Consider the following 68,511-nt stretch of genomic DNA (forward strand, 5'->3'; position numbering starts at 1 on the left):
TCTGGTGTTACAAACCAATTTGTCTGTTCACTGAGCTGATTTTATAATGTGGTGGATTTTCATAATGTGGTGATTATTGTGTGTGGCAATTAAACGTCTCACTCAGACGATAATCTTAAAGAGTTCTTGTTCCCATTCATTTATTATGCATGATAACATCATCTATCCACATTTCTTCCTCATTCAAAAGCATATCTTGTTACTTCTCATGGAAAGTTCACCCAAAAATAATTTTAGCATTTATTCTTATTTCAAAGATGAGTTTGTTTCTTCTGCAGAATGCAAAAAAAAATTAGTTTTGTAGACTGTTGGTAGCCAAACAACATTGACCCCCATTGACTTCACTATGGACACAAAACTGCTTAGACATTTCTCAAAATATCTTCTTTTGTGTTCATAAACGGTTTTGAGTCAACATCTTTTGCTGAACCTCAAGTGGTGACCCCACACTGTACCGAAATTGTTTATCATTCAAGAGTAAACTAAAATGTCCTGAAATCTTCATGTCTAGGGAGCCTTTATTTCTCTGGGATGTATTTGCTTTCACCTTACATAGTTTCATTTATAGTTTTCGGAAAAAAGCAGTCCTGTGACCCATTTTAGGCTGTGACCCAGAAGTTAGCAATCACCGGTGCTATGTAAATGGATTTGGTTTACTTTTCCTTAATGACCTCATATGGAAAAATGCTTGTTGTTTAAAACTGCCATTTTGCTTTATTGCGCTTGTTATATCACCACAGTTACATGCTGGAAACAGAGCTTGTTCACCAGGGATGGGATGTCTCAAGCCGCCCAACAGAGAAACATATGTGCCCTCTCTCAACTGACAGGGAACTGAATGAAACACTCAACAGCTTTTTGCTCGCCAAGCAAGACACTGGCAGACGGTTGTTTGTCGCAGAGGGGATTGAGTTTTAGCGCTGCTGGAGTCTGCAAATAGACTGCTAAACACTCTGAGTTTGTCCAGTGGGTTAGTTTAGTTATTACAGCAATTAAAGGTCAGGGGGCTGGAAGATACTGAAACCACTGTCTCATCTCTTAAACAGCTGCTGAATACAGTTATAAAATACTAAACCAGCCCATAGAAATGAATGTCAAGTCAAATACATATTTGTATTTGATATTAGACTGTAGTCCTTAATTTTTAATCCAAGTTATGTCTTCTTTTATCATTAAAACAGAAATATTGTTCTTAAAGTCTCCGTGAACCGGAAGTAGAACCGGACATATTTCCGAGTGAAAAGGAATTTCAAACGAGAAGATTAGTGGCTGTGGCTTGTGCTCTTTTCTGCGAATTGATTGGATGTGTAACAACATTGATTTTGAAAGGAAACTGACAGGAGACGGACAGTTGAAGGCGAGGAGTTAACAGATGCTCCGGCCAAGCAGTCTAATTTATGCCATTTGAGATATGGATAGTCTTAACAGGGTGGAAGTGCATTGTCAGATTTTAACTGAAGATGATGAGGGTACATGAATTTAAAAAAAGAAATGACCCAGATTGATCAGCTTACTATAAACGTTGCAATATTTCATGAAAAAACAAGAATTGGCCTTTTTTATTTTGCTGGGACAGCCACAAAATTCTTCAAAATATCTTCTTTTGGGATCTGCGGAAGAAAGAAAGTCATACAGGTTTGAAATTACAAAAGGGTGAGAAATTGATGACAGAAAAGATCAACAGTGATTTTTCTGCAATTCTGCTTTAGTTGAAAAAAGCTGCTTTACATTTACATTTACATTTAGTCATTTAGCAGACGCTTTTATCCAAAGCTTGACAAAAACACATGCATAAATATTTACATCTGTATACTTCATTCAAAACTGTGTCTCCACAGAACATATGGCTATTAGAAGATGCCTTTTTGTGTAAAGGACCCATCTAATGTGAAACACATGTGCAGCCATTAACGCCCTAATACAATGTCCTTTTTCATTCTCTTTATTTCCATCTCTTTTAATACCAAAATCTGTCCTGGAAACTGTCCTGGAAAGCACTATCCAGCAGAGATCAGCCACTACTATGTGTGCAGGGATAAAATAATGGAGGTTTGGGGACTTGTAAATGCACAATGAAGTCTGATTCGAACATTAATGGAATTCAGGACAGTAATTTCATGCAGTCATAAACTGCAGATTAAGTCTTTATATTGCACGCAGCTGTTCTCTTTTAGAAAGAGTGAAGCACGTTTTTTTTTATTTCAGAGGGGTTTAAAGTAACAGTAAGTTTTACTGTTGGTTCACGGCATGAAAAAGAAAAAAGATCTGTGCTGAGATAGACACATATGTTTTGGCCTCTGGGTGGATGACTTTGACAGCATGCACAAACTGCTCTATGCGTTGGCCTCTGATTTGGCCTTTTGCTCTTTGGGCTTGACTGACAATGGCTCCCTTATATCACACGTAGGAAACCCAGTGGGAACCCAGTTTCCTGTATTCATAAACCTCACAGTTTGTGAAAGGTTGTGTGAACACAATTCGTGAGGACCCGAGAATGAAGGTGAAAATTATAGTGGAAAATGTAGAACTATATGACATCCAACTTAATTATAACATCTTGTTTTACATAGGACTAATTGTTTGGTTAATACCAACTAGTCTCTGGCACTTCTGGTTACAGTAGGTGTCTTGTTTAGGTGCCTTTAGACAGTTCAAATCTATTATGTCAGGTGAAATGTAAAGAATGAAATTGCAGCTTGTTGTTATCTGAAATGTATAGCAGGCACATAAAGGTAGGTTGAGGCATGGGCTGAATACCGGTTTCAAGGTATACCGAGGTTTAAAAGAGTTAAGATTTCGAAACCACTACAATTTTCTGTGATACCGTTTCTAAGGTAGGAGCTGTGTTCACAGAAAAGTAAATACTTAAATCATGCAATTCAATGTTTGATGTTTATGTCTAATATATATGACAAAAATAAATATTTTTTATAAGAATATTGTGATTTTAAGGCTTTATTTTTATCTGACACACATGTTCTATATGTTGGTTCAAAATAAAATGTATTGTGTCCAGTTGAAAAGCAGTTTTTCCTATATGCAGACATTTGTAAATAACAAGGCAAGGCAAGGCAAGTTTATTTATATAGCACATTTCATACACAATGGTAATTCAAAGTGCTTTACATAAAATAAAATATCCATTTGACAGAACAGCGAAGAAAGAAAAAAAAATATATATATATAAATTTTAACAGTTAAGAATAAAAAAAGAATAAAATACAGTTTACAATAGAAAATAAATAAAATAAAGTACAGTACAAACAGTCGGACGGTCAAGAGGCACAGTGCACATTCATTAAATGCAAAAGACATTTTAGTGTTGTAATAATAATACCGTGGTGTTTCTGATTAAGGTTATTATACCGCCAAAATCTCATACCGGCCCATGCCTATGTAGGTTATATGAATTGAAAGGCGTATATATTCGTTAAAGAGAAAGACTGACCCCTGGTGATCACTTTAGGATGTGTCGGCATATTCCAACTAGAGGAGCTTGCAGGTTTGCACAAGCTTATGAACCTTGAAGATGATGTGAGATGTGATGACAGAAGCTCTGGAATAGATAAACAAACAAACAAACAAGTACAACACAACTTTTACAAACAGTGCCTATATTTTACTATGTTTGTTACTACTATTTAAAGAACGAACCGTGATTTCTTGTGAGCCTTCAATAATTACGCATCCTCATATACATGTTGCAACACAGACAGGCAGTCACATATGACCATATTTTCAATATTACTCATCTAGATGGGCAAACTAGTGAATTTGAATGTGAGCTCGGGTGTAAGCGCGAGAAAGCGAGCACCGCGAAACGTGCTTCTCTATTGGCTGCTCGAACAGTGAAGTTTTAAAAGCCAGACAGAGTGGAGCCAACTGTCGTGACGTCACGTGACCGTAGTACATCTTCAAGGCGGCCCAGCCAAAACATAGTAGCCAGTTGTATCCTTCCGCCTGCTTTTTCAGTTTACACGCTGTACCCATTTAGACTGTTTGTTGTCTAGATAATAATTACATAAATATACAACGAACACAAGTGACCACAAAACCCTTTGTTCACGTAATATACACCTATTTTACCAAACAAAACTATGCAAACCGGGAGAAAACACAAACATCACGGGATCTAAGCACTTGGGCCAATATTGGATTAAATGGGCAGCAATCTATTTGTTGAAAACAAGAAAAAAAACATTACAATAATTTACCATGTCCAAGGTCAACCTGCGTTTTATGTCTCCAGTCCAACTGTGCTTTGAGTTTTTTTTAAACAGTGAAAATGGCAAGAGCAAAACTGGCCATTTTAATTTAACTTTTAATTGAAAAGTCATCCAATAAAACGAAGCTACAGTCCATTTATCACAATGTGTTCTTTCGATCATCTCAATTGCATTAGCGGATACTGAGCTCCTTACACTTCAGTGGAGCTCGAGAGGAAGAAAAGTGGTAGCTTGTCAAATAGGCGGATGGATATGCACTAATGTGCTTCGCCTCCAGTCTGTTTGACGCCAGGACGGGTGATAGACAAGGGAAAGAGAGGCAGGATTGAAGGAAAAACTCTGCTTCATGTCGGTGTCTGTAAATCAGAGCAAAGGTCGGGAGACGCCACACCATTTCATGAAAGGTATGCAATCCTATGACAATATATCGAGCCGATAAAAAGGATTCAGCGGTCAGCTAACAACTTTAATCCAGCAGGGATGGTGGTGTTCCGCAGGGGGGTTGAGAAGTGATTGAAAAGTTTCCTTGTTGTTTTCCCCCTTTTTGTACAAACGAGGCGAGGCAAAACATTTTTATTATTCAGAGAAAATGATTTAGTGTTTAAATAAGTCACAAAGAGCATTAACAGTTCTGAAGAAGTTGGCAAAGTAAAATTAATGATATGCGTGAACCCGCAAACTGCAAATCTAAACTGCTAGCTCGCCATGTAGCAACTTGGCTAGCGGTAAGTTTTACATAACAGAGAAAAAGAAGTTAACGGTAAAAGTTATGTAGTATAATGACGTTAGAACTGTGTCCATTATTCAAAATGCCAATTTTACGAAAAGCAATAGATGTGTGGGTTTGGAGGGAATGTTTCGTGTCTTAAACGGAATCCTTAAAAGTTGCGGCTAATTTAGCTTAGCATCAGTCCTCTAGTTTATTGAGGCGATCAAGTCAACTGATTGATTTCATATTAAACTGCAGACATTTACCACAAAACACCACGAGGATGAACTGTGTGTTTCAATTATGATTCATGTTCATGTGAGGAAAGTCACGAAACATTTCTATGAGGAGAGATGTGCGTGTCGTGGCGTGTCTTACTGGCTGCGTCTCAGCACCGAGTGGGTTGCCCAGCTAGACAGCATTTCTGGGCATCTTAGTTACAGAACCTAGTGTGCTGCTTTGAACCTACCACCGAATATCTTAAGTCTTACTTTTTAATAATAATATTGTATTTCATGTACCTGTATCAGGGCAGATTATTTATACGTGCAAACACACGGTACGTTATTGGCAGTAAAGTTGATTCTAAACATGTTCTTTAAGTGACACCTGTTTAAACCAATTGAAACCACTTTCACATATCTGCTTATCATTTAGCTGCTGCCATCATCATCGTTATCATCTATCTGGGTGTGAAGTTTATATTTTTTAAGTCTTATATATATCTTCATCTGCAATACTTACGATTATTTCAACCGATGATTGTTACCTTTTTAAAGTTGATAGGCAAATCATCCTTTGAGACGGTCGCGCTTGGAGTTGTGAGGATGGAAATTGTTGGAGATTAAATGGTTGTCTTTGAGGATTAACCTTGTTTTTGTGAAGTGTAACTCAATTTCTGTTTTCCCGGCCTTTCGACTTTTAATGAGTATTATAACTAGTTGTTTTTGTAGAAAGTGCTCTTAAAAGTCATCAGATCGTTTTTTGACCTTGACAGAGAGGAGGTGTAGATACATTGTCTGCTTGTTATCTGAGATCCAAATACCTTTAGGAGCTAAAGATCCACTTTTTCCTCATATTCTAGTGGTGGTGTGTTTATAATGTTATTTTCATTAAGGACAAGCATATCATTCTTTTTTATTTCATGGGATATATCACAAACAAGACAATCTCTCTTTACTATTAAAAGCAAGATGTCGTCTAGGCCTTGAAATAAGAAGAGCAGCATCCTTATGCTATTGGCCCTTAAATTCTTAACAGACTCAAAAAGAATGATATATTGTGATTTATTAAAGCGTAATAATGCTCAGTTTACTGCTTATACTGCATAAATGGCTTTCTTGTTTTGTTTGTCAGCAATGTCTACATAAATTCATAAATTCACCTTTTTCTTCCGACAAAAATATCAGATTCATTACAGCTGATAGCTTGCTTTGATTTCAAATGCGTACAAAAACGGATAGTTCAACTTGTGTAGAACACAAGAAGAAACAAAACATTGGTAACCAGACAACATTGTCCACATGGACTTCCTTTGTAAGGAAAGTTTTTTTTTCTCTCAAAACCTCATATTTTGTGTTCCACCTAAGAACGTTTAATATGACTTGATTTTGTGTAAACTATCCCTTTAATGATTTTCTTCAGTTTGTTAAGGTGTTTTTGGAAATAACGTTGAAATGGCATAAAGAAATGCTTTGTTTCTGCAGTAGTTGTTGGAATTCTGTTTTCTTCCTGCAATTGCAGAAGTTGTTCCCATTTAGAGTCTCTATGTATGTGCCAACATATAACATCTGTCACGTAGATGGTTATGTGAGCACATGCATCTGGTGTCAATCCTGTGCTGTGGACTGATCCTTGAAAGTATCGATTAAACTGGATATATTATATACAGAAGACATACAGTTTCGTTTTCTCAGAATTCTTTTAGTGTTCAACTGGATGGGCCATCCCTATTTGAGTCAATGATGTAAGGCTCTAGGGATGAAGAGGGCTGCATGGTGTCTAGCACATAAACAGTCTCCCTCTGAGCCACTACATCTTTGTTTTTTTCGATGGGTGTGACGGATCCCCTTTTTATTTTGGAGAAATTAAACATTCTTATTTTCACGATGTCTAGACATTTTCCTCAGTTTTTATGCATCTTTACATAATACAATTGCGAGACTTCTCTCTCTTGTCTATTTTTAATGTTTCCTTTATCTAAATTGTTTGATGGCTTTTTTAGCCTGGCTGTTATACTTGTAATTTAAAGATAACATGGGTTCAAGACCACCAGAGGCATTGTGTCTGCACACGACCGTCGTTTTTCATATATTAATTTATCCAGCAGGGAATAAAAGAACCTCCTTGAACTGAGGCTCTATTACTGTCAAATTGTGGCCCCATAATGATGTTGAAACCTAATTTCAGTGTATTGATCTTCCAAATTACATTGATCTTCTTGCATATATCACCATAGAATTACAAAGGAGCTAAAGATCCACTTTTTCCCTATATTCTAGTGGTGGTGTGTTTATAATGTTATTTTCATTAAGGACAAGCATATCATTATTTTTTGATTTCATGGGATATATTTCAAACAAGATAATCTCTCTTTACTATTAAAAGCAAGATGTCGTCTAAGCCTTGAAATAAGATTGCTACATAGAGTAAAAGCTTTAAGTGGGAGGCTTTTGCGACTCCTAGAAAAATCAATATGGGTAATGCTTTCTCTGCTTCTCATTTTCCAAATGGAGCAGCTGAGTATCGAGGCAGGATGGAGATAGGGAACAGGGAAGTGTGTGTGTGTGTTGAGCTTCTGTATTGCTGATCTGAGTCCTGTACTTCCTATTGTTAAAGCATTGCTATCATCAGTCCCTAAACAATAAAGGAAAAGTGTGGTTATTACAAACTGATTGCTTGTTTCTGCTGATAAGCAAGACTTTTTGAGCCCCTTGCTTTTTGGTTAATCACCATGTGATTTATATTTTTTCATGATTTCTGGGCAGAAGATCAGACACTTTAAGAGCATTTGTAATGTAATTTACCATATCAACTAAATCATGTAAAACATTTAAGTCTTATTTCATCATTATTTACCCTCATGTCATTCCAAACCTGTATGATTTGCTTTCATTTGCAGAGAAAAATATATTTTTAAGAAAGTTGGTGCCCAGACAATTTTGGAACCCATTGACTTTTATTGGACACGAATAGGGCTTTCACAGTTATGTTTGGCTGACGATTAATTGTCAATTAAATTAATTGTCTGTTTTAAGGCTTTGACAATGTAACTATTAAGGATAATTTTTTTTATTGATTGAAGAAAATATATATTTCTAAATGTGAAATAGAAACTATGATTTATTAGTGACCTTAACAGAGAAGACTTTCTTGAGCACTAAAACTAGATATCAGGGTCTTGCTGTGTAGATGCAGCAAGTCTGGAAATAAAATAACAAAATGAATACAAAGCTAATACAAATCAAATGATGCATAAATGTAATTTTAATGTAACTTTGAGTGCAGATCAAGGCTGGTGGATGTAAAATGCAGCAGATACTGCAGATCTACCTGTTTTCTAAAGATTCACAATAATTGAGTTTATCTGAAATAATTGCTATGAGATGATTATTTAATAATTGTGACAGCCCTAGACACAAAGCCACTGAGACATTTTTCAAGATATCTCTGTGTGCCACAGAATTCAATAAATGTTCTACAATTTTATACTATGGAGGATGCGATATTCGCATCGGGCCTGATACCAAGCGGATGTACTCGTAAAGATACCTCGCGTAACATACCTGACAGAACTGACTGAAATTTGTGCTTTGAAAGTTTGTGACGAGCAGTGATGGGAATTGCGGCGTTATAAATAAACTGTGTTCGTTTTTTTGTAACGAGTAATCAAACGTATGACTGTTTCCCCCTTTACAACGGCATTACAGTTACTGACAATAAAATGCAGCGTTACTATAATTGAGCTCACTGAAGCAATTTTCATCCGAGTGGCTCCCGCTCATCCTAAGGAAGTTTTTTCTCTTCTGTGTGTTGGGACACATTACTGATGATGGTTGGTGTGTGTGAGAGTGGGTTGGGGGATAACCGCATAACTGACGATGATTGTCTTAGGTAAAGTACATTTTAATTGTTTGCCAGCCAGAGGAAGAGTAGAGCGGGTTTTCAAACACAAGCACAGTCGCACAGAGTACACCAATGCCTAGGAGTCAGACTCGTAGAGCGATGACAAGAGCGAGAGGGTCGGATGTCTTGAGTAAATGAAGACTTCTATGTTCGTTTTTACATCGGACAACTGCACACCTTAGTTGTTTCTGAGACATTCTTGTCAATGGCTGCTACTACTCGTGTGTGAAATTAGCATACAGCGTGTCTGGTGGAAGGGGGAATCTATGCTCATAAGGCGGAGTCTGTGAGCGGTAAAAGGCCAGGCTTCATCAGTGACATCACTTTTCTAGGAGATCACCACCAGTGTGGTGTGGCTGAATGGATGGATGAATTTGTATAATTATACCCAACACTGGTTCTGCACACACACTGGTAACTCAAATTGAGTTTATAATAACACGTTAAAGGGTATTTTCTGGATTAGGGGGGCTGCTTTAATATTGGGGTATCCAAGTTAATTGACATTTTTATTTTTTAGGTTACGCAATAGTTACATTCCCTGGTAATTAGTTACTTTATAATAATGTAACGCCGTTACTAACTCAATTACTATTTCTGAAAAGTAAATCGCAATGTCTCACATTGCGATCCCGATTCGATTTCGATTAATTGCTCAGCCCTAGTAATATGTCCAACACTGGTGCTTTTGCAAAATAAAGCAAGCCAAAATGATGTGCTTTCTGCCACTGTGAACTGTTTCTCTCATTCGCAGAAGCGCTACAGGTCTGCGTGTGATAAGACGTTATGTGAGTCATGTTGTGGGGTTTTTCTGAGGGTGGTGGGGAAAAACGGCAAAAAATCCACTTAAATGGAGAAAATATCTTGCTTCCATATGAGAAACAATTACCGTCCAAATAGGGCTAAAGAAGCTATTTAATTATGATAAATCTGAAATAAACTCAATTTCATTCCTTTTTCTGCGTATTTCACCATTGATGTACAATTAAATGCTGCTGCATCTGAAGGCTAGAGGGCGCTCTTATAAGTGACTCAAACTCACAATGTTTCCAATCAAGCAGCATTTCCTAGGTAAGGAAATAAGAAAAACAATAAGGGAAAAATTAATTTACTCATCTCAGGAAGAGAAGCACACATGACAAGCATAAGATGGTATCATTGTGCTGTGATAAATTTGGATTAGCAATGCAACTAAATTTTAATTCTTAGCCAAACCCGATACCGAAAATTCAGGATGCACTTGGTTGAAAACGGATACCGAAAATAACTTTTTGAAATAGTTTTTATTGAATTGTATTAACTACACACACTAGAACCACATAAATTAAAGAGCATATTTTAAAAACAATACTCAATGTCATTGGAACGCATTTTAGTTGTAGAATTATTCTAGAATGAAGAAGGGGTGCCAGATATTTCAGCTTTTCTGTCGGTGGAAACCGTAATGCCAGTCATTTGGTTTACTTTAATAGTGGATGTATTTTAGGAGCTTATCCATTTTGAATCTTATGTTAGTAGGCAAAAATAATAATTTTGCTAAACTTATTGTAGCAGATTGTCTGATTGTTCCTGCTTCCGTTCTGTGTATATATAATGTGCCATTATGTAAACAGTGCTTAAACAATATACAGTACAACTGAATATGAAGTGAGAGATGATGGCATTTGCTCACCTTGCACCTTAATGAGTCCACCTTTCAGCCATTAATAATTCCCATTTTGATGATTACTGATCAAATATTCGTATTTACTTCGAGTTAAGTTTTTTTTAGAAACGCAATATTAATTATCGGCCATATCGGTATCGGCGGATATATTATACATAAATAATTTTCTCTGGTTAATCTTTCTACAGCTGCCCGCTTCTCATAGTCAAAATAATGTACAGTAGGCTTCTGTTGTGATCATTCATACTGCTATTTGCAAAACATTGTTGATGTAGGAAAAGTATGTAGATACAGTATTTATGAATGTGTAAGTTATAGGAACAAAAGCAGATTGTTTAAATCAGACTGCTGTCTGAATGTTATCTTGAGACCTGTTAGACATGTGGCTATAAAGAACATTTTCTGGGTTGCGCTAGAATAACATCTATAATTTGTTTATTAAATAAAAATATACCAGAAAAGTTTTGAAGTGAAAGAATCTTTAACTAGTGTAAAGTAGGCTTGGAACATGATTTTCCTTGTGTACCATGTTTTAAAATAGTTGTCTACTTTTTGCCTTTTGCTTCAGTCTTACAGAATTTTGTATACATGTTTATATACTGTGTCGACCAATATATTGATTATCTGATTACAATGTTAGAGAATTACCGGTTATCGTCATATCGCTGCATAGTTTTTTTAAGGTTCACAACATTTTGAACGGTTTGAGGAATGAGTGCTTTGAATAGTAAATCATTTTTTGTCCTGAGGTCTAATATTTGTCAGTTGAAGAGGTCAAGGGGAAGGGATGTGGCTGCAGGAAACCGCTCTCAGAGGTCTAATATCCTTTCTGTCCTGGTTACGTACAACATTTTCAACAGCTGTGCTGTGCTCTGCTCCCTCTCGCCCTGGGAGCTCCCTGGGTGGGGCAGGAGGAGGCTGTTGCTTATAGATCCAACACAATAACTCTGTTGTAGTTCAACATAATACATGGCAGATGGGTACATCCTAACAGTTATCTACAAGACCTCAGATGTGCAAGCGTATGGTTTTTATAGCTGTGAATTGGAAGTTGCTTTTTTCGCACAAATCCTTTGGGTGAGACGCTTGACGTCAATTTCTTTAGGTCTTTGTTAATGTGGTTAAGATAAATGGATGCAGTGATTTTAATGTTTTATTTTATACATAATTTGCACATATTTAGCTCGGATTACAATTCAATATATGAACCTTTTTAATTACGTTTTGCCTTCAATACATCTAGGTCAGTTAAACGATTAATCGTGATTTATCACATCCGGTATAAATGTTTGCATATGTTATTATATACGTTTGTTTACTGTGCATATTTAATTTATATTTATAAACAAATACATGTATATATTTGGGAAAAGTTTGCATGTTTATATTATATTTATATATAGGGGTGTGACGAAAGCCGATCTGACTGGTCTCGCGAGAGTACAATATCCTCAAAATATCCCCTGTTGGAATAGAAATTGAGCATTTAATCACATATGCTCCCTAAATTTACCTGTGTGACCTCAAAATATATTTGAGAGCATTTGTGTGAGTGCACATTTTGTTGTGGTGTGTTCATTACTGTACAGAACTCGCTAATAACTGAACAATGTGTGTGCGTACTGTAAGAAGAGCTACAGTGACTGGCCCGGCCATTGGACAACCTGATTTTTTTCTACTTTCCCACCGTTTTTATGTAAACACTTGCTTAAGGCACAAGTGTTTACGGCGGTTCCCGCTGCCAGCATCGCCTCACACATTAAGCACGAGTGTTTACGTCAGTTCCCGCTGCCAGCACAGCAGCGCTTTGGGAGCGTGCACCGATTACTGCCTGTCAGCAGTATTTTTTTATTTTTTATTTCTGCATTATATAATTCATTAAAACAGAAGTTTAATTTGTTTCATAAAGTACAAGGTATATAGTTCATCGTTGAGTGTCTAGTATCTCGTCTTGTGGGATAAGGGTCTCGTCACATCCCTATTTATATATAATTTAAGTTTAATGTAATCTATTTAATTTTATACTTTTCTTGTATGTATTGGTGTACACGTTTATAAATACAAAATAAATATGCACAATAAACAGACATATGTTACGTAAACACAAACTTTTATTCTGGATCATGATTAAATGCGTCATTTTAAATTGGGGGAAAGTTTAATTTAACATGTCTCTGGTATATGCTAACTATAGCTATTGGTCATGAACTCTCTGGTGTATTTGATTTGCGAACTAACGTCTTTTTGTTGTTTCTTTGCAGGTGCTGCTTAAAGCCTAAACCTCGGAGCACAACGTGGCATGGAATAGCCTCTAATATCTAATAGCTGTCTAATTGGTATTTTCGGTGCCATACTCCCTAAATTGCCCTTCACACTAATTCTCAGAGTAGTTGTGACACAGTTCAACCACCCCACCATCCCCCTTCCCCCCCACTTCACTGCAGGTCTTCCTGAGCACCAGCAGCTGCGTCCTGCCTCAACTTCCTGTCCTTGGGTTGTGGAAGGCTAAGCCTGCCCACCCCACACAGATACACGCTCACAATCATCTTTCTGGCACACTGCGTGACGAGACGGCTTCAGATCCTGCTTCCCGGTGCAGCCTGGCACTATGACCTCCATGTCCAGCCTGTTCTCCTTCACCAGCCCGGCAGTGAAGCGGTTGCTGGGCTGGAAGCAGGGCGACGAGGAGGAAAAATGGGCGGAGAAGGCCGTGGATGCTCTGGTAAAAAAACTGAAGAAGAAGAAAGGTGCCATGGAGGACCTGGAGAAGGCCCTCAGCAGTCCCGGTCAGCCCAGCAAATGTGTCACCATCCCCCGCTCGCTGGACGGACGGCTACAGGTGTCCCACAGGAAGGGCCTCCCCCACGTCATCTACTGCCGCGTGTGGCGCTGGCCTGACCTGCAGTCCCATCACGAGCTCAAACCCCTGGAGGTGTGCGAGTATCCGTTCGGGTCCAAGCAGAAAGAAGTGTGCATCAACCCCTATCACTACAAACGGGTGGAAAGTCCAGGTGAGTTAAGAACGCTCTGCTGCTATTGCTTGTGTCAAATATAAATATACATAAAAGTGTACATGTATTATGCTTTAGTACAACATGCATATATATTGTATGCATCTATATATACACCAATCCCCTGTGACATTATTTGACTTTTCATTTCCAGTAGTATAGACCTGGTTGACTATCGTATATCTTTAGCCTCCTGGGGTTTTCTGATATCTGCAACCTTTGTTACCCCCTGCTTAGATTGCGATGTGCAATGTATTGAACTTTTCAAGGGCAGATATCACATGTCACTCTAGAGAGACGACACGTTTTTGTTGAAGCTAGAAAACTGATCTGTTTTGCCTTCGCTATTACCTTGCAGCCAGAGCCAGCCAATCACCACACGGCTGTCAGGGATTACAGATTCTTACAGAAATATGTAAATCAAACATGACGTGTTAAGATTTTTATAATATTGTGTCGTTTCTCAGTACTCCCCCCGGTTTTGGTGCCACGACACAGCGAGTTCAACCCTCAACACAGCCTGCTGGTACAGTTCCGGAACCTGAGTCACAATGAGCCTCACATGCCGCTCAACGCCACCTTCCCAGAATCCTTCCAGCAGCACAGTGGAGGAAGCTCCTTCCCCATCTCTCCCAACTCACCCTACCCTTCGTCTCCTGCCAGCAGCGGCACCTACCCCAACTCTCCCGCAAGCTCCGGACCATCCAGCCCTTTTCAGCTCCCAGGTACATATTTTGACTTTACAGACCACATCTGTTCAAAATCGTGCTAATACATGCACTGATAATAAGTATAAAATAACCAGAGATTAGATGTAGAGTTGCACAGTGTAGATTGTTGTCAGGAAACAATATAAATGCCAGCTAAGCAGCACACCAAAGCCCAATGACTTCAATGCACTGAATATCCTCCTAGTGGTTACCCGTCACTTGGCAATGGCATGCACTCCCACTATTCAGTATGTGAGTGAATTGCTGATGCCTGCATCTGTATACTGCGTGCACTCAGGCAGAGTGGTTTTATAGTGCTGTGTCTAACACTAAAGCTGGTTTTATTTAGAAAATGTTAGATTAATCTCAGCATCTGCATTTGGGTTTCTGACTTTAGATAAATATGATACTTGACGTTAACTTTTTTTGCACATAGCACTGTAGCTACAGAGGTTTAAAGTTTTGTAGCACAGGCCAAACAGTTGTAGCACAAGTATAAATGTCTGTTATAAATGAAAAAATACACACATATATGTAGTTTATCACATAAATAGTCCTTTTATTTTGACGGGTCTTCGCAAAGATTGTGTTTGAGATTTCTATTCTCTATCAGAGAAATGCTTATGAAATAAACTCTCAGATCAGCGCTGAAGATGGAGTCCATGTGTTCATTTCCTCATACAGAGACACATGTGTAGTAATGCGTTAAACTGTGCACCTCATTCATATTCACGCAAAATGAGCAGGCGACATATTTAAAAAGCCGGATAGAGCCTCCGCTATTACTTCCCTTTTTCCATATTGCAGAAATCGCAGGGCTCTAGATATGTACTCACTGCCACAGGAAAACAAATGCAAAGACAACTAAAATTGTGCTGCACCATTGATTTATGTCACACACAAACAAGCGGCTCTGTCTAAATCACGTGCAAAACTGTATCGCACGCATGCTACACTGGTAGATTTATTCTTGGCACACAGTTTTTTCATAGCACTGTACAGCCCTGCTTTAAGATTTCGATGGCATGTGTAATTGTGCACTGTGAATACAGCTGGTTTGTATTGGAGAATGGAGATTAAATGACATCAGTTGGGCAGCAACTTTTTTTAAGGAACTATGAGACTGATAATCTGTCCATAGTACTATTAGGACAATCTTTTCTAGAGGTAGTTAAAGATATTGTTTCACAGATCAGATTTGGCTCTACTTGACACGCCTGGAAGATTGAGAATGTCACTGCGCGTTGTGAGTGCAATTGTTGCGTGTCTACTTTTAAAACAACAAACTTGAGCACAAGCAAAGCTAACTTGCCAGTAACGCATTGTCGCACAGTTTTCCATGTTTGTGCAGGATTCTCAGTTAGCTTCAGGTGATCTCACATGACCTCAGTTATATATTGGTGCGTGTATATACTGAAAAGGTACTTGCTGGATTTGATCTGTAAGGATTTAAAGGATTTGTGAAATCAGACACTGGAAGGATTTTATAAGATCCAAAGCAGCTTCCTGTAAAGATTCATCAAATCGCAGTGGCAGCCCATTTGTTTGCAGTCGGTCTTCTTGCCTAACCATTCTCTTTCTCTCTATGGTGTCTTTTTACCAGCTGATACCCCTCCTCCTGCCTACATGCCTCCTGATGAGCAGATGGGACAGGATGGGTCTCAGTCCATGGAGACTGGCAGCAGCATGGTTCCTCAAAACATGCCTAGAGGGGGTAAGAAACTCCTGCTGTCCACATAAAAGTAGAACATACAATAGAGATTTAGGTCCTTTAAAGCTTCATGAATCTTCAAGATAACATCACTTCACAATTACCTAATCTTAGCATTCCCTGGCCCTGTAGAACTATTTGTTACTAATCCCTTTAGTGCGTTTCATTTAGCCAAACTTATCTGAACAAGTTGAAACGATACACAGCTTGAGATCAAGGTCTTGCTTTTATTTTCATCTTTCAGATGTGCAGCCAGTGGAGTATGAGGAACCCAGTCACTGGTGCTCTATTGTATACTACGAGCTGAATAATCGTGTGGGAGAGGCGTACCACGCTTCCTCCACCAGCGTGCTGGTCGATGGCTTCACTGACCCATCCAACAACAAGAACCGCTTTTGCCTGGGCCTGCTTTCTAATGTCAACCGCAACTCTACGATTGAAAACACTCGCCGTCATATTGGCAAAGGTATGCATACGGTTGTTCACTTATTGCTAAATTATGTTTTTCCCCTGTCTTGAAAACCCAGTAGGAGAAAATGAGTGGGAGGTGAATTTCACCTACAAAGTGGGTATTATCACAAACTTCAGTTTAAAAGGACGTTTCATTGTGTTTAATCTAATTTATCCAATAATTGATTTCATGATGATGGAGAATCTGGTTTAAAAAAAACACCCACGGGCTTATTTGTTAGTGTGCTTGGCAGGATGTGACGTAGATTTATAAAACAATGTGCAAAGCTCATGTCCACACCTGAAAATGTGTAACAGGCATAGTTTTTATAAATGTGCAATTATTAATAGCAGGGGATCAAGTACCTCTGTTTAGCTGTATTGTGATTTACCTTTTGAAAAAGATGACTGGAAATTAAGCCCACTAACTCAAGCATGTTAATGGATTTATGTCCTATAATATGTTTAACCTTTTTTGAAAGCCTGATTTTTATATAAAGTACATTGCCTGTTTTTAAACTTTCAGGTGTCCATCTGTATTATGTTGGGGGTGAAGTGTATGCCGAGTGTCTCAGTGACACCAGCATCTTCGTCCAGAGCCGAAACTGCAACTATCACCATGGTTTCCATCCCACAACTGTCTGCAAAATCCCCAGCGGATGCAGCCTTAAGATCTTTAACAACCAAGAATTTGCTCAGCTGCTTGCTCAGTCGGTCAACCATGGGTTTGAGGCCGTCTATGAGCTTACCAAGATGTGTACTATTCGCATGAGCTTTGTAAAGGTAAGCCGGTAACATTTTAATCTGTTTATTCATTGATCAAGTGCTTTGAAACGTTGTGGTTTTGATCGTATACTTAAATTTAGTTCAGAATTTTACCAATTAATTTTTTATTCAGGGTTGGGGAGCCGAGTATCACCGACAAGATGTTACAAGCACCCCCTGCTGGATAGAAGTGCATCTCCACGGTCCCCTCCAGTGGCTGGATAAAGTTCTAACACAGATGGGTTCTCCACTGAACCCAATCTCTTCGGTCTCGTAATGATGGCCCCCCTACGGGCTGGGAGGATTTTTTTAAGTTTTTTTCTTAATATTTCTTCACTTTTGACAGATAAGGAGGTCTTAAGGGCTGAACTGTTTACACTATCTGCAGAAGGGTTACTGATTCCTGAAATAGTCAGAACGAGAAGAATAAACTGGGGCTACAAGCACATTCTAGGCAGTGAAACAAAATGGACTAACTACTGCTATAGCAATTGCCTTTTTTTTTTTTTTGCATAAAATTGTTTTAAAATGATGCTCGTATGACTGATTTACTCTAACTGTAGGTAATCTTGTAGATGAAATTGACATGTTTTCATTTATCTCTACTTCACTTTACGCAGTTGAAAAAGGCAATTTCCTAGTTCTATGAGAATCTTTTTAATTGCCGAGTTGTCTAATCCCAGTTATTTCTAAGGCATATTTTTCATTTATAATGTTTACTGTTAGACTCATTACAAATGTTTTTCTTTTTATAGCTTCTGTTGCCTCAAGGCAAAACACAAAGTTACTGCTTTTAAATAAAGTTCTTTTATCTGATAAATCGATGGTCATTTGACATGTCTGTCTTAACAACTTTACAGTCTGTAAAACTACACCTGAGGGTTCAATACAGTTGAAATGATGAGTCATGCATGATTCATGTTAGTGTGTCACTGTTGAATTTTAAAACTGTGTTGACTAGTGCAGTATGTCTGTATTATGCAATGGCAAATGCAACATTTATACGCCTAATTTAATGAAAATGTATAGGTCCAGCTGCCAGAGATGGTGGATTTGTACTTCAGCTAGTGGTGAATGATCAAGCCCACTTATATTTTAAAGTGAGAAGTCAAAAATGTTTTTTCTCTTCCTCCTGTCATCTCATCGACTGACTTTTGCAGCGCACAGAATATATTTTAAATAACGTTGGTGACCACACAACACTGGTATGGATAAAAAAACACTGAGACATATTATAGACATTAAATATATTTTGTGTTCGACGGGAAATACCGAGGATTTGAACGAAATAAGGGGGAAATGAGACTGACGTCGCAGACAAAGCTGTCTGTTATTTGGTACCCCCTTCTGGGCATTGATGATATAATTTTGCTAGCATTCATTTTAAATGAACAAAAAGTTCGTTTTGACCACGTTTGCTTAGTAATTGCAGACATCTTTTAGTGTTAAGCATTTGCATGTGTAAGTTTGATGCCAAACACGTGTTTCTGCTGGAAACTTTCAACCACTCTGAAAGTATATTTCTGTGTGTAAATATTTAAGAAACTGCTGGTTTACAACATATTTAATCCCAAAACGCAATGAACAAAATATATTATGTTACTGAAGGTTACAAGTCACCGATACAGCCTAACGCATTAATACCATGGTTACCGCAATTTTCACCAAAAAACATCGCTTCAGTGTTGTTATCCGTAAATATATGATAAATACGGGCATTTTTTCAACTTTAGTTACTATCTTGCCTAAACTTGAACTGTCGCTTTGAATGAAGGCGTCTGCCAAAATGCATAAATGTGTTAGTTACCATGAAGGTAAACGATACAGTAGTTGCATCGCACAATATTGGCTTTTATTTTGAAACGGAAACTCTAGGCGTAACCATAGCGATGGGTTCAGCAGTCTCGTAGCTGCTGTGCTGTCTTCACACTACTGGTAGGAAATGAATACTCGCCGGAAGTGAGGTGGCCTGCTGGAGAGCAAGCGAGAAACAAACACGTAGCCGACAAGTGGCTACGACTACGAGAGATTTAAAGCTCAGAAATACTAACAGATGGAAGACTAGACACGACAAGCAGTTATTGAAAGCCAAACTTAACATATACAGCGGAGTTTTGCGGCGGTAGGTAAGAAACACCACGAGCTAACGTCAATAAGGACTGCTATAGCTAATCGGCCAATCCACTCCCAACTGAATACTTGTCAACATATGGTCGGGTTATTAAAATATGCTTTGATTGATGTGTAATGTAAAGTGTTGTAAATGAGTTAAAACCGTATAGTATCATGCTTAGCTTTTATGTAATGCTACAGTGCTTAGCAAATGCGTACCACAGCTGTCAAGCAGCACTTGCAGGCAAACCTTAAAAAATCAGATAACTATACTGAAAGCTTAACTATTAAATTTATCAGTTTTCTTAGACTGCACTTCAAAAACAAGGATTTTTTTAGTATAACTACACTCCAATATGTCTTCCAGAAGAAGTGCAGTGTACTAAAGTGCTAATGTAAATAACATTTTTTTCAGCATCATAAGGATGTATGTATCCTGGCAATACGAGTCTGTCAACATTGTTTGAGTGTCATGAAATGTTTTCGCTGCTTGTCATCCTCTAAAGTTTGTATTATACAACTTACTATGTCTTTGGTTTACTATGAACTTTTCCTTTAGTATGATTGTTTTTTGTGTCTTCTAGTACAAGATGGTGCGAGCAGCTCTTGTGACGACCACCAGTTTGGCTTTGACTGGTGCAGTAGTTGCCCATGCCTACTTCCTCAAGCATCAGTTCTACCCGACTGTGGTATACCTTACCAAAAGCAGTCCTAGTATGGCAGTAAGTTATTTTAATAACAAATCTCCTAGGTAGAAAAGGCAGTTGGACACATCGTATTCTGACTTTGCTGCTTTTCCCTGGCAGGTTTTATACATTCAGGCTTTCGTGTTGGTATTTCTACTGGGAAAAATAATGCGGAAGGTCTTTTTCGGCCAGCTGAGAGCTGCTGAAATGGAGGTAGGTTTGTAAAATGGAAGTGTGCTGGAATTATTACCATAAAGGCTTTATTTTCCTATTTTCGCTGTTCTGTTAATATTCTTTAGCACCTGATCGAGCGCTCCTGGTACGCTGTAACAGAGACATGTTTAGCCTTCACGGTGTTCAGGGATGATTTCTCTCCTCGCTTCGTGGCCCTGTTCACTTTGCTGCTGTTCCTCAAGTGCTTCCACTGGCTGGCTGAAGACAGGGTGGACTTTGTGAGTGAACATTTAAAGGGGACGTTAACGTTTTGAGGCAATTAAGCGGAGGATGTGTTAACTTTCGTTTGATTTTTAGATGGAAAGGAGTCCAAATATCTCCTGGGTCTTCCACTTCAGAGTTCTCTGTGAGTAAATATAAAATTGAATGTATTAGTTACGCTTGGGTTGGTTTTCTTTCAATAACACTGAGTGTATCTTTTAGTTCCTCTTTTTAAAAATAAAACTACTTTCGAAAATGTTTTGTGACATGCAAAATTGCAACTGTCGTGTCTTGACTATCCAGACCCTTCATATTAGACTAGTACCTCATTTGAAGTTTGTGTTCAAATTTATTGGTGTTTTTTCTCTCGTACAGCTTTGGTGGTCTTGCTGGGAGTTTTAGACTTTATGTTTGTCAATCATGCGTGCCATAGCATCATCACCAGAGGAGCATCAGTGCAGCTGGTGTTTGGATTTGAGGTGAGTGTTGTTAGTGATGATTTGGGCACCGCGTATTTTGATCAGTAAATGTAAAAAATCCTGTTTTGCAAATGTGCAAAACATTATCACATGGTTATTTCAGCAGTTTGCAGAACAATAAATGTTTTCAAGAAGTAGATTTACGATAGGCTATAATGTGTAGTACACGCCTTTTTTATCTCTTTCAGTATGCGATACTGATGACTATGGTTCTCACCACCTTCATCAAATACAGTCTACATACAATTGACCTCCAAAGTGAAAACCCATGGGACAATAAGGCTGTCTACATGCTGTACACAGAGCTCTTTACCGGTACATCCTAGCAAAACCACACCTACAGACAATAGAAAATAGCCCCACCTACAGACCAGATGCATCATCGTTTTAAATCTGTTTTGCAGGTTTTATCAAAGTGCTTTTGTATATGGCATTCATGACCATAATGATAAAAGTGCACACATTTCCTCTGTTTGCCATTCGGCCCATGTATCTCGCAATGAGGTGAGTTATCATCTGTTTCCACTGTGTGCACACGACCGCTTGTCAACACTAGCATTTGATTGTTTTTGTTTACTCGTGCAAATGTTTCGGCTTTTTATTAGGCAATTCAAGAAGGCTGTAACGGACGCCATCATGTCTCGACGAGCCATCCGTAATATGAACACTCTGTGAGTATCGCTGAAATACTGGAAAACAAAACTCAGAAAATAGATCTGAATATTTATTAGTCATTTATTTTTAATTTAAATTGAATTTAGCTATCCCGATGCCACCCCTGAAGACTTGCAGGCCATCGACAATGTGTGCATCATCTGCCGTGAAGAGATGGTGACTGGAGCTAAGAAACTTCCCTGCAACCACATCTTTCACTCAAGGTTCATGTCCACTTTTGACTTTTTACATTTAAGATATACAGTCACACGGAAAATTAAGAGACTTTTTGTTGTTTAAAATTTTTTTATGTATGTTTTATTAAAATGATTTACCATTTTTGATTCATGCTGTGTACTTCTAACAATATTTCTCCCAAAATCCAAATAAAAATCTAAATCTCATAAAATGAAAACTGGGGAAACGGTTAAATGCAAATTTGGAATGGTCTCTTTAATTTTTTCTGCAGCTGTTCATTTCTGTTTTTGGTGTTGATCTTGAAAACGTTGGTCCCTTGCATTGTAGTTGCCTTCGCTCGTGGTTCCAGAGACAGCAAACATGTCCAACCTGTCGTATGGATGTTCTTCGAGCATCCCAGCCAAACCAGACTCCTCCTCCAGCTCCTGCGCAGGCACCTGCCCCTGCTGCTCCTGCTAATGCCCCTGTTCCGCCACCTGTCAATGGTAGGCTTTTGGGAACCAGATCCAAAAAATACTAAATGCTGGGATGCCAATTGGCAACCATTAAAAGCACCGTGGTTGCCAAATGTTGCATTGATATGACCATGGAACTATCAGCTAAACAGTTTCTTTTATCAAATAAAACAGTTGCCCCAGGTATGATGCCTCAATTTCCTCCGGGACTGTTCCCATTTTGGGGTCCTTTCCCTGGTGCACCTCCACCTGCTCCCCCTGGTGCTCAGCCAGCCACTGACCCCCCACAGCCCAGCGGAAATGGAGCGCAGACGCAAGGAGCAGGTACGAAACTCTAATTATTTATTAGGAAGGTAAAACACTCATTTGTCTTTGAATGTTTTTTAATTCTCTCCATCTGTCATGTAAAATCAGGAGCCAGCAGCTCTACCCAGCCTCTTGCAGACAGTGCCTCACCCGCTCCGGGAGCCATGCCTGGATTCCCATTTTCAATGCCACCACCTTTCCCATCAGCCCCATGGCTGCCGATGCCTCCTCCTCCACCCTTCAGTATGTGTCATATCCAAATGGTCTGAGATTAACACTATGTGTGGTTGAAGCTACAAGGGGATGTCAGTTTTGAATGTCAGGCCTGTCTTTGACGTTTCTCTCCACGTTTATTAGTGTCATCCATGCCACCTCCACCATCATCTCTGTCCACCATGTCAGAAGCTGAGCTCAGAGAACTGGAGCAGGAGGGCAGGCGAGGTTTAGAAGCCAGACTGCAGTGCCTTCACAACATCCACACGTTGCTGGATGCTGCTATGCTCAACATTCACCACTACCTCAGCACGGTGGCTACATTAAGGTATACAAACATCGCTTGAGGTTTTATAGCAAGTGGCACATGGAGTTTCTACCACCGAAATCCCCTAATTTACTTTTCTTTCCAACTTTCTGTTTAGTCCTCCTAGATCCGAAACTAATACTGGTGAGACAAGTACAGCAGCGAATGAGGAGTCCTCTCCCTCCACCAGCAACTCGGAAATCCCCAGTCAGGAGAATGAGACTCAAAGCAGTAAGTAGTAAACCAATGATTATGACTGCTGTTGTTTAAAATGAGGGCTGTTCAGAACTGAATTGAAAATGAATATTTTATTGTCCGTATTTGAATTGAATTATAATTGAAGTGTCATTTCCTAGACTCATTACATTTACATAATCAAATCAGATTTAAATTTTTATGTCATTGTTTTTATAATGTTATGTAAAATCACTGTTGTGGACATTTTGTGATGTAATGAAATCCTTTTTTGGCAATTGCCCAATTGTTTTGCCAGCATTAATTTAGTTGTGTGGCTAAATTAATTTAATTTAGGAAATATTTTCAGTTAAATGTGTTTTTTTATTTATTCATAGCTGGATCTGTAAATGGAGCTTCTGGCTTTTCTCAACCAGATTCCACCACTGAAGCGGACAAAGAAGAGGCAGAGTGTGATGAAGATGACTGTGAGCCAGGTGCCGCTGAGTTGAGAAGGCGTCGTCTCCGCAAGCTGGAGACTGCTCAGACCCCTGACCACTGATGATGTCATCCATAAAACCATGCAATTGACTTATGACAGTAGAAATACTTCTCACTGACTCCCCTGGGCACTTGGCATGCTGAGATGTCAAATAATTCAAGAAAAGCTTATGTGTTCTTACATGTTACTTAAGTGTGGCACATCAAGACACCTTCATGTGTACGGAAGATACTCAGGTAGAGAGCTGGTTTCTGGGTAATTTTGCGACAAGGATTAAGGATGAAAAAGTTTGCATCCTGAAGGCCAGCTGTCACGTTTGATTCGAGTATTTCCATTTGGTCCGACTGTCTATTCTGAACGATTTCAGTTTCTCAGCGGCTAATTTAAAGGATGCGTATTCAAAGAACAAGGTCTATGGATTTCTCATGTGCCCTTAAAATTTGATGTTTTCCCCTTTTTTCTGTATTTTTAGTTCTGTGTGATTGATTTTTCATAGATCAGATTGGGTTATGCTTGAGGGCTCATAAACCAAACATCTGAGTAAATTAACTTTCTGTACATAATGTATAAAGTGTTTTATTGGGAGGATCTGTACATACTGCAAAATAAACTGTATGAGAACAATTCCGAATAGATAGACTTCTATTTACTCTCTCAAAAATATTGATGAATAGTGACGGTGCATCCAGGTTACATCAGCTTTATTAATTTAAACATAAATGTAATGGATAAGTTGATTTCTGACTACTTATGTTTTTATGATGGCACAATAGTCCAGTGAGAATTCCATAAATATATATGCAAATTACATGAAGTTATTTAATTTATATCAAAATATATGCAAAATATCAGCACAAAATTAACACCAAAGATTACTGATCCCTTTAAACACCATTTAAAGTGGAATGTCATTATCCCAAACACAATTCCTATCTGAAAATGCAATTAATACATTATAAAGATTTGATATAATAAAAAAATAAATGCGGTGACCATTCACCGATCAATCATTTAAAAAAAATTGTTAAAAGATTATCTTTATGATGAGCATTCAGTCTCTTTGTGGTCAGCTTTACAAAGTCAATGTGCAATTTAAGAAATTCAGGTGCTTCAAATATAAGTGCAAGAATACCTATTGAGCTACTCAACAGGAGGAGGTAATGCCTGAGAGGATCAGAGTCACAGCTTTGCGCTGTGGGTCAGGTCTGTGGAGTAGAGTAAAGAGAGTGATGCTGGTTTCCCTGCTCAGTCCTGTTGAAGAGGAGTGGGGTCGTCTCACCAGATCCAAACCAGCTGTTAGGAGAGTTTGCTTCACGTAACTGATTCAATAAGACTTAAAAGAATATTGATTTTAGGGAACCAAACTACCTGCTATTTGGATTTATGCTGTGACTCCAGAGAGAATCGTTGTCACCATCCATTCCGCGAGGATCATCAAAGAAATAAGATCGAGAGTTACGCTCGTTGCAAATATCTGGTGAGCAGTTCTGAAACATAAACAAACCAAGCGTGTTAATAGAGTGTCATCTTTACCTATACCCATTATAGCATCAATCCACGTCCTCAAAAATAAGCATGTTTTCTGAATTTCCTTTAAATGCATTTGATGTTATTTAGACTATTATTGCATGTCATTATTGCAAATAAACTAAACACAGTAACAAACCTTTTCTCGAGAAGGCTGGCGAACTCTGAAGATAATAATAAGTAATGTGGTGGGTAGCAGCTCCCAAATGAAAAGCACAGCTCCGAAGATAATGTAGCCTCTATCTCCAAGTTCACTGCGAAGGTCAGCCTTCAAAATAAAAAACAATGAACATCACAAACTGTCCAGAAATACATTCATCTATGCTTGGCAGTGATAACAGCTTACCTGATCAGAGATGTTGTACCAGTCATAATCAAAAGCCTCTACTTTATGATTCTGAGACAAAAACACCACTGCTAGGTTGTAGCATGCCCTACTAGAGAAGAGTAAGATCACGCCTGCCCCCAGAACAGGGGTCCGGCAAAGCCCCTATAAGAATACAACAAAATGAATAGACTAAATAGTATTCCATTCAATACTTTAGATGAATCTTCTTCAAAGTATGCATTACCTTTCGGCTTAGATAAGGCATAGTGGGGGAGGAGAATCGTGTTAACAGGAGCAGAGATGCAGCCAGGCAAACAGCTTCCAAAATAAACAGAAGGTCATTCACCAGCACCCGAACCAGCACCAGATTCCAGGCTTTATCACCCAAACCTCCACGCTCCTCGAGGCTCGCACAAATCACATTGACACACAGGAAGATGACACTCATGGATACGTACAGACAGCGAGCCAACAATCTGAAAGTTTAAGTTGAACACACATTCATTTGTTATTGTAGACATTCACTTTTAATCTATTCATTATTAATATACAAGTACATGAATGCACTCACAGTCCTTTATTGGGCTCCATGTTGAATACGCTTCTAACTTTAAGCAATTCCTGTCAAAATAAAACATTGTTCTTCTTTGACTTTGGCAAACAACGTATAATACTGTATTGTTCGGTGAACTTCACTTGTCTTACCTGAGTGAAGTAGAGGTTGAATAGGCTTAAAGTGAAAAACTGCAAACACACAGGGAAACAATAGAGAAACCAGTAGGCCGGAGTGGGCAGGTGGTTGGCCGCAAGGGCATCACGAAAATAAAATGAGAAGAGGGTTGCGCGGAGGCCCGCCCAGAACAGGCAGAGGAACAGAAAAACGCTCTGGTAGCTCCATCGCTTGTGTCGATAGAGTAGAAGTAACCAAAGCTGGATGTATACAACTAAAAACAGACTCCCATAAAGAAGGGTGTAAAAAACGGTGACACCCAGTTCAACTGATGGGGCCACTGCTGGTTTTATAGGGGAAGGTGGAATTGGATCCTGCATAATGACTAGTAAAAAAGATGAATTTTAAAAGGTGTTAAACAGCATTGTTTGTGCTGTTCCTTAAAAGAATGAAAACAACCTAAAATAACGTGTGCATTATTAATAAGCTAAAAACGAGAATTGACATATTTGCACGGTGAATTGTTATTTGTGTAATAGTGTTGTCACTGTCATCTGTCACTGATAAAACAACAAAACAGGTCAAAAATGTAGAGAACTTCCCCGTATCTCTCTCTTGTCATCTGCACCTGCAAAATAAAAACGAAAGTATTTAACGTAACACAGTCACAGCCAGAGCTCAACATTAAAACATCTGTAATATTTATAACGACTATATAATGACTCATCTGCTTTACAAAACAACAACATTAACCGGTAATCGCATAAACAGTTTAACCAAGCGCGATGTAAACAAACTCACCAAGTTAATCCCTTTAACCTTCTCTTCATCCGCAAAACTGAATAAGTTACACTCCGAAAGACCAAACAGCTGTTTAATGTGCCATACACTTTCAAATGCTTTAACGTTAAAGTGTTTAGCTGCGTAGCTAGCGTTGCTAAGTTAAGTTTAAAATCGATTTGCTAGTTCACAACTCGCACGCCAGAAATGACAAGAAACCACGGCGCGCGTTTTAAACGGTCGCCGTAAACACTGTACGCAAGTATCTTATGGGTTCCAAAGAATGTACACGACGTAAAAATTCACAAATCCGATAAATGCAGTGATCGTTGAGTTGCGTTCCGTCAGGCTGAGTTTTGTTATGAAGTGCGCTATCAGAGAAACGCATCTCTGTTGGCGACATCTAGCGGTTCATGCTGGTAGCGCAAACCGCAAAAGCTGCATTACCGCGCTCCGCCTATAGAGGGAGACCGTGCGTGTGTGTGACAGGAAACGGCGGTTAGTTCAATTTTAACAGTCAACTTATTTTTGCCGGTCAGTTTAGTTTACACATTTGTTGTCCGGAGGTGTTTTAATAACCTGATTTAAGTGAAAAAGATACTGTAATCGAACTGATTTGTAAAGCTACAAAACGTACTGTTCACGATAAACATAAGTTCCTATTGTATTCTATCATGTACACAGTGATATAATGGTTCGCAAGGAGCGGCTTGTGCACATTGAGAGACTCACACGTAACTATGGAAATAGATGAACTCATAGGATCGTGTAAAGTAGGCGAGGCTCTCTCTCTCTCTCTCTCTCTCTCTCTCTCTCTCTCTCTCTCTCTCTCTCTCTCTCTCTCTCTCTCTCTCTCTCTCTCTTTTTTTTCTTCCCTGTAACGCACTGTGTAGTTCTGCAGCCACGTCGCAGACTCGCAGCCCAGACAGCATCGCATTTTAAAAATCCTTCTCTAACCAAACAGCTGGACTGAAAACACCCACCGACAACTACTGCTGTCTTCTCGTCTATTACGTCAGATAGTTGATTGGGAAATATTTATTTAATAACCTGCTTTTCTAGCTACTGTGAAGTTGTTCCTCTCGGCTGTGGTCATGGTGAGTAGCTTTCGTGCTTGCTCAGGACAAAAAAACTGCTTGCTAAGTGACAATTTGCTTTATTCCGCGTTTCTATATTTATATTTGAACCACGCCATCGTTTTCGATATTTTAACATCTCAATAACGAATGTGTATGTCATGAATCGTTTGTTACGTGGTAATGTCTACATTTAGAGCTTTAGTGATGTTGTATTTCCAAGGACCCTGCGCACATCATAACAGCTTTGTTGACACACAATATGATCCCATGCATTCAACTTGTTATAGGACCCTGATCATTTGCTAGAGGAGGAAGAGAATGAGAAGTTAACATCCGAGAGGAAAGAGGATGGAGAGGAATCACGCAAAGCAGGAAGACCACCATTGTCCCGCATTCCTACCTTTCAAAGTGCCTTGGCCCGCAAGCGAGTCACTGTACAAAGTGCAGAGTCATCGCCGAAGATAGATGTATCCAGCCAGCCGGGCCAAAAAGAGCTAGCAGGCTCGATAGAGGCTGGACGAGTGAAAATGTCAGCATATGGGGGGAGAGAAACAGCACAGCCAGTCCCATCCGCACATTTGAACACAAGCAGTAGCCCTACTGATGTATTGTCTCAAGGTGATATCTCCCCCTTAAGTCCTTTAGCTCTGAAAAGACATCATGCCTTTGATCAAACACGTGAGAATACAGTGGACGCTGATGAGGTTAAATCAGCACTGCAGCGTCCCCCGCTCCGGAAAGTCCAAGAGAAACATGTAACATCTGATCTCATCACAGAGCCCGTTTCAGAATTTGAGACTGCGAGCGGAGAGACCCTTTCTGAAGACGAACAGATGTCGACGCAGGACGCAGTCGTGGAGGATCTGAGCTCGTGCTCCTCCGTTGATCATCAAGAAACTTCCGATCAACCTTGTGGAGAGACTTTGATGGAGGACCTCGAAGAAGAAAGCGGGAAAGAGACGGTGTACCAACCAGAGCCGATTGAAGAAAATTGTGTCAGAGAGACTGAAGTGAAACAGCCCAGTGTTCATAATAAGGTTGATGGAGGGATGCAAGAGGAAAGTGCTAAGAGGCAGAAACCGCAAGATCGTAAAGAAACAAGCTTGAAAGAAACAAGAAAGACAATCAAAGCAGAAGATGCTGGTCATGCGAAACAAAGCAAGACCAGAATGCACACACCCTCAAAGGTAGGGGGCATTTATTTAATAACACAGGATTACATAAATATTGGTACTGTTGCTTATTTTTCTGGTTAGGGAATAAAATAAACACATAACTGATGTGCCGTTTGGGTTATGGACATGAATAACACCCTGAATTGTGGAAGACGTGGTATTACTTTATTAAGCGAAAAGTGTCATCCTTGTCTCTTTTTCAGGGCTGTTTACTTTGATTTACATTTGTTTTTTATACGTTGCCGAAAATCAGGCATTCAGATTTAGTTGCTTAGATGCAGTTGTTTTGTTATCAAACAAACCTTCAACAGAAGGGAATGTGCGAAATTCAACAGTCACATTTCAAAGAGACATTTCATCACGTCTCGAGTATCTCTTGTCTCACAAAGATATTTACATAATTCAACAGTTACTCTTTAATAATGAACTTTGATACAGAAAAAAGGAAGGAGCTGTCCTGTCTTCTGTCTTCTGCCCTCCGTTCTTCTTCTCTTGGGTGGATTTGGACTGCACATCTGGCAGTATGGAATCCCTAAATCGGTATCGCAACTAATGTCACAACTGGAGCTGCACTGGCTGGAATCTTTTTGGATGCCACAAGAGACATGCACCTCTGATTGTAGGTAAGAACAAATCTGATATGTGCATTTATTTCTAAATAAAATGGCAATTTTTACAATGTGCGTTTCTTATCAGGCTTTCTCTTGTTGAGAGTCTCCCAGAGGGCGTGTACTTCTCTTCTGGGTCGCCACACCTGCCGAGCATCTCAGATGCGTGGACTAACTTACTAAACAGAGCAAACAGCTCTGCCCACATTGCTGCTTTCTATTTCACTCTATTAGACTCAGACCTGGGCCTTACGGAGCCCTCTTCGGCACAGGTAAGACATTTTATAAAAACACAACTTAGGTGGAAGAGCTTGATTTGCATTTGGGTAGTTGACAAGCTAATATGCAAATTTGTCCTATTGTGTGATGGCCAATTTTTGAAATAAAAAACAATGAAGATGAATATTTCGTATGCTGTTTTATATGATAAATACGAATATGAATACTATAAAACAGTGTTATATTAACAGTTTGTTTTCTACACTGTCACACCATAGGACACATGTACGATTTCAACTCTCCATTTGCATGATCTGAGCTACTTTGCATTAGGAGTGGATCTTTCTATTTGGTTTACACATTTATGATTTGTTCTATTGACCACTGATAGTGTTTATACAGGAAAGCATTTGAGTTTATTTTATTTTATAGGGCAAAGAAGTGTTTAACCAACTAAAGCAGCTAGAACCAAAGGGAGTGAAGTTGAGGATCGCTGTAAATGCCCCTCAGCCATATATTGCAGACACAGACGAACTGGTAGCAACAGGTAAAACCAAATGCCTGCTGCACTTTTGATTGAAGCATTTGTGATGTAAAGGTCATGTATGTCATGAATAGGCGTTATGTAAATTTTTTGTTTAGCGCTTATGCGTTGTGTTGTGTCTCAGGGGCTGAAGTCAGGGGAGTTGATCTACAGAGTGTCACTGGCGGCATTTTGCACACCAAACTATGGATTGTGGATAAGAAACACATGTATGTAGGGAGTGCTAACATGGACTGGAGATCTCTTACCCAGGTACATCTAAAACTGTCAACTTGGGGATCATGTTACTACTGGGTGGAGAAATATATACATTAATATATAATGCAATCTGGTAATTGATCTAGTATACATTACCGTTAATTAGTACACAGCCAAATAAACTAAAAAGAGATATGCTGTCAATAACTTGAATTAATATGTTTTTCAGGTGAAAGAGGTTGGAGTTTCGGTGGAAGACTGTAGCTGTTTAGTTCAAGACGCCTCACGGATATTTGACCTTTACTGGGACATTGGAGCTCAGAAGAATGAATCTCTACCTCCATTCTGGCCGGCCCGGTTTTCTGCCCTCTCCAGTTCTAAGTACCCATTAGCTGTTAAATTCAACGGTGTCCCTGCACGTGTCTATTTGTCTGTGAGTTTTGTTCCTCTCACACGTTGACTTCATTTGTTCACTGTTTATAATTCATAGTTTATAATTCATAGTTTTTGTTGCATGTCTTGTCATAATCATCCATTTTCAGTTCAATCTATTTAGAATTTCCCTCATTCTTTGGATTTTCATGAGTTAAATATTAAATGTTTTAGGAATGATTTCACTTTTCACTTCATCTTTTTACTTTTCAATGTAAAGAGTGCATGTTGTACTATACGTGAGTCATATTGTCCTGTTTGATGTCTGTATTTTCAGTGTGTGCAGAAAGATGTATCTTTCTGATCTATATTTAACTTTACTTTCTATGATCTATCCTTTACATGACATTCGGTTTATTCTTTTAGAGTTCCCCTCCTTCTTTATCATCATATGGGCGTTCTGATGACCTCTCAAGTATCCTGTCAATAATCGCTGATGCTGAGAAGTTAATCTATGTGTCTGTGATGGATTACCTTCCACTTTCCCAGTTCACGAAACCTTCTCGGTAATTGCAACAGTCTTAAACAGGAGAACAATAATTATTGTTGTGGAGCGAATTGCATGAACATAGTGGCCATAGCTCCGCTACGAGGTGTGCTCAGATCACAGTTTTGATCACTATTGTTTAGGTTTTGGCCCGCCATTGACTCTGCCCTTCGCGAGGCTGCTTGTGTGCGAGGTGTTGAGGTGAAGCTGCTGGTCAGTTGTTGGAGTCACTCTCCTGGTGCCATGTTTGTCTTCCTTCAGTCTTTATCAGTCCTCAACAAACCCCCTCTGAGCTGCAACATTCATACCGTAGGTTTCTGTATGTTCCTCATACTCTCAAAACGTCTGTTTGGAGTATCACTGATTACGCGTTTTCATTTCACAGAAAGTTTTTGAGGTGCCTTCCACACGGGAGCAGCAGAGGATTCCATTTGCACGTGTCAACCACGCCAAATACATGGTGACTGATAGAGTTGTTTACATTGGTATGTTTGATGTTCACTCTACACAAGCAACATTTCACACATGATCTTATTTCACACATGACGCATGCTTGTTTATAGGACAATACATATTGCTGCAACTTGAACACAGATTTGGCACGGCATCAAACACGCCGTCCAACAGTATCAGTCACACATGTTCACATTAACACTGTAAATAAAAAAACAAAGATTTATAATATTCCTCTGATGAGTGAGTGTTATATTATGTTTTACAGGAACCTCCAACTGGTCCGAGAATTATTTCACCCAGACTGCAGGGGTTGGGCTGGTTGTGAATCAGACAGGCTCGGCAGTAAAGCACGGCCAACAAACCGTTCAGAGCCAATTACAGAATATTTTCCAAAGGGATTGGCATTCACAATATGCTCAAACCCTTACCGATGCTCACGCAGAACATTGTAGCGGAATAAAGCTAACATAATACACTCTCTTACTGTATGTTGCTAAGCACTCTCATTTAAAAAATAAAAACATCAAAAACCATGAACTCATTCAAACAAAAAGTCTTCCCTGCGGCATTGCTGCCTACTGTTAACTTATTCATGATGTATGTATTTGCTAAATGGATGCTGTGCATTTTATTGTTTTTTTTGGTGTGTATATTTGCATTGTGTGACATTTGCTGGAATAAGGACAAGCTCCTTGGGCAAGCACTGATCTTTGACGTTGGTTACATATGGATGTAAATGAATTGTTGTTATAACAGATGCCTTGGCTGTAACATTAGATTTTAAAATAAACCAGTTTTTATTACCTGCTTACTCTCTGTCTTCGTTTTAAAATAGAAAATCAAATGTGTCATTTGCTGAAGGATCTATTGACAGAAATGCAATATAATATGCATAACTATGTCTTCTGATGTGTGTAAAGACCTTACATAATCAAACGTTATATCTGTATTTCCTTAAAATGGTTTTATTTCTATCTACATAAAGCACGAGGCCCCTTACATGTCGTTTATACAGAAGCCCTAAACGGATAAACTGTTCTACAAAGCACATTTCATAAAAATGACGAAATCTTGGTTCTGTGTCAGCCACCATAGAGCTTCGAAAGGAGGGGTGAGGGGTGGAGTGAGCAGTTGGTTGCAATTGGCAACCTCACCACTAGACGCCGCTAAATATCATACCCTGGACCTTTACAATTAATTTATTTAATTTTAATTATTTACATCAATTCAAGTCATAAACTTTATGGCATGCATAGAATATATAGATCGTGTTATTTTAAATGTATTTACACACATACTTCGTAAATATAACTAATGAATATATAATATAATATGAATTTAGGCGCTAACAAAACAAGAAACTTAAATTATTGACAAAATATGCCGCAAAGATTAACAAAAATAGCATACATGTCCTAGTCAAAATATCACACACTCTGCTTTGTGAATTATTAAGTGGGTGTCACGTTGAGAAGTGTTTCTTCTCTTATCTCAAGAGCAGAGGACTGAAGGTCTGTGTCTCTATACCTAGTGAGTACCCTACCAAGACTGTGACTATTTATTCCCATAATGTACCTACTTTCGAATCCCGTCAATACATTTCGTTGCACTGTACTTGTATGTGTGTAATGACAATAAATTGAATCAAATCAAAATCAAATCAAAAACGTGTCAGTGCAGTGCAGCCGCTTCAAACCGCGCATCTGACGTCAAAAGACAAGCTGTCTACATAGGCCCCATCACTCGTTTTTAAAACGCAGCCCGTGACTTCTCGCAGGAAGTGAAGACACGCGGAGGAAGGAAGGCGTTAACAAATGGCACGAAAAAGAAGGCTTCACTCTCACCCGAGTGTAACTCGTAAAATGCCCGTGTGTCACAGCATATTCTTGCTTTTGTGTTTCCTTCAGTGCGCTTCTGTATATTCAGACATAACAGACGGCAATGCGGAGCACTTGAAGCGCGAGCACTCGCTCATTAAACCGTATCAGGGTGAGTAAACTACGTGTTCGTGTTGTGGTTTACGCTGTACGATTGTGGTTTGGTGTCATTTAGCCACACGATCACTGGTGCGTTTAAGTTTTCACAATAGGCTGCCAGTTATGTTGTGAGTAATGTCACGGGTTGGGTATTTTTATGATGAATATATGAAGAGTTTGGTTCCAAAATGAGATCACTCCGTTTTTTTACTGTGCATTGCAGTTGGTTTGTTTTGATTCAAGCCATGAATCATCTAAATAACAGAGTTTTGAAAAATGTGATCTCATTTTGAAACCAAACTCTTATCTCATTTAATTGAAGTAAGTACGCCATTGTCCAGTGACACTAAGTAGTGTGTCAATGTACTGTGACGTTAGTTACAGTAACACAACTCAAACAAACGGGAAGCTCCTTTATTTGAACAAGAGACTTCTTGACTAAGTATTAATAACGTTTGCATGTTGTTGTAAAGAAAGCTTACTTTGATGACTCGGTCGTTTTTGTCTGGTTCTGCATGATCTCTAGTTGCATTGATTTTTATCATCACTTGTAATATGTGGTTGCCTTATTTGCACGCCACTTTAAAACGTTTATGTCATGCAAAATGTATTTGATCGTGCATGCAGGTGTTGGAACAAGTCCCTCAAGTCAATGGGACTTTTGGGGAAGTACATTAGTTACCAGTCAGTATGTGCGCTTGACTCCGGATGAGCGGAGCAAACAAGGATCCATCTGGAATACAGTGGTAAGTCAAACGGCTTCGCATATATTATAACCCTAAACTGTAATACAAACTTTGCCATGAAATGTGTATCTGCTTTTTGTGCAGCCGTGCTATTTGAAGGATTGGGAGATGCATGTGCAGTTTAAAGTTCATGGATCGGGAAGGAAGAATCTTAATGGAGATGGTTTTGCTTTATGGTATACTAAAGATAGACTACATTCTGGTAAGGCCGCCATACAATAAAGAGGAAATTAAATAATACAGTAGGTTCATTGTTGCCATTGTATGTGTTAACCCTATAGAAACATTATTTTCCTGTGCTTTCTATATTTATAAATGTTATAAAGCAGCCTACATGTGTGTGCTCCATGTACTGGTCTGTGTTCCATCTGCAAGTGATGTTGTCTGCGTTTTTGTCTTTAGTTGATTGTATCATACTTTCATTTAGGGCCAGTCTTTGGAAATCAAGACCATTTTGTAGGCCTGGCTATTTTTGTGGATACCTTCCGTAATGATCTCCAAGGGATGGATGTAAGTTTGCCGTACTCACGGGTCCCTCTTTCTCTGCAGGCTCTGTGTTTGGCAGTAGTGCCAAATTCCACGGGTTGGCCATTTTCATAGACACATACCCTAACGATGAGGCTCCGGATGTGAGTTGTTAAAGAGATGTGCAGTATTTTTGTTGACGTACCTTCAGTTGAAAGAAAGCTTTGCTTTTTCATTGAGTTTTTGTTTTAAATGTTGAGGACTTTTGAGGCTTTAATGTGTTTGCTGTGCTCCTTTTTTTCCTATTGCAACAAACCCCATAGATTAGCAAACATTTAGTGATATTACGCCTGCAGATGTTACTAAAGGCCTATTTAAATGTGAGATGTTTGTTGTAACTTGGGCATATGTATTTATAGCCAGACTAAGGAAAACAATCATTATAGAGAAGAATATTTATTTATTTTTATTATACCGAACTATCACTTTGGGATTTTTTAACAAATCTTTCAAACACCGTATATAAGCAATGCTTTCTTTGTCATGTATCATCTGCATCATATTGTAATTTTATTTACTCTCATCGTTCATTATGTGTTGCTTCAAATGTAAGCATGTCATAAAAATGGTCATCAAATGTGTTTATAATAACAATGCTTCCTGATATAGCTTTACAAATGAGCTTTTATAAATTTTAAGTTATTCTGTGTACTTGACATACGTATTTTAGCAATTATTGCTTTTTATGAGCTGGTTTAGGAAATAACTAAATTATCTAATATTCTATTCGACAATGTACATAGTTAACGCTATGAGTACATATGCGTCTTATGTATAATATCCATGTTGTTTGATCCTCCAGCGCTCTTTCCCCTATATTTCTGCAATGGTGAATAATGGCTCGCTGCCATATGACCATGGGAAAGATGGACGATTCTCTGAATTGGGAGGTTGCTCAGCTGAAATCAGAAATAAAGACCATGACACCTATCTTGCTATTCGATACTCCAAAGGCAGACTCACGGTAAGAGGCTTAAGAAATTTAAATCCAGTGCAAAAATATTACTTGACAGACACTGTCAGCAGTCAAGGCTTCATTTTACTGCAAATATATACATACTTTTGTGTGGCTTTGACCAATATAAATCATACCAGATATAAATAAGAAAATAAATATGAAACGACCAGATAATAATAATTATTATTATTATTACACGGATCGTTGAAATGCTTGATTCTGATTGGCCAGTCACAACATTTGCAGGTTCGTTATCCCCAGCCCCGACAGTGTAACCAGGACTTAACACAGTCACACTGTCAGGGTTAATTACTGCGATAACAACCGTCTGCCTGTACATTATCCCTTACATTGCATGCATGTCATCTTTGATTATCTATAGGAATGTCCTGCCAGAAGTGTTAGAGAGCTTTGTGTTCTTGTTTAAGTGATTATTTATTTAATTAAAGTAATTTACATGGAAGTATCTCTGCAATATTCAATTTTGACAGATTATGGTAGATGTGGATGACAAGAACGATTGGAAAGAGTGTATTGATTTCGGGGGTGTCCGCCTCCCTATTGGCTACTATTTTGGGGCATCTGCAGCTACAGGAGATCTTTCTGGTAAGCATTGCTTTGAAATGTTTCCTAAATGTCTGCAATAATCTTCTGTATGTAGCGCGTCTTCACAGCGTTTCTACTTTGCAGACAACCATGACATCATCTCTATGAAGATGTATCAGCTGATGGTAGAACATACTGCTGAGGAGGACAACCAGGACTGGACAAAAATTGAGCCTAGTGTCAGTCTTCTCAAGTCCCCTAAAGGTAAAACAACTGACCTGCACTTAGTTTATTTAGATTTAATTTAATTGTGTCATTGTTTACTGAAGACTTGTCTCTCCTTTTTTTGTTCTCCCTTATGTGCTGTCTCGCACAAAATAGATAATATTGACGATCCAACAGGTAATTTCAGAAGTACACCCCTCACCGGATGGAAGGTCTTCCTACTTCTGTTATGTGCTCTGCTTGGTATTGTGGTTTGTGCAGTTGTTGGTGCGGTGGTCTTTCAGAAACGTCAGGAGAGAAACAAGAGATTCTACTAAACGGCTCAAACAGAACTTTGGAAATTGTTGTTAGAAAACATTAATGTGAATTTTTAACAGCTGTAAAAATGTTTATATTATTGAAGTTTCTTTGCATCTGAAGAGCAGGATAGGTAGCTATAAAGACATTTTTCTTTATGTTGGTCTGGGAAGATTGATGCCCTGTGTGCTGAACTATTGTCATTTAAATATTTTCAAAGCAGTCTTCAATAGTTTGTTTATTTTTGTGAATGACCTGTATAAACTTAATTTAGTTAAATTCATACTCTGAAACGTTTTATGTTTTTTAGCATTGTTTTGTAAACACATGGCTTGGTTTGTTTTGGTTGTGCTATGGCGGTCTCCTTTACGAACCTGTATGATTTGATTTTTAAGAGGGTTTTAATGGACTGCACAGGAAAACAATTGTAAATGTCCTCTTAGATGAATTAAATCTGTTGAAATGCTATTTTCAGAGGTAACTGATCTGGTCTCACCAACTCTTCAATATGTTTACTTCCCAGTCCCAGTGTTATGTATTTAATACAACATGCACTTAATCAGATTTTCACAAATCACAGATTTATTCACATGAGGACCTCTAAAAGGACACATTTCAAAATGAGTTGTGCTTTTGATTACATGGAATAATTATTGAGAATCTTTGTATTTCTGCAGCATAACAAACCTTTAGCTTTTGGGAGTGTCTGCATACATAATTTTGTGTTAATTTAGTACACTTTGCGAAAATTATTTTGCTTCCATGAGATATAATTTAGATGCACTGATTTGTTTTACTTTTTCCAGTAAGAAATTTACTGGAAAATCACAAAATGTTTTTGTTAGAGAGCAAGCAGGCAATTGTTTGTCAAATGGTGGCTTTGGTGAGAAAATAAACAAGTTATACCAGTGTTCACCTTTCTTTTTTTATGTGTGATTTCATTTGAACTGCTATAGAATGCATTGATTTCTTATATTTATACTGAGAGCCACAGAAAACACTGAGCTTTTCGTTTGAGCTATTATGTTTTTTCTTAAAACGTATCAACCGCTGCCATGATATGTGATAAGGTAGGGAAGTCACAATAAATTTAAAAAAAATCGTAAAACATATATAGCGTTTCATTTGAGGAAATGTACAATGAGTGCACTTTGCAAACTCAAACGCTTCCAGCTACAATAATGTTCATTCCATGCAACGTACAATATAAGTTAACCTACGATAGATTTTATTTAACAATATATGTAAAATCAAAATGACAGACACAAATCAATAATGTCTGAAAATAGTCACAACATTTATATTTTGACATTGATAATGGGCAACTAATCAAAGGGATTTACCGAACTACAATGACCATAAACCATCTCGCTACTGGTGGGAGCGCTTGTGATTGGACGACGGCAGACGATGGATAACGTGGCATTGGGGTGTCTGCGCGTGCGCAATGCACTTCTCACCGGCAGTGTCAAGATGGTGGCAATCAGAATGCAGTTTACACTTTATTTGGTGTTGCTTTTAAATGTTTACAACAGCTTTGTGTCCGCGTTGTATTTTCACATCGGCGAGACTGAAAAGAAATGCTTCATTGAAGAAATACCGGACGAAACTATGATTATAGGTTAGTAGGAAAAGAAGGTTTGACAGCCAAGTTTGTAGTTCCCGTTAAAGCTTAGCTCAGTGCTAACTAGCAAGATTGTCAGGTAAAGTTAATTATGGTTACCAGCTGGACTTTATCTCTTCTTAGTTAGCTGCTTCAACCAGTAAGAAATAAGTCGTAGATTCCTTTAAATAAACTCTGTGATATTTTACGACGAGTAAATGATTAAAAACTTAGGTTGCCAGAAAACTACTGGCTATGTGGGTTTACAAATCTGTGTCATTAATTACCCAGGAAACTACCGAACCCAGCTGTATGATAAGCAGAAAGAAGAGTATTTGCCTGCAACTCAAGGACTTGGAATGTTTGTGGAAGTGAAGGATCCAGACGAGAAGGTCAGCTTCAGGTTTTATTTGTAATATTTGTAGTCCAGCATGTTTGAATGAATCGTCCTGATTTGCTTTCTTATCTGGGTTTCAGGTGATCCTGTCCCGTCAGTATGGATCAGAAGGCAGGTTCACCTTCACCTCCCACACACCTGGAGAGCATCAGATCTGCTTGCACTCGAATTCCTCCAAATTCGCTCTGTTTGCCGGTGGAATGCTTGTAAGTTCTTATTTTTAAGTGCATAATAATAATTTTTTACCACCACCAATGTGCAGCATCCACCTGGATGATGCGACGGCTGCCTTATTGCGCCGGAACACCCACCACAGGGCTCTCACTAAATCCTTGATTCAGATCCGTTGGTGTGTCTTGTTGGTTTTGACGAAATCCTTGGTGTTTAAAGTCTTTACGAAACCTTTACCCTAACTCTAACCATATAAACTATCTATGGTTGTTAAACTTGCCTAAAACACGGTTGCGTGATGATGTCAGACTCGAAACGCCAATGATTTAGTGAGAGCCCCCACCACACACCAGTTTATGCTTATAGCATAGTGTCTTACTATATTCATATCTCCATTGCTGTATTTTTACTACATTTGGGAAGTATTGAAATCTTGTTTTCTATGTAGCGTGTTCACCTTGATATCCAAGTTGGTGAGCATACAAACAACTATGCAGAAATTGCAGCCAAAGACAAGCTCACAGAGTTGCAGCTACGTGTACGACAGCTGATGGAGCAGGTTGATCAGATCCAGAAAGAGCAGAACTATCAGAGGGTGAGTTTTTATAGATTTGAGAGTGGAGAACTGGATATTTTTTTGTGGACTAACTTTGATGAATGAATTTATGGTTTGTTAACAATTCTAGTATGGCTAGTAGGTCCGTGGTAAAAGCATGGCGCTAACAACGCCAAGGTTGTGGATTTGATCCCAGGCGATTGCACATACTTAGAAACAAATATATAGGATAATGTAATGTAAGTTGCTTTGGATAAAAACGTCTGCAACTATCACTAGTGTCTTGTAATTCACTTGAACTATGATCATGTAGATGTGCTTGAAATACTAGTTTTCTTTGCAAATATTGGTGTATTTCCCTGTGCTTATCTGAACGTTGTTGGGTTTTGTTACTTTCAGTATCGTGAGGAGCGCTTCAGACAGACCAGTGAGAGCACCAACCAGAGGGTTCTGTGGTGGTCCATCGTCCAGACACTCATCCTGGTGGCTATCGGATTTTGGCAAATGAGACATCTCAAGAGCTTCTTTGAAGCAAAGAAATTAGTATAGAACTGTGTTCTGGCTTTTGTTTTAATTGATACAGTACAAACTGCATTTTGTGTGAGGTCAAGACTGCTGAAAACCCGACATTCTCTCAGTCCAGGTCTCGCCCTAAATTCTTCTGTTAAATCCTGCATTGAGAGTTTTTTTTTCACATTGTTTGCTTCAGTGCCACACCCCACTGTAATGTGAATCTAAGTTCTGTTCAGATATAAATTACAGTTTGTTCTACCCTGTTAAAACCACTGACAGTTTAAGTAATTAACTGGATTTAAAGCGCATTGTATTATAGTGGTTCCTTTTTATTGTCTGGCCCCTTAATTTGTTACAATAATATTTAACATTTAAATAAGAAAAAAAACTATCAACTGTATCAAGCACTGCGAGTGTGATGTTTTTCTACATGAACTTGGATTATTTACCTAAACACTTACATTACAAAGAAAAAGACAAAAACAAGTTTATTCTGGTGGCAGGTGTAAGTGTCTTGTGTTATTGTTATGCAGTAATTAGTATGGTATTTAAAGTAAGTTTTTCTGAGTGAATGTTTCTTTTTTCTTTTACATTCTGAATACAGTTTTCTCCCGATATTTTAAAGCTTTTTGTGATCAAGGACACCTAGATCATATTAGTATTTTGCCTTGTTGCATATTGATAGCTACTGTCTTATTTACTTTGAACTTGTTTTAAATACATTTGTGTCAAATGCATTATACATCTAAATAAACAGCAAAAAGTGGCTATTAAAATGTAAAAGGTTGAAATATGCATAAAGCATTGATTTTTGAGTTTAGTATTTTTTTCATAAATAATATAAATTCCCTGTTTTCCGTTGTGGAAAATGTTTGATTAAATGAAAATGCACATACATTTTCTTAATTTCTCAGTTTTCTCTTCCTGTTTTCAAATCCTCAGATAAATTAATAGACCCTAAAAATAATAATCCTATTTATTTTTCTTCAAAGATGAAAGAAACACACTGCCCAGATTACACAATGTTTAATATTAACATAATTTCTTTGCTTTTTAAATTCTGCTTACTTTAGCTGGTGTCATCTCTTAAATTTGGTGTTGTATTTTCTTTTTAAAACCGTCTGTGTTTTAATTTTTTTAGGTTTTGATCACAGAATTGCATTGGTCTTATGTTATACAGGTTTAAAGTGTTTTGCCGTTGTCATTTATATGCAGTCACAGGGAAATGGATTTCAGTAGGGGTTGTGTTGTGTATGGACAATGGAGGGATTTTTGTTTTGGGTGAGAAATCTACCCACTCTTGCACTCATAAAGTTTCCTTTTCCCACCAGCATAGACTTGTAAAGATCAGAATCGTCTCCTCAAGAAAACTCTGATGTTGATATATACAGAATAAACATACAAATACCACTAAATATGCCTGGAAAACCACTTCTCAAGTAATTCCTTGTGTGTAGAATATACTGAAAAGACCTGACACCCTACAAACAAAAAATGTTTTCATGGTACAAATTGGTACAACTGGGTACAAACATGGTTATAAGTATTACACTTAATTTTTTTATTCGACTAAATAAGAAATAAGAGTTTCCTAAAAAACTTAAGGGTACAATACACTACAAGAGTTTTGCCTGGATTTTCTGGTCTTGTTGCAGAAAGTCTTTGCCAGTCTGCAGATTTGATCAGTTAGTGTGTTTCTATCTGAAACTTTCAAAACGTCTGCAAGTGTATGATATCTAGTTTAAAAAAATCTGTTCAGATTTTAAAAGTATTTTAGTGCATTCGAGTCATTAAACGTTAAAATGTTTTCACCTTCGCTCAGGTCACAAAATCCTAGGAACTTTCTGTCGTTCGCTGTTTCCCGGGGAATATTTCTAGAGCGGACTAAACGACAACAGCCAGCGTGTGATTTTTCTCTCTTTTGTCACACTTCTCCGTCAAGTTTGTAAATGTTTTTCAGCATTGACACGTCGTTTAAAATGAACGGAAACCAAACAGTATGTTCACGGTTTATAACACACGTGTAATTCCGACACCTGTTTTGTTCTTAAATCGTTAGACGATACAGCTCGTGCTGTGCGCTTATTTATCGCACCGTTATGAGTGACGTGTAACTACAACCATTAGACAAGAAAACAAGAGAAATAAACAATGATTTGGGCGAATCGTTACTTTTTATGAGATTATTTGTTCGGTGTTTCATCGGCCTTGAAAGACATCACCCCGAGGTGACGGGGTAACTAAAACCATGTTATTTAAAGTTGTTGGTTATTCGTGATGGAGAGAAGCAAAAAGACTATTGGAATGCGAAATGGTACACGCGATTTTAACGCGTAGATGACGCCGTCATACGCAACACAAGTCGTGTCGGTGAATTATATGTGAAGATATTACAATCTGCCTAAGTGTGAGACTGAAAGGCACAAAGATGATGTACTCTTCACGCAGAAAACCAGTACTGTATTTTAAAGAGGATCGAAGGTAAGGATGTGTTTTAATGTATGTTTTATCACAGTACAAATCTATTCCGGTATATTGTCCAATCGTTTAGACAGGACGGTGTTTGCATAACCATCTGTTGTGAATAATAAAGTTAAACGTAATCTTCGTTTACTTGCGGATGTTTAATGTGTTTCATAATTTCAAGAAGTGAAAGTCCAAGGGTACGTCATCATGGAGATGTTTAGTGAGTATAAAGCATAGTGTGTCATTTAGGAGTGTGTAGAGTTTAAATGAGACAATGCTTGCTGTTATATATTGTGGGCTAACTACAAGTTTGAGATACAAAACACTCATTCTAACTATTTTATGAATGTATAATTGAACGTGTCTGAAACTGCATCCAAATAACCATAAACACTGATTTGCGAAGGGTGTTGTCGTATCAAAATCTGACTCCCGTCAGATTGACTCCCTTGTTTTCAAAGGTTAGGATTATGTGTGGGGGCGGGCTTTAGAGAAAGGGTCCAATCGCAAAGCGGCATCCTACGAGAATGAACCAATCAGAAGTAGGGGAGTCTAAATCTCACGGGGAGTCGAAATTCGGTACAACAGTGTTGCCTGTATGTTCAATAAAACTTGACTTGATTTATTCCAGTTAGTTTTGATCCACGCATTTATGCTTTCAGTTTTCTATCGAGGAAATGCACCATCTGGAAACTCTTCGGGCTCTGCATACTGTTAGTTTTGGTGTCTCTTCTATGGGTGCAGCTGACTTGTTCAGGAGACATGAATCAGGTTTCTGGGTACAGCCACGTACCTCACCAGCCCTGTCCTGTAGAGAGACAAGCCTCTTCTGTTGATGACCCCTCCTGGGGCCCGCACAAAATGGCCCTCATCGTTCCATTCCGAGAACGCTTCGAAGAGATACTTGTATTTGTGCCGTACATGCACGCTTTCCTCAATAAAAAGAAAATACTGCACAGGATATTTATTATAAACCAAGTGGATCACTTTCGGTGAGTGTTTTTTCAAATGTCAAAATTTCTTGTGTGTTTTAATGAGCGATCACATCTTTACACCGGAAATAGTGTGAGTTTGTGGTGTTCACTGTAATCTTTGTTCCTCATAATGAATTTAATCTCTTAAAGCATCTCAGGAAGTGGTTTACCATGGTACAATACAATGGGGTTTATATCTGAATTGATGTCTTTCAGATTTAATCGAGCTTCACTTATTAATGTTGGCTACATGGAGAGTGGCAATGACACGGACTACATTGCAATGCACGATGTGGATTTGTTGCCTCAAAATGAGGATCTAGATTATGGATTTCCAGAGGAGGGACCTTTTCATGTGGCCTCACCTGAGCTTCATCCTTTATATCATTATAAGACTTATGTGGGTGGGATTTTGCTGCTCACAAAGAAACATTATCAGATGGTAAATACTACTATTCTTATTTTTTTAAATGTTATTTGCTTTTCACAGTGTGAACTGTTAACAAAGCATGCTTTACTGAAAGGGATATTTCTCCCAAAAAGGAAAATTCTGTCATGAATTACTCGCCTTCAAGTTGTTTCAAAATTGATCAATATGTATGTGGTGTTTGGTTGAACACAAAGATATTTGGAATTTTGCAAATGACAGTTCTGGGGAACCATGGAATACCATAATAGAAAGTTATTGTATAGTTCTGTTAAACACAAAATATATTTTGAGTAATTTAGGAAAACAACCCGATCTGAAGCACCTTTGACTACCATTTAAATTGTTCCTACTATGGTAGTCAATGATACCCCAGAAATGTCGGTTGCTTACATACTTCCATTAATCTTTCTTTGTGTTCAGAACAAAGAAATGTATCCAGGTTTGAAACATCTTGAGGGTGAGTAATTCATGACATAATTTCATTTCTATGTGGTCCCTTTAACTTTGAAAATGTTTTTCAGTTTAAATTTGTCTGCGATTCAATGTGCTTTTAATTTCTTCCTTAAGTGCAATGGAATGTCAAATCGCTTTTGGGGATGGGGAAGAGAAGATGACGAATTCTTCAGAAGACTTAAAAAAGCTGATCTTCAGGTAAAAAAAGAGCAGAAAGCCGAACATATTTGCTTCTGAGCAAGAGCAAGAATATACATTTGACATTTAAGAGCCCTGTAATGTGTATATCTGGTTTTACAAATCACTTAATGAATAATTTAAATACATTATTTGTTAAATCTATTCAGCTTTTTAGGCCAAAGGGTATTACTACAGGAACTAAAACATTCCAGCATATCCATGATCCGGCTTGGAGGAAGAGAGATCAGAAAAGGATCGCTTCACAAAAGCAGGTAGAAACTTTTATATCATACACAAAGCTACTTTGGGCTGTACCGTATTTTTACAGACTTTTGTATTTTGATATTATATCTTTATATTACATTTACTAATTGTATTGCCCTTAAAACATTTTAACCAAATATATTTGTAATATATTGAAATATCTATAATTTAGAGTTATGAAAGCAATTATAGCCTCTGTTAGCCTATTTGTAGACTCAAATGGAGCAGTCAGGTTACAAACATCTTGTTTTAATAACCATGTTTTGCATAGCAGCATTGGATTTTGAATTCACATCGAATTTGTCCATTATTCTTGTATGCCAGGAGCAGTTCAAGATAGACCCAGAAGGGGGCCTAACTAACCTCGAGTACAAGGTGGAGTCCAGACAGGAACTGACTATCAGTGGAGCTCCCTGTACTGTCATCAGCACCTCTCTCCAGTGTGATCTCAACCAGACTCCATGGTGCCAGTTCAGCTGATATGCTTAAGCAGAACCTGTGCAGCTACAGCTATAGCTACAATGGTGCCAAGTATCTGTCTATGGTGACAGCAAACCATTTATCTTGATCATCTAACCAAAAGGACTTGAATTATTTGGGGAAATTAGCCTTTATTTTTCTAGAACAATGTTATTTACTTCATCCGCAATGATATGCTGGCAGCACAACTCTTCTCATTTTGACCCATGTCAGGTTCTGCAACATTGCAAATATGGGCATTCAAATGTCAGATTTTCGATGGTGAGTTGTACCATATTTTGGTCGTAATGGGTGGCCTGTTTTGGACTTCTTCCTCATAGTGCAATTGTGAGTGTTTGCTCAGTCTTACCAGCAGAAATATTTTTGTTTTGTTTGCTTGAATTTAGAATTTTCAGCATTATTCCTAGGATCTGTGTCTTCAAAAAGACAATATTATATATCAAACTGGTTTAAGGGTACTTTTTATTTGCACATTGGTTCAGTATTTGTATATAAAAATAATTTACTCAGTTTCTTCTTGGTGTAATTCAGAATGCATGGAATGCGGTTGATCTTACATTGACTGGACTCTAAGGACCTTTTTAACTGGGAGCATGAAGCTGTGTCCAAAAACTAAATTTTTTAGAGAAACGGAAATAAAATTCTGACACAAATGCCTGAACAAACTGTGCATCATTACTCTGTCCATACTATAATATGGAGATATAAATTGTGTTGTTATGTTAAGAATTTTAGGGTCCAAATGCAATATGTGATGTTATAAATGCAATGCGTTTTCGCTAACCAATCTAAATCGGCTTGTTTTAAAACTGTTGACCGTATTTATTGTTGTAGTCCGAATCTGCTTAATTTGTCGGTTTAACATTACTGATATTATTCCCAGTAACTATATCTTTGAGAAGCTTTATTTTTTTAATAGTATTCCTATGGTACGATGCCAAATTTAACATGATATTTAACCATACACTAAGATGAAATTGACGGGACTGTTGATACATGTGCACAACTTTCACATGTTCTGAAGATGAATTCACTGAAACCAATGGAGCAGTCGGTTGTTACTTTAAGTTTGAGGTGTAATCACATTGTAGAAGGTTATTTACACACAGTCTATGTGACATATAAGATTTGATCCGTACGCACAGCCTCTTTACTCCGTGGCATTTTTGGGCCTATTTATTTTATAATCAGATCTTCCATGCCGCACTTTTATATTCCCTTTATTACGTAAAAGCGAAAACACACAATTTTGCTCGATCACAGTTGTGTTGTCGACTATTATTTACCTTGGTGTCTTAGTTGTTTATAGAATCTCCTCTCTTTAAAATAATAAACGTTCTGTCCATTTTGAAGCGACGCATAGACATTGGCTGATTGAAATGTTAATGTTAAAAACGTGAGAAATTAAGAAAGGTTTACAAGAACAGTTTACACAAAGTGTTTTAATCATTTATTCACACTTACACAATAAGGCTATATTTAAAGAAACGTTGTGGTGTTTTGTGTACACAGTGGAAGTCAATGGGGCACAACAATGTTTAACGTTTTCAAAATATCATCTTTTGTGTTCTGCAGAAGAAAATCATACAGGTTCTGATCTGAATGACATGAGGATGAGTAGCCTAAATGATAAAATAATTTTAGTTTTCGGTGATTTATCGCATTAAGGATTATGCCTACGTTATATAGCCTTTTAAAAATAACGTTTGTCTAGAATGTTTTACGTTATTCATTTATTTCTTGAAACGGATTTTCAGACCGTAACAATTATTTTGACGCATTATAGAATAAAACCTGTCAAGCCGCAGCGACAGTAATGTTTTTAAGCAGTAGAGGGCGTTGTTTGTTAAGGTACAGAAAACCAATTTGTGGTCATTTGTAAGCAGTGAATATGAATAAGTACATTACATGTTTTAGAACTAGCCTTGGAAGTGTATTAAACTTTTTCCTGGCACGTGTAACAGGATGCAATGCAAACACCAACCTTAACTAAATGATTGTAGCCTAATATATTAACTTAATATTGATTATCTAGCCTACATTTAATTTGCCCATCAACATGACTTGTGTCTCACCGTAGTTGCCTTTTGGCGTATTAATATTTAATTTGTATCTTTATTTGTCTTTTTTTAACAGGGTATTCGTGAGCAAGATCATTTTCATCATTGATTGATGGTCATCCATTTCATTTGCCCTCTCAAAATCAACTAATGACCAGTAAAATAACCAATCGTGGCTTCTCCGTGTTCAAAGAGGGGTTAACACCAGTTAGTTCCAGGCAGGGGAACAATAATCACATTTCAACTCGCCTTCACACCCGGAGTGCTTACAAAACTCCAACTGTTATTGCCTTTCAGCTGCGCACAATCTGCAATCAATTGCCAGAGGCAAAATTAATAGATGTTAATGGTCATTTGTATTTGAGGCAAAGGGGACAAAATTGGCCAGAGAAAGCTATTAATTATATGCAGAGGGACTGAGAAGGCAGGCACAAGAGGGCTGGAGACGGTCTGCTTTGGGGCTCAATGGGGTCTGTGCCCTGCGTGGTTCACATGGGTTTCCGCTGTGTGGATTGTGAAAGGCCCGAGCAGGGGGGCTTTTGTGTGGTTCCTGAGCCACGATTGTTCCTTCTGAAAAGGGTGACATCTGTCCGGGGTTTCCGAGACTCTGATCCACCCCATTAGTCTCCATCCTCTCTCAACAACTTATTACGTTTGTAACTGACAAATGAGACAAGGAGAGGCAATCGAGACATGTCAAGCCGCGAGATCAATGCCCCGTTCCCTTGATCTGTGTCTGCTTTATTAAGACACCTTCATAAACTAACTGAGACTCCCGTGTTCTCTTGTCGTGGTGACGACTTCTCAGTAAAATCAAAAACAGGATTATTTTCCGTATACATTGCAGTCAGATTTTACGCACAAGTGAAAGTGCTATATTCTCAAACAATTTCAATCAAACGTATCTGCTATATATTTAGCAAGCAATGCCTTTTAATGAGCTTTATTGTGTTTTCATTAAACAACACAACATCAACATTCTTAATATCAATAATAAAAATAACAACCACATCAATAATGATAATTCAATTATTATTATAACATGAATAATAATAATAATGATATTAATAACAAAAAGTAATAATGCATAGCATTTTATATGCATATTATTATATTAATAAACTATTACAGTGGTTTTAACAGATTTATATATCTTTAATAATAGCAAAGTGCTTTATTGACTTCAATGTGTTAGAAACGTCAGAAACGTAATAACTAAGTCTTAATGCATAAAACGCATTAGCACCTTTTCACATCTTCTAAGTAGTAGGTTATCTAAAGACTATTTATAAACTAAATAATTTGTGAATAATTAGTAGTAAAAACAAATATTAATTTTGAGGTTTTTGGTTTTAGATGAAAAAAAGAATCATTTATAAATAATATCTAAATACGAATGATGCATCCATTTAGTTACAATTCGGATGAATGAGAAAGTCCTCAAGCTAAACAAAAAATATCTAGCAAAATGTACATTTATGAAACTTCTTCCAGCACACGATTGGGTCAAATAGGACCGACCCAACCGTTTGGTTAAATTACCCTAGAATGTTCGCCAGGGTTTAATCTTATTAGATATAATCATAGGTTTAAACAACTAATTAAAGAACATCATTAGACTAATAATAATAATAATATATTATATATTTAGTTTAATAACACATTAGATTCAATTTCCAAGCTTCACCTGTTATCATTTTATTTTAGAAACATATAAAAATAATATTTTCAACCTTATTTTAAAACCAATAATATCAGCTTGCTGTTTAAACACAGATTTACTTCGACCAACACAAAATGGCTGTGATTTACTGTTAGCGCCTGTACTTGTGCGCATGCGCACCACACCTCTCGCTCGCAGATCTGCGAGCAGGTATAGAAGTTGGCTCATGACAAGTCAAAAGCTGACGGATCATCGATCATAAGACCTCGCAGCGCCGAAACTGATGCCCGCTTCATATACGCAACGGACCACAGAGACACAGCTGACGGTTTATTAGGTTCATTCAGAAAAGCGTGAGAAGAACACTGAGTTGATTTCAGTAGGCTATAACTGCAATCACTCAAGCCTGGAAACTGACAGAATCTGAACTCGTCTCTATTTCCAGCTTTGGAGTTATATTGCAACCCACGAGATTCACAGAGCAAAGGAACCTTATGAAGTTATGGATTGTGGAGGGACTATGGCAATGTAAGAATTATTTTTTGTGGGTTTGTCAAACGTGTGTTCATCCCATCATCGGCTTCAGAGTGAATCCCGAGGTCACCCGAGCCTCACCTGTATAAGCATCTGTCTTTTTTATTTAACTGAGTATTTTCATAGCTGATCACAATGTTCCAGCACAACAAGAAGTGCTTCACGATCGAATCTCTCGTGGGCAAAGACGCAAATTCGCCAAGCGCTGCCGCGGATGAGCCCATCAGACCCACGGCTTTGAGATTTTCTGAATCCATCCATCCATCGCCCTTTGGGAGCTGCTTCCAGAACTCAGGCAGATCACTGTACAGCAGCAGCCCGGAGATGATGTTCACAGACCCGACCTCTCATTCCACCAACTCTGGCCTGTCTCTGCGGCACCTTCAGATTCCCACACAGCCTTTCTTCAGTCCTCATCAGAGGGACACTTTGAACTTCTACCCCTGGGTACTGAGGAACAGATATCTCGGACACCGGTTCCAAGGTAAGCGACAGTTTGATGAACTCTTGTCAATTTTGTTGGAATTGAGAGAAAATAAACATTGAAAATAATTCACGCTATATAAAGTTCAGAAAAGACTGACAATTTAACGCGCTTTAACGTTTGGATAAAAACGAAAATATTCAACATGTTTTAAGAATGGTTATTTATACTTACTTCAGTACTTACTTGCCCATATTGTTTGTAAAATGTTGTCGTAATCGTTTTTAAATATTGTTAATTTGACGCGTACGGGACATATCTACTATGTCGCTCAGTTATATTGTTTATTTTTCTTTATTATTATTATTATTTTGTTTAGCTTTTTTCGATTATTTACTTTGAAGAATGCAAATCATACTCTGCAACAGAGATTTCTCCGTTATTAAAATTTAATTTAAGGAGTACATTATTATCTAAATAACCAAATAACAAACCCAAGCTGCAAATAATTCTTAAATAAATATTATTGTTGGGTCAGAAGGAAGACTTATTGTTCTTGACCACAATTGTTCACATAATAGAGAAGCGGAATATTCAGTCACATTAAAACGGTTTTCATTTTTGCCTAACATTTTTCAGTTGTTACTGTCCAGATGAATGTACGCGATTCATCAATAAAATTATCTATGCTTTTCGATATAAGCTGATAATTGAGGAGACTTAACTGCTGTTTATAAATTAGTTTTCTTCATTAACCGTGAACATTTAGATGAATTCAACTTTTTAGAATGTAAAGATTTTTATTTAGCCTATACAAATGTTCACAATTTGAAATGTAATATTTAAAGGAGAAAATGTTAATATTTTTTACTTACAGATGCACCATTTTTTACACTATTATCAGTTTAAATAAACACACGTGTACACAAAACGTAATAAATTATATTACATTACTTTACATAATGTCGATAAGTTAAAATAATTATGATTACAGATTTAAAATCTGGGGGTTTTATGTGTGGTCAGTGTGCTACCGGAAACTTTCCTCTTTGTTGGCAAGTTTTTTTTAAAGAGAACATGGCTGGTCAACTTTTAAAATAAAAAATTACGATAATGCAAACGTTTATAATAACGACATATTGTACAAAACAACAAACATTTCCTGTTAAAAATGTTAAAAGGTAGCTGTATATATACAACATTGTCAATTTCATCATAACTACAGCAAAAATGAAAGGGAAAAAATCCCAAATCCTTTGAAAAGTGTAATTGATATTGTGTGGCCCTATTTACCAGGCAATTTGTTAAAGCAGCATCAATAGCTCAGGCTGCTCTTGCTTATTAACTCATTGGATGTCTGTGATGGAAAGCCCAGCCACATTAGGTGTGCATTTAGGGTGCTGAGCTATACCACAGTCCTCGGGGGCATTACGTAGGTAATTGGTGGAAGTCAGAGGTTGTTGTCACTATTACTCAGATCCGGGGTTCAGATAGAGCCTCTTTTGTTTACACGCAGAACAGATCCACTCACTGAAGGTGTCCAATAACCTAGGAAACTACTGTTTAGACAAGACTAAATACAGCGGAGGGGATTGGGTGGGAAAGGATCCCCTATCGAGTAGGGTGTCACTTTTTTGTCCACGCTAATGTGTGCATGGGTTTTAACTCTTAGCACTTCCTGAAGGGGAAAGAGATGAGTCCCCGTCCTCAGATCCGTCATGCGGGACAAGGTAAACAGGATCCCAGAGCGGCCTGCTGTTGTACATGAGCAGAGTGTTTTGGGTGCGTTAAACAGATTACGGTGCTGGTAAAAACAGAAGAGAGGGGTCAGACAGTCTAGATCAGACGTCATTGTGCTAATGCGTTACGTTCTCAGGTGACAATAAAAAACAGTGAGGTTCCGGATATATCCGGGTGTCATTGCACTTTGCTGCTTTTACCTTTTTTGAGGCCTTATTTAAATTTTTTGTTGAGCCATGCAGAAAGATCATCTTCAGATTTAAGAGGCAACGTGACTGAGTGCATTCAGTCTGTAGAAGAGACCAAAGGCTGCAGTGTCTTTATTTCCCACTACAGATCACCCATCTCCCTGCTTCTAATGAGAACTGCACTGACAAGACCAAGCTTGTTTGTGCCAAGGGAATGGTAGTAAAGCTGATCTGGGTGCCATCTGGTTCCCTTTTCCTCACGTCGGGGGCTTTCTTGACTTGGATAGGCCAGTGTGTGTTTGAGTCCAAACCCCCGGAGGGTCTCCCGGCTCTTCAGGAGGCTCGAGTCTCCGTCAATGTTCTGGCCTGCTAGTCTGATCCACCACCTCTCTCGAGAGACTCGGAGGTGATGCGACACATGGTGATGATGCCAGACCGAGAGTACGGCTGCAGAGCTGAGTGTTCCAAAATAAGATCTTGATCATTTTTCTTAGGCGGAGTGAAGTCGAAGTTTTTAACCGTTGACGGTGAGGTCGTTTTTGGTTGGTTTGGCGCTCAGTGCACCTTGAGAAAGGTTTAAGGAGTGCTTTTCAACACCTTCAAGTTGCGTCAAAGTCATTATTTACATTCTTCCACCCTACCGCTCCCGTTTCTGCTCAGAGATCCCTACATTGTTTTTGCCTCTGGTTCTTCAAAGCGTTTTCAGCACGCCAGCTGAAAGCAGTTGTCAATGACAGTCCCGTGACAGAAAATATGCACCTTTTACTAAAATGGAAGTAAAGAGCGTGCTTAATTGGGACCTTTAAGAAGTCTGTTATTGAAGGCTTTTACCGAAGTAGCCCATACAAACAAACACCTTCAATGTTCCAGTTGGACACAGACGTTTGTCTTTTTCACATTAGGAAGAGTAGAAATTCACGTCTGATGACGACTTTTATGATGCACGGCTTCTGTGTGATGGATTTATACACTTCAGAAAGGAGTTAGTTCAAAGCTATTGTCTGCAGATGAAGGGTTGGTTTCGGAGTTTTTAAAGAGACTTAAAGTCCAAGGAACCTCATTCTAATCCTCTTTTCATCTTCTGGTGATGCCATTAGTAATCCTTTGTGTAGGGAATTGGTACATCATCGTGTTTCCTTTGAAGATCAGTGTTAACATTTGAATGGGTTCTTGTGAACTGAAATTTTATTGGTTGCAATCTGGTAGGCAATCTAAATTTGTGGTTGGACGATTTATTATGATTATGTCTGAAAGTATTCCTGGTTGACTGAATGTATTAAATTGTACTAAAACTTTCAGTTTTTAACAATTAACACTGGCAGTCTAGGCATCTTGAAGGCCCGAGTTTGGACACGAACCATGCAGCCACATTCATAAATTCAGACAGTTGATGCTGTGATAACCTGTCGTTGTTGAGACAAACATCTATTGGAAGGAGTTTGCATGTTACTGATGTACATTTGCGGTTGCACACCTGATGCGAACGTTGACACATATTGGTTAGTTTTCATTCACAAAAGATCATGGTCTGTCACTTCTGCGCTCTATACAATCCACACTGTAACCGCTGCGAAAGATCATTTTGTTTATACGTGATTGCGGTCATCTTCTTTTTGAATTTCCTTTCAAGCTTGGCTCTCCAAACACTGCAGTGGTCACGTAAATTACACATCCATTTGTTTATGAAAAATGTTTTCATCGTTTCGTCTGTTTGCAATAAACGGCAAATGTATTCTTCCGTGCAGATGTCATCTGTGGTGAAGCAAACATCACGCTTGCCCCAAAACCGATAAAGACAATATTTTACTATTGCCGCACGTTGAATTAAATCAGACCAAATGTAGGGGATTTAGATTTGCTTAACTGACAATTAATATATTCATTTCAATTGTTTTGCGCCCTTGACCTTGGATGTTTATCTGTGATTCAAGAGCGATATGTCAAAGCCCTATATTTGTATGAAAATCAGCATAATGCCACATACGGGGACCGAAGATTAAAGACTTTTCTTTGAATGCACAGAAAGCTTCAGTTGGTCTGAATGATGAGGTGCGAACGCACTTCACATCACTCGTGTATGAAACCAATGTGGAATTATTCAAATCAACTCATGTTGCTCTCAATTAGGACACGCAATCCTGCTTGGATGGATGTGCATGTTAACAAATGAATGTAAATGCTAATGAATATACAGCCACTAAAAATGTAAAAGACCATTCCAAATTTTCATTTAATCAGCAGTTCATTTCTAGAATGTATTGTGGTCTTTCCAGTCCAGTGTCTGTTGAATCTCAATAAAATCAAACCTCAGGAGTGACATAAAGTCATACAACAGCAATGTGTAAGACTGAAAGCATGACAACACACATGAAAACTGTGATAAAAATGTACAAAGTCATGTACAAATACCGTTGTATTGCTTTAAAGTGAATATATGAACTTGTTTTCTTTGCATTATTTAGTCTGCAAAAATACACAGCATCGTATCTGATATTTTGACCTGTTTCTCCAGTTTTCATTTTGTGCAAATAAACGCAAACAGAAAAAAATATTATCTTACCTGAACCCATACAAATGGTCGTTTTAAAATGATTTTACTTTTATTTTGAAATGGTCTCCTAATCTTTCACTTGGCTGTATTTGAAAATATAAATGTAATCGTTGCCATAGGATAGGGATGCACTGATCAATCTATTTTAGATTCTTTATAAAATCTTGTAAATGTGTTTTTGTTATCTCATTCTGCCTCACTAACATCTTCCTCCTCCTCCTCTCCAGGTGAGGATAGTAGCCCAGAAAACCTCCTGCTACACGGGCCCTTCTCCCGCAAGCCTAAGCGCATCCGTACGGCCTTCTCCCCATCGCAGTTGCTACGGCTGGAACATGCCTTTGAGAAGAATCATTACGTGGTGGGTACCGAGCGGAAGCAGCTGGCCAACGTGTTGTGCCTGACAGAAACACAGGTAAGGGAGCCAGAGGCATCAGGGTCACTCCCTACGGCTGCATTCCACCACACTGAGATCGCTGACACTGCGGGATGTGAGCACACAGACAGTATGCTCATCTAGGCCTCTGACAGAGTTTCCTCATAGGACGGAAGTCATTTGTCACGCATCGCCTTGGGATAGACCAGATAAATACGTTCAGCATGGGTTTATTGGTTTATTTCACAATCGGCTTTGTATACGTGTTCAGGATTGTTAACCTTGAGCAATAGCTGTTGTGACATATCGTGGGGTCCATGACGTCTGATAAGTCTCCTTTGAAATATATGATGTAAAAGACATAACAAAAATATTATGCACAGTTTCTGGGGCGGGACATTCTCAAACCGCGGTGGCGTAAAGTGGATAACGTTTTTGCACATGAACTTGAATGTGTGACTTATTTCATTTCTTTAGATCATCTTTTAACAATTTTATAAATTTTAAGGGATAATTGTTAGTATAAAATTTGAACTTAAATAATGGTCTTAGACTTTTGGACCCCATTGTATATACAATAACAACGCAGAGAGACTATATGTAATTTATGTTTATTGGTAATTAAAATGTTTAAATATAGTAAAATAATAATCAGATACATTTGAGAAATGCTTTCCAACTTTTTAGAAAAGTTCTTAATTTTCACTGCGCATATTTTTTTTAAGCAGAAATAAACGGAATAAACACGCACCATGAAGTTAGCTTTTTCTTTATATTTCCTCGGCACTATTTTGCTGTCTATTACCTGTTAAACTAAAACAGTGTTTCTGTTTTTCTCTTGTTAAGGTGAAGGTCTGGTTCCAAAACAGAAGAACCAAGCACAAGAGACAGAAGCTGGAGGAAGAGTCACCAGATTCTCAGCAGAAAAGAAAAGGCAACCAGCATGTGAGTCGCTGGCGGGTAGCCACTCAGCAGGGCAGCTCCGAGGACATTGACGTCATTTCTGAAGACTGATATTAAACAGCCTCTGTTGAGTAATAAACCATCGATCGTGATGGTGGATCTCTACAACTCAGAAAAAACACATTTCTTGAACTCGACTTGTAAACTAAGGAAATGAGTCAGAACTATGCAGTTGGCTAACTGTGACTTCTGATCGTGCACAACAGAACATAGGATGCCAACGGCTGAACTGCTTTTAAAGACTTGATTGTAAGACTTCTGTATGCAATACACAAGGACCTCTTCATTTGGATCTCATTCCATCTTAGAGCAATGAAGACATTTTTCTACCTTTTTTTATTGTCACCTGTTACTATCAGTCAAAACATTTCTATTATATTGTAGTATGTTGGGTGATACAAATAATAATAAATAAACACACCACTAGATGTTTTTTAATATCAGATTGGTACAGATTATCACAGACCACAATGACTAACAATGACTGGTCAGCCCAGTAATTGAAATATCGCTCATCTAAGTAAAACTTTAAGGAAAACTCAAGGTGGTTAAAAACCTCACAGCCAGATAGGTTTGTCTTTTTAGAGTATCACTAGTGCAGTTTAACATTCAAAATGGTTCTATTTATTCTGAATGAACATTTGTTTCTATGCATTTGAGCTCCGAACCCAAAATTGTATTTTGTATTTTACATATGGGTAAAAGCTTACATCACTGAAGATTTTCCATGCTGTTTTGTGTGAACATTATTTTTCTTTCCTTGTTTTTATAATTTTGACATCGCAGTGGCTCTTGAGTCTGCGAGCTAGAGAAACTTAAATATTTTCTTCCTACACTCACACGACTAAGAAAAGAGAAAATAACTGCAGTCTAACCTCTAAGACCCAGAATGGTTTGTAGCACTTCATAGCAGATTTTTTTTTTGGGGGGGTTTTCATTAAGGTGGTAAGCACTGCAATCTTATCCGTTTGCCTTCATTGTTCACAAATTTTGTTATGTGTTTAACCTTTTTCTGCAAACTGTTAGATAATAAAAAACTTTAACCTAATTATTCTTTGGACTTTTTTTATTGTGTGTTTTGCATATCATTTTTTATATAGAACATTTTACAAACAGGAACAATAATATGATATTATTCAGAACAGGTGCTTATTGAGGAGTGAATGGTGTTTTAGGGCAAGTTAGAACAGAAACAGAAAGCTATCATTAGTCAGAAATCTGTCCAATAATTGAATAGCTACATTCCCACAAATCCTCTAACAACTAAATACAAACATCAACGTTTTTGGATGTCACACCACAACCAATTTATAAACAAAACAATCACTTTCATTGGAGTTGTCACCATAACATTTGAAAATATTTCCTTGTTTGTTTTATTTAAACTGTAGCATTTCACTGTTCACTTATCTGCAAACCACATTGTAAAAACATCATATAAATAACGTGTATCTATATATCAGTCTTCAGAAGTTTCAAGCTGTAAAAACGAACCAATGTCACCTTTGTATTGTAATTTACACCTGTTAATCATCAAGGCCCACACTGATATAAATATATTAAATACGCAACATTCCGTCACCTTAGTTCACACAGACATTAATACAAAGCCTCATTATCGGTCGATATGCATATAAACTGAAAGATAATGTAGGAATAAACTCATACATGCTTTAATTGAAGGAAAGAATCCCCAGGAAACAACACTTCTGAAATACAAAAACACACACATGTCTGCCGCAACACTTAGGAGAAATATAATAGGCTTAATTTAAACTGAAACACCCACCACATGAAAAACACAACTCTCTCACAGACTTCTAGCATAAACAAGAGTGTTTCTGTTGTTTCAGACGGGCTTGTATTTAGATCAGTTTTCAGTTGCATGTTTTTACGTTGAACAGAGTAGTTATTGTTAAGGTTCAGATGCAAATCGCCAGCACACCAGCTTGTACATATGACACTATGTATATCAAGCCGAGAGGTGTCCATTGTACAAAATCTAAAATGCGATTGAAATAAAAGCAAAAATGATTGTGAATTACTTCTAACAAATGACCTGTGAGTAGCCAAACTACACAATGTAACATAACCTATGAAATCACGGTGTTTGTGTATGTAAAATATCCACCCTCGGCCTGTACGAACAGTGAAAGACGGGACGTTACCGTATTTAAGCTAAACACATACTATGAAGTTCCAGATAACACAAAACGTGGCAAAGCCATGTTGATTAAACAAAGATATGACGCAAAATTCAATTACATTGACCTACAACCCAGTAAACACCTTAATGAAAAATTAGCCGTATAAAGTGTACAATTATTTCTATTGACATATTGCTTCCATCAAGAAAGCAAGTTGGTATCACGGTTTAATATGTTTAATAAGCTAAAAATCATTGATTCGATCTAAGAATACCTCTGAATTTCTTAAAACAAATGCTCATTAATCTCATGAGGGCTATGTTACTTACAAATATTTCCGACTAGCTACCTGCCCCCATGTTGTTGCCATGGATATGAAGAGGTGTAAACAAAAGAACAGATGGTTGAAAGCATGTAGGTGTAGAGAGCAGTCTGTGATGTTTCCCAACTATGTTAAGTGAAATAATTCATCTAACTTGCAGTAATTTGATCTGGATCAGTGCCAGGAGTGAAGCGCTCCACTGATTTCTTTTGCTTTACTTACTCAAAACTATGACTTTAGATGTTGCTCAAAACTATGACTTTAGCTGTTTCTAATTACTGTGACTTCATTTCTTAAATTTCGATTTAATTCGAAAATGGTAAAATTATTATATTTAAGTTTATTAAAAGTTATTAAAGTTTACCAAGGTTGTAGGGCTCTCCCTGTAGAGTTTGAATCATTCAGCGTAAACCAGAGTTTAAACAACAAAGTTTTTATTGTGCATTCCAACTAATATCATTTAAACTATAGTTGGGTTGTTGTGATGAAGTTATAACTAAAATATATATATATATATATATATATATATATATATATTACGGCTGTCCAATGATTAATCGCGATTAATCACATCCAAAATAAAAGTTTGTGTTTACATATGAGATATGTCTGTGTACTGTGCATATTCATTTTGTATTTTAAACACATACATATCAATGGATACAGTATATTCGAGAGAAATATAAAAATGTATATATGTAATACATCTAGATGTTTCATAGTTTTTAAACATATATATATTTTTGTTGGATGCGATTAATCATTTGACAGCCAGATAACACAATAAAAAACATAAAACATGATTTTTGAAGATGTTTGCAAATGAACTCTTTATAAATAACTTCAGGAAATAATTTTTATAAATATATAAAATATCTTAAAATACAGCTTTTGTTGACTTTTCTGCTTCTGTTTAGCTTTTAACAATCAAAAACATTTAACTAGTAATTAATACTAACAACTGAATAAGAAAACAAATATCATACTCTTTTTAAAAAGTAGTGCTTTGACTTTGACTTTTTGAAAAGAATTTCATCTTTGTATGTTTTGTATGAGATTTGCTTGAACATCATTTAATGATTAATGTCATGTCAAAACTAGAAATTTTAATACATTTACTTTGTTGCTTGGTTGTTGGAAATTATGGAAAAAAAATATTGGTTGCCTATTTTTCTATCGGTGACTCATTTGCCTCATTTGTGGCTGTATCAACTGCAGCTGAGCAATTACCATGTGTTTAGAGGGTGAGAACATACAGTACCTTAGTCAGCCTATAAACAGTGTCACTCTTTAATGGTGTGTGTGTTTTAATTACAAGTATTCATAAAATCATCTGAATAACCATGCGAGTGGTAAACATGTCGCTATTAGTATATGACTTGTCGTGATTACGAGAGCAATGAAAGTTAATGGTGTATTTAGCATATTTATTTAGCAAGCCTAAGAAAGATGGGTTCGGCAACCAAACTTAATGATTCATTACTTAGCCGAAGGGATATGATGGACAAAGGGCTTATAAAAATGTGTATCCTTGCTTATGGGCTATCATTTGATGACAGGATAGTAATTTGGTATGTGGGTGTGTATGCTGGAACTGGGGATGTTTCAACTTGAGATGGAGGAAGTCTAAATTTGTGTTTTTTTGTGCAATGTACATGTAGGAAGGGCCATGCCTTCTGCCTATGGACAATATCTCAGACAGGTGCTAATTTATACCTTGCCTGCAACCCGACGTCAAAGTATGATTGAGATGGAAATGGTTTCTTGTTAGGGATAAGACACAAACTGTTGCTATCCGTTGACTTTTTTCTTTCTTCCAACTTTTTTGGTGCGATTTGCTGCGTAAAAGTGCTGCGTCTGATGATACCATGACAAGAAGCTGTGTGATTTACAACCCAAATGATATGATAATTATAGGCTGGCAACATTCAGGGGCTAGTTAGCCAGTTTTATGGACTGGAAGAGCTTGTTTCCTCTGCTGCCACCTGTTTGGTCTGCACCGATTGGCTGCAGGGCACTGAGAAAAGGAAAGCAGCCACCCAATTACAGGGTACTTCCAGTCAAGTCTAGAAGGGTAATTGATTGTTTTTGTGAATCAGTGTTTGGAGCTTTAATTTAGGCACAATGACTGTTGCCGATCCCCCCCAAACTCGGGGATAAATCAAATTGGAGGTTACATCAAATTGCTTCTGAGTTTGCAAGACAAAGTGCATTTGAAAACCTATTTTGATTGGCGAGCCTTCTTTGTATAGCCAAAACAGTCAGTAAAAGATTTCTGTTTTGATTGCAAACATTTAAATTACTGCAGACAAGCTGCTTTGCTTTTTTGAAAACACCAGTTTCCATTGTGTGATTCTGGATGTTTGTAAAACACACAGACAGAGTAATTACACAGGAACATCAGTTAATAGTGCGCTGAATGGACAGGGACGGCAAGACCGTTTAAAGGAATAGCAATCAGTGCTTCTAGATATAAATCTTGTCAGTCACATGTCAGAACGTCTATGAAAAAATGCAGGTACCTTTGTTCCTCGAACAAAAGCTTCGAAAGGTCAGAATGCTCACAAACACAAAATTGTAAAGTATTTTAAATACTTACATTTTTTATATTAACATCCTTTATGCTCATGAATCATGTGTGGAGGAAGTGCGGAAGCGTGCAACATGTGACAAATGTTACTAGTATCTTTGCACCTCAATAAAAACCACACACAAGGCATGAAGTATAAAGGCCTGTGATGACCAGGGCGGTTCTAGGGGGTAAATCTGGAATCGTATTCCACCAAAACCAGGCAATTTTGGGTGCACCGTTTGTCCTGCGGGTGGCAGTAATCATGCTTTGTGTGCCAAAAGGAAGATTACGCAAGCAAGACGCGGGCAACTGAGTCTTTGCACCTTCAGAGATTTCGTCTACATCATACAGATAATGAAAATATGATGTGAAAATATAATAAAGATGCATATCATTACACATCATATTAAAAAACGAATGTTTTCCGGTGTTGCGTATGCTAAATCTACATAAAGCCAGGTGCCTATACAAAGAATCAGCTGCTACCAGAGAATGAAGTACATATTAAAGAGATTTAATTTGTTAATGAAATAATGTAACTTATATTTATTGGGGAGGGTGTTTGATAAAATGCAATTTTGTCTGATAAATTAGTTAAAATAAATCGATCCAAAGACAAATCAGTCAATCAATCCAGCTTATTCTATACTGATGTATATATGTATATCTCTTGTGGTGTATTAGAGAGACCTCTTTTCATTTACACATTTTCATAATTTCCCCTTTTGTAGTTAAAATGAAGAGAGAAAATCCAAAGAACACAATGTCCTTTTTAATAAGAAAACTAAAGATAAAAGTCTAGAAAGAAGATGCTTCTGAAAAAGCTTAGAACAAGGAATGCAAAGACCATCAAGTACAGTGGAGCTGGCATCAGTAATGGAGCCTGATAGAGAGCAAAATCAATGTTGCAATTCCAATAGGTACCGCTTCTTCTGAAAGCAGCTTCTCAGTTCGAAAACTGGTCAAGACACATTTGAGATCTACGGCAGATGACAAAGTGAGAAACTTGGGTGTTTTGGGTATTGAATCCAAGCGTGCAAGTAAATAGAACCTTGAACAATTCATTGATGTGTTTGCAAAGAACCACGAGAACCGCAGAATACAACTTTTGAAACCCTGAAATTCCATGTGAAAAACACATGAAATATGTGGAATTGCAAAACTTTAATGTGAACGCCATGTAAATAGTAAATACCCATCTAAAATCCTATTGGACTGCATATGAAGCTTTTAGTTTATGGCATCCACATGAAAGTGTGCCAAAACCACATATCTCACATGAGAAAATCATGTTTTTTGTTTTTGTGTGTAGGAAATACCTGATAATGTGACTCATGTTCAGATGACTGCTTAAGTTTATTTTTGGATATCTTATTCGTGGGTGGTGTTACATTCAAATGTAGAAAAGTCCCTAAACGATATTATTCTTGTAATTGTTATTTTGACTATACACAATGTGTTGTCAGATAAATTAACATGGAACATTTATTTGAACTTGTTTTATTAGCTTATTAGTTTACGTCAAGAGAAAACATTAAAACATGACAGTGAAAAATTTTACAACAAAATTTAGTGTGCCCCCTTAAAGCATAAGTGGCCCCTGCCTGGCCCCCCAGATACAGTAGTGTAGAATTGCCACCGGTGATGACATAACTCTTATTGAATTTGTAGTTTATACAACAGTTAAATCGTATTGCTCCGCGGCTTTATTACACATGGTATGCTAAGTTCACACCAAACGCGAATTAAGCGATTTGCGTGAGTAAATTATATACAAAGTCAATGCAAAGATGCGTATAGACGCAAACTCGTGATTTTGCTGCCGGCTGCGCCTCGCGTTGAAAAAATTGAAAAAACGCCTTCTGTCTGATCAGGGTCTTATGCATGCCAGGCCAGTAGTTGGTGATATTACTTTGTTAGGAGACATAATATGCATGTGCGAGATTACCATTTAAAAATATTCAAATTTTTACACGAAGACGACGGCACTTTGAAACCCATTTTTAAAACTTTGTGTTTTCAGGCCAACATAATGCTGTTGTCATTGAATTTAACTGCTGAAACACATCAAAAGTATTCAGGCTTTAGTTGAAAACAGTGTTGTGTAACATTTGTTGAGTATACTGTTGTGCTGCTATTTCTTTACATGCTATTATAGACTGACTGAACCGCAGCAACACAAATGTTATGTGGCCCAAAATTCTGTTAGACCTCCACAGAGAATCAATAAGTGTTGAGTAGTTTAAATTTACTTAAATACGACTGATATACAATAAAATATGAATATAAAATAATATTATTGTAAATTAAACAGAAAATACATAATTATGCCTAAACACAGACAGAAAGTTGAAACCATATATAATACATATTAGCATGGCTGTGATTACCTAAGGCTGATATTTAGTCAAACGAAACTAATAAACACTTGTTATATATTAGTTACATGTCCCACCTTTGGTTGAATTTGGTCTAGGCAAATTCAAGACATGTTTCTTTGCAAACAGCTTGAGACACTCTAGCATGTGTGTAAAAGCGGGGAAAAAACAGACCCAAAAGATGACTTTGACTGACAGTTGATAGAGTGACACGTATGGCTTTTTGCTTATACCAGGAACAGTTTTGCATGGCTCTCACACAGACCTGTGACTAATTAAGTTAATCGCCTTGTAGCCAGAGCCGCCTTATGCATTCTCAACGTGCGTAAAAATAAAGCAATTCTACAGTATCATACGCTGGTGATGATTAATAAACATTGATGGGAGCATTTCTTTCCCTGCCAACGCCTCTCATCCTAGCTCAGCTATAAAACTGACGTGCGTCCCTATTGGCACTCACCAGACAGCGCAAATCAACACCCGACAGCAGGTTTTCTCCAATGTGATCACGCATCCCCTATTTGTGTTCTAGCACATTACTATTTAAGGGGCCCAGTCTGGTTCTGGGTGCAGAAGTTAGAAGGAAATCAGGTCTTAAGCGTCATGGGTATCCGGTTGCTGTGACTAAATTGATCAATTCTTATATTTATAGATGACAGAGAAGTGACTGACCAATGCCAGTCATCTCAGAGAGGTTTAAACATCATCAATGACTCATGATTTCTCTGTAAATCATCAATGGGCCAATGTTGGATTGGTCTAATAGGCCCAAATACTGTTGTTTAGTTTATGTTTTATGTATTTTTTATATAGTCTATTTTAACATCTTGTGTTCTAATGCTAATGTGCTATTTATCCGTAGGCTGTTGAGTTTATAGCTTTGGAATTATAGCCCCGGATTGCAATGGAAGCGGAAAATCTGTGGTCCCTCCATGACAAGGCAGATGAAACACGAACTATGAAATACCCACTTGAGCATTAGCCTCAAGTGGTTGTTCAAAGTGTTAAACTCTGGGCTATCGTGTGAGAGACTTTTGAGTATCTAACACTTGCTTCACAACGCAACCAACTGTAATTGCACCTTTAAGCAGAAGAGAAAAGCATTTTATCATCAGGCCTCGGGTTAAGACTACGTTCCCCTATACCCTTCATGAAAAGACCTGGTATTTCCCTATTACCTGCTCTGTCTTGAACGTCGCAGTAAAATTCCACATCGTACTTTTTAATAAGCTGCAGTTAGCTTGCGTTGTCTGGTAAAAATAAGCCTTAAACATGGGAATTCAAGAGGGGAAATTGAGACAGACAGGGTGAGCGTCGAGTCAATGTAGCCTCAAATGAGAGCTTAACATGAAGAAAGTCTATCTTTCAAAGTCGAAAAAACTACTTTTGACTGCTTACATTTTAAATTTGTACCTGCGTTTGGCAGTTGATCTTATCCAAAGCAACTTACAACGCATTCAATCCACAGTATGTGCTCCCTTGGATGGAACCCATGACCTTTGGCATTGCTAACACAATTATTTTACTTATATAAGCTACAGGAATGTATATACAAAGACAGAATGATCCGGTTTCTCCTGAACTTACATTTATTTACATTCTTGCTAAGCAAAGATAATAAGATCAGCTTCATAATTTACGATTGGAAAGCGATCAAAATGCACTGCAAAGCCGCGTTCATGTGCTACTATCACAATGTCTATAGTAACTTGCCTCACTAATGTATCTGATATCACAATAATTGATGATTTTTACTGACTTTACTAAACAGAGTATATTAAGGCTAAAGCAAATTTGTAATCAACAAGAAATTTGCATTATGGTATAATTTTACCATCTCTCTTCAAAGGTGTCAACGTTTACTTCAGTTCTGCTAATTAATTTTCTCCCAAACAGGATGGTTTTATTCAAATGAGCCATTCCGTTCATTAGCACACCTGTGCTCTGCTCCCTCATTAAAATTAGAATCCTGTAAATTTTTACATCCGCAGACAGTGGCTCTGTTACCAAATATTGAGCAAGGTAGCACTGTGTTAATTAATGTTATAACGAGTCGGTGAGTCAACGAGGACTGATTTGCATAACCTGTGCCAAAACAAAACCTGCCGACGAATATTCGCTCGGTGCGTTTGTCGGAGGTCTCTTCATAAAATACATTGCGTTGTGTTATTTTCTGCCCTCCGGCTCAATAACACGCCTGCTGCCAGCCCGTGGAGTAAAGCGTATGGGAAATATCAAAGAAACAATGGTTCATTAAAATGCGGTTCATAAGTTACACGTTGTCAGACGCAAACTGACATGATGAACCCCTAGTTAGGCATCAGAAAAGGTCTTAAGACACACTAAAGGAGTTTATTGTATTTTATTCAGAGACGTCAGAAGAGAATAAATGCACACAAACAACAGATGGGCATTAGTACAATTATTTATGTACCATGTAATTATTTGTGTAAGAGACCCAATATTTATACATTAACCTTTATGGATCCACATAAAATACTATTTAGCTCTTTCTGAAAACAGCTTGAACCAAATTCTCGTGGCAGTGTCCTTTGTATTGCCTAATAGGCCTCAGCCCAACGGCCGCTGTTAAAATTGGCCATTTGGACATGGGTTATTTATTGGTTATTTGTTTAAAAATGGACTGAGGCAAAGAGCAGGTTTCTTCCTTTGCTTTAAATTGTCTTTTGTGTGAAGTCTCCTGGGTGCGCTCATGCATGCCAAGTGGAGGGTGGTGCCCACATCCTGCAAATTAGCAGGGCGATTTCCATCCAAAAGTTTGGACAACTCACACCAAGCGTTACAAGCGGGCCTAAAGAGGACGTACATGACCACTGTGGCTGGGCCAGAGGTGACTCCTCCAATTCAAAACAGTTGACTTAGTTATTACAGCTAGGGATTACCCAAATAATTTACCATGCTCTGTTAGGTTTAGCTCATGTAACACGCGGCCAGGATTGGCTGGAGGACGGCTTGTTTATTTAACGTGTATTGTGCTTGCACAGGGGTTTGGTGCGGTGCGCTGTGAATGCCGATTGTTTTTATTGCCGTTGACAGACTGGAGCAGAAGAGTTGACAACGGCATTAGCAAAGAAAGCACATAGATCATTACAGTGACCTTGTGATACCATCAAAGCGAAAACACAAAACAGAACAAGCTCGCTGTATTTATCTGACGTGTGGTTAAAAAGACTTTTGGCAAGGAATGATTCATCATATGCTTCTGTTAATGAGAAAGTACGAATCCGCGAGGCTCCATGCCCACGAAGTTGGTTACACAGAATCTTGGCACAAAACTGCCGGTGTGTGATCGAGTTAAATAAATGCACTTAAAGTTGTAATCATAAGCATATGCACCACAGTCTGTTGTGTTATTTTCCGGCACGCTAATCACCAAAAAGCAAATTTAGTGCGTCCTGCCTGTACAAATTCTGGAAAGACTTCACAGTTAATAATTCATAAGCACTTGCTAATCTCACTGTAGGAGTCTAATTAACGCATCATTAAAAGCATAATTCTGATAATTATAATTTCTCACTTTTTAAATGGGAGCGCCACGGAACCGAGCAGAGCGGGGAAGGGTGTCTGTACAGCCAAATTACTCGGTGAACCAGATGCCAGAAACAGAAGTGGGGTGCAAGAGGAATGAGCCCCGGAAATAATGGCTGGCGCACCCCCGTCAAGCTATCGCAGCATATTCGCCTCTGTTTAAGTGATGCTCCTACCGTTGACTTGTGTTATTTAATGTTTAGCGCAATCCGATAATTGAAGATGACTTAAATAATATATTTGAAGATCTGATTAACAAAGTCACACCACAACTGTAAAGAAAAGGCTAATTCATTTCATCAGGGGAATATTTTCAAGATTTCTGTGGAACGGAAACGTATTTACGGGGAATTATTGGTGTAAATGATGATGCCTTTCAGTTCAGCCTTCTTTTATTATGTCATCAAGGTGTGTTGGTGTGAGAAAGACCCCAGATGTTCTCGGTGTGGCTGCCGTCCAAATCAATTATTCCTCTCTCAGCATGAATTCAATTCTGCACTCATCAGAGGTGTGACTAGGTAAACATCACTTTATTCTTCTTTTCCCTTATGACGCAGCGCTTGCATTCAATGAGACGCAAGGGTTGCGCGAGCGGTACATATATAGAGGGTTAAATACGGCACTGATTTCCCTAATGAAATGACACCCCTTTACAGGCCTGTTACAGATGTGTAGCCTTGTTGATGCTCTCTGCAAGTAAACAATTGGATTCTTCCTCCTCATGCTGTTTGATGGAGTGATTAGAAGAAATATCCAACTTCTAAAGTGTCTGACAATCTGAAAGTCTGTTGAACATGCGCATCTGTGTTGTGCTTGATGAGACTTTACGTGATTACACCTGGAAGACTCTTTTTTGAATAAAGATTCATTTTATTTGCTTTCGCACCTGC

At 38.0% G+C, this 68,511-nt stretch overlaps 9 protein-coding genes across 14 annotated transcripts in view; 8 read left to right on the forward strand and 1 right to left on the reverse strand.

Moving 5' to 3' along the window:
* Nucleotides 1-494, forward strand: part of tgfbi (transforming growth factor, beta-induced) — a 10,203-nt gene extending 9,709 nt beyond the window's left edge. The window contains exon 17 of the mRNA XM_079479668.1: nt 1-494. This exon is cut by the window's left edge and continues 648 nt beyond it. The gene's annotated coding sequence lies outside the window, so the exon portion shown is untranslated.
* A 4,031-nt stretch (nt 495-4,525) lies between these two features.
* Nucleotides 4,526-18,287, forward strand: smad5 (SMAD family member 5). Its single transcript, XM_079479698.1, has 8 exons — nt 4,526-4,630; nt 12,988-13,062; nt 13,171-13,737; nt 14,205-14,462; nt 16,051-16,161; nt 16,403-16,624; nt 17,135-17,391; nt 17,507-18,287. The coding sequence occupies exons 3-8, from the start codon at nt 13,335-13,337 to the stop codon at nt 17,648-17,650; spliced, it is 1,395 nt and encodes a 464-aa protein (XP_079335824.1). The 5' UTR covers nt 4,526-4,630; nt 12,988-13,062; nt 13,171-13,334; the 3' UTR covers nt 17,651-18,287.
* Nucleotides 18,288-19,193: 906 nt separating this feature from the next.
* Nucleotides 19,194-24,577, forward strand: syvn1 (synovial apoptosis inhibitor 1, synoviolin). 4 transcript variants are annotated; one of them, XM_079479543.1, is made up of 16 exons: nt 19,194-19,499; nt 20,070-20,207; nt 20,292-20,384; nt 20,471-20,623; nt 20,703-20,751; nt 20,982-21,085; nt 21,274-21,400; nt 21,490-21,589; nt 21,691-21,756; nt 21,847-21,963; nt 22,265-22,422; nt 22,567-22,716; nt 22,807-22,941; nt 23,056-23,239; nt 23,337-23,449; nt 23,791-24,522. In XM_079479543.1, the coding sequence occupies exons 2-16, from the start codon at nt 20,076-20,078 to the stop codon at nt 23,952-23,954; spliced, it is 1,845 nt and encodes a 614-aa protein (XP_079335669.1). In that variant the 5' UTR covers nt 19,194-19,499; nt 20,070-20,075; the 3' UTR covers nt 23,955-24,522. The 4 variants fall into 4 exon arrangements, with proteins under 4 accessions (XP_079335669.1, XP_079335668.1, XP_079335670.1 ...); XM_079479542.1 differs by having other exon boundaries at nt 19,247-19,495; XM_079479544.1 differs by having other exon boundaries at nt 19,283-19,495; nt 23,830-24,523.
* On the reverse strand, nt 24,455-27,594 carry gpr137 (G protein-coupled receptor 137). The gene is made up of 8 exons (XM_079479546.1): nt 27,221-27,594; nt 26,455-27,047; nt 26,321-26,370; nt 25,994-26,225; nt 25,768-25,911; nt 25,561-25,689; nt 25,263-25,381; nt 24,455-25,187 (listed from the first exon to the last, which is right to left on the reverse strand). Exons 2-8 carry the CDS (start codon nt 26,797-26,799, stop codon nt 25,094-25,096), a joined length of 1,113 nt encoding a protein of 370 aa, XP_079335672.1. The 5' UTR covers nt 26,800-27,047; nt 27,221-27,594; the 3' UTR covers nt 24,455-25,093.
* Nucleotides 27,595-27,671: 77 nt separating this feature from the next.
* On the forward strand, nt 27,672-33,220 carry pld7 (phospholipase D family, member 7). Its single transcript, XM_079479768.1, has 11 exons — nt 27,672-28,296; nt 28,566-29,465; nt 29,892-30,076; nt 30,150-30,333; nt 30,713-30,827; nt 30,949-31,076; nt 31,252-31,455; nt 31,821-31,960; nt 32,085-32,250; nt 32,327-32,426; nt 32,663-33,220. The coding sequence occupies exons 1-11, from the start codon at nt 28,294-28,296 to the stop codon at nt 32,866-32,868; spliced, it is 2,331 nt and encodes a 776-aa protein (XP_079335894.1). The 5' UTR covers nt 27,672-28,293; the 3' UTR covers nt 32,869-33,220.
* Nucleotides 33,221-34,070: 850 nt separating this feature from the next.
* lman2 (lectin, mannose-binding 2) lies at nt 34,071-38,580 on the forward strand. 2 transcript variants are annotated; one of them, XM_079480282.1, is made up of 8 exons: nt 34,071-34,386; nt 35,001-35,119; nt 35,204-35,321; nt 35,547-35,629; nt 36,447-36,608; nt 37,094-37,208; nt 37,293-37,412; nt 37,530-38,580. In XM_079480282.1, exons 1-8 carry the CDS (start codon nt 34,212-34,214, stop codon nt 37,688-37,690), a joined length of 1,053 nt encoding a protein of 350 aa, XP_079336408.1. In that variant the 5' UTR covers nt 34,071-34,211; the 3' UTR covers nt 37,691-38,580. The 2 variants fall into 2 exon arrangements, with proteins under 2 accessions (XP_079336408.1, XP_079336407.1); XM_079480281.1 differs by lacking the exon at nt 35,547-35,629 and adding an exon at nt 35,669-35,748 and having other exon boundaries at nt 34,171-34,386.
* Nucleotides 38,581-39,034: 454 nt separating this feature from the next.
* Nucleotides 39,035-42,463, forward strand: tmed9 (transmembrane p24 trafficking protein 9). Its single transcript, XM_079479335.1, has 5 exons — nt 39,035-39,291; nt 39,565-39,665; nt 39,751-39,876; nt 40,290-40,436; nt 40,797-42,463. The coding sequence occupies exons 1-5, from the start codon at nt 39,081-39,083 to the stop codon at nt 40,944-40,946; spliced, it is 735 nt and encodes a 244-aa protein (XP_079335461.1). The 5' UTR covers nt 39,035-39,080; the 3' UTR covers nt 40,947-42,463.
* A 263-nt stretch (nt 42,464-42,726) lies between these two features.
* On the forward strand, nt 42,727-47,511 carry b4galt7 (xylosylprotein beta 1,4-galactosyltransferase, polypeptide 7 (galactosyltransferase I)). 2 transcript variants are annotated; one of them, XM_079479474.1, is made up of 6 exons: nt 42,727-43,391; nt 44,039-44,368; nt 44,567-44,792; nt 45,348-45,431; nt 45,581-45,685; nt 46,002-47,511. In XM_079479474.1, exons 1-6 carry the CDS (start codon nt 43,339-43,341, stop codon nt 46,155-46,157), a joined length of 954 nt encoding a protein of 317 aa, XP_079335600.1. In that variant the 5' UTR covers nt 42,727-43,338; the 3' UTR covers nt 46,158-47,511. The 2 variants fall into 2 exon arrangements, with proteins under 2 accessions (XP_079335600.1, XP_079335601.1); XM_079479475.1 differs by lacking the exon at nt 42,727-43,391 and adding an exon at nt 43,881-43,955 and having other exon boundaries at nt 46,002-47,505.
* Nucleotides 47,512-50,117: 2,606 nt separating this feature from the next.
* On the forward strand, nt 50,118-57,699 carry emx3 (empty spiracles homeobox 3). Its single transcript, XM_079480637.1, has 3 exons — nt 50,118-50,898; nt 55,545-55,729; nt 56,537-57,699. Exons 1-3 carry the CDS (start codon nt 50,550-50,552, stop codon nt 56,702-56,704), a joined length of 702 nt encoding a protein of 233 aa, XP_079336763.1. The 5' UTR covers nt 50,118-50,549; the 3' UTR covers nt 56,705-57,699.
* Nucleotides 57,700-68,511: the final 10,812 nt, after the last annotated feature.

The sequence above is a fragment of the Barbatula barbatula genome (genome assembly GCF_947034865.1).
Source record: "Barbatula barbatula genome assembly, chromosome: 18".
Classification (NCBI taxonomy): Eukaryota; Metazoa; Chordata; class Actinopteri; order Cypriniformes; family Nemacheilidae; genus Barbatula; species Barbatula barbatula.

What these genes read in the sequence shown, in the direction of transcription:
- smad5 (XM_079479698.1), top strand. Translation starts at nt 13,335, where the DNA reads ATGACCTCCATGTCCAGCCTGTTCTCCTTCACCAGCCCGGCAGTGAAG. An exon ending in TCGCCGTCATATTGGCAAAG is followed by an intron (nt 16,625 to 17,134) that starts GTATGCATACGG and finishes TTAAACTTTCAG; the next exon opens with GTGTCCATCTGTATTATGTT. An exon ending in TTCGCATGAGCTTTGTAAAG is followed by an intron (nt 17,392 to 17,506) that starts GTAAGCCGGTAA and finishes TTTTTTATTCAG; the next exon opens with GGTTGGGGAGCCGAGTATCA.
- syvn1 (XM_079479543.1), top strand. Translation starts at nt 20,076, where the DNA reads ATGGTGCGAGCAGCTCTTGTGACGACCACCAGTTTGGCTTTGACTGGT. An exon ending in GTACACAGAGCTCTTTACCG is followed by an intron (nt 21,401 to 21,489) that starts GTACATCCTAGC and finishes TCTGTTTTGCAG; the next exon opens with GTTTTATCAAAGTGCTTTTG. An exon ending in GCCTCCTCCTCCACCCTTCA is followed by an intron (nt 22,942 to 23,055) that starts GTATGTGTCATA and finishes CACGTTTATTAG; the next exon opens with TGTCATCCATGCCACCTCCA.
- gpr137 (XM_079479546.1), bottom strand. Translation starts at nt 26,799, where the DNA reads ATGCAGGATCCAATTCCACCTTCCCCTATAAAACCAGCAGTGGCCCCA. An exon ending in GCCAGCCTTCTCGAGAAAAG is followed by an intron (nt 25,382 to 25,560) that starts GTTTGTTACTGT and finishes TTTATGTTTCAG; the next exon opens with AACTGCTCACCAGATATTTG. An exon ending in AGCATAAATCCAAATAGCAG is followed by an intron (nt 25,188 to 25,262) that starts GTAGTTTGGTTC and finishes CTCTCCTAACAG; the next exon opens with CTGGTTTGGATCTGGTGAGA.
- pld7 (XM_079479768.1), top strand. An exon ending in TGAGCTGCAACATTCATACC is followed by an intron (nt 32,251 to 32,326) that starts GTAGGTTTCTGT and finishes TTCATTTCACAG; the next exon opens with AAAGTTTTTGAGGTGCCTTC. An exon ending in TGATAGAGTTGTTTACATTG is followed by an intron (nt 32,427 to 32,662) that starts GTATGTTTGATG and finishes TATGTTTTACAG; the next exon opens with GAACCTCCAACTGGTCCGAG.
- lman2 (XM_079480282.1), top strand. Translation starts at nt 34,212, where the DNA reads ATGGCACGAAAAAGAAGGCTTCACTCTCACCCGAGTGTAACTCGTAAA. An exon ending in GCTCATTAAACCGTATCAGG is followed by an intron (nt 34,387 to 35,000) that starts GTGAGTAAACTA and finishes TCGTGCATGCAG; the next exon opens with GTGTTGGAACAAGTCCCTCA. An exon ending in TAAAGATAGACTACATTCTG is followed by an intron (nt 35,322 to 35,546) that starts GTAAGGCCGCCA and finishes ACTTTCATTTAG; the next exon opens with GGCCAGTCTTTGGAAATCAA.
- tmed9 (XM_079479335.1), top strand. Translation starts at nt 39,081, where the DNA reads ATGGATAACGTGGCATTGGGGTGTCTGCGCGTGCGCAATGCACTTCTC. An exon ending in GGACGAAACTATGATTATAG is followed by an intron (nt 39,292 to 39,564) that starts GTTAGTAGGAAA and finishes TTAATTACCCAG; the next exon opens with GAAACTACCGAACCCAGCTG. An exon ending in AAGAGCAGAACTATCAGAGG is followed by an intron (nt 40,437 to 40,796) that starts GTGAGTTTTTAT and finishes TGTTACTTTCAG; the next exon opens with TATCGTGAGGAGCGCTTCAG.
- b4galt7 (XM_079479474.1), top strand. Translation starts at nt 43,339, where the DNA reads ATGATGTACTCTTCACGCAGAAAACCAGTACTGTATTTTAAAGAGGAT. An exon ending in CAAAGAAACATTATCAGATG is followed by an intron (nt 44,793 to 45,347) that starts GTAAATACTACT and finishes TTCTTCCTTAAG; the next exon opens with TGCAATGGAATGTCAAATCG. An exon ending in GGATCGCTTCACAAAAGCAG is followed by an intron (nt 45,686 to 46,001) that starts GTAGAAACTTTT and finishes CTTGTATGCCAG; the next exon opens with GAGCAGTTCAAGATAGACCC.
- emx3 (XM_079480637.1), top strand. Translation starts at nt 50,550, where the DNA reads ATGTTCCAGCACAACAAGAAGTGCTTCACGATCGAATCTCTCGTGGGC. An exon ending in TCTCGGACACCGGTTCCAAG is followed by an intron (nt 50,899 to 55,544) that starts GTAAGCGACAGT and finishes CCTCCTCTCCAG; the next exon opens with GTGAGGATAGTAGCCCAGAA. An exon ending in TGTGCCTGACAGAAACACAG is followed by an intron (nt 55,730 to 56,536) that starts GTAAGGGAGCCA and finishes TCTCTTGTTAAG; the next exon opens with GTGAAGGTCTGGTTCCAAAA.